The sequence below is a fragment of the Triticum urartu genome, chromosome 2A (assembly GCF_056163025.1).
Source record: "Triticum urartu cultivar PI428250 chromosome 2A, HENAU_Tu73, whole genome shotgun sequence".
NCBI classification, from domain to species: domain Eukaryota; kingdom Viridiplantae; phylum Streptophyta; class Magnoliopsida; order Poales; family Poaceae; genus Triticum; species Triticum urartu.
Window position 1 is genome coordinate 713,897,065 of NC_141874.1, and position 72,089 is coordinate 713,969,153.

The window sequence follows — 72,089 nt, forward strand, 5'->3', positions numbered from 1 at the left end:
GATCTCTGCTTCGACAAGACGTGCCAAGGAAACTGCCTCGCTAGCGCTGAGGTGGGACAATAAATTCGAATAAAGGCTTGGTCGTGGTGTGATGTCACGCCACGAAATACGTCAGCAGATTAGATTTGTGTGAATATTATTCTCTCTATGGCAATATGTGGAAACTTATTTTGTAGAGCCGGACACTATCCTTGTGTTCAAGATCTTCTACGAAATACTTGGAGGAGGAACCCACCTTGCAATGCCGAAGACAATCTGCGCGCCGGAATCGTCGTCATTGAAGCCTGGTTCAGGGGCTACCGAGGGAGTCCTGGATTAGGGGGTGTCCGGGTAGCCGGACTATACCTTCAGGCGGACTCCTGTACTAGGAAGATACAAGATTGAAGACTTCATCCCGTGTCCGGAAGGGACCTTCCTTGGCGTGGAAGGCAAGCTTGGCGATACGGATATGTAGATCTCCTACCATTGTAACCGACTCTGTGTAACCCTAGCCCTCTCTGGTGTCTATATAAACCGGAGGGTTTTAGTCCGTAGGACGAACAACAATCATACCATAGGCTAGCTTCTAGGGTTTAGCCTCCTTGATCTCGTGGTAGATCTACTCTTGTACTACCCATATAATCAATATTAATCAAGGAGGAGTAGGGTTTTACCTCCATCGAGAGGGCCTGAACCTGGGTAAAAACATCGTGTCCCTTGTCTCCTGTTACCATCCGCCTAGACGCATAGTTCGGGACCCCCTACCCGAGATCCGCCAGGTTTGACACCAACAGTAGGGTTTTACCTCCATCGAGAGGGCCCGAACTTGGGTAAAAACATCGTGTCCCTTGTCTCCTGTTACCATCCGCCTAGACGCACAGCTCGGGACCTCCTACCCGAGATCCGCCGGTTTTGACACTGACAGTCGTGGTGCCATACCGACGTGTTCAGTTTCCTCGGGGACTTCGGCATCACTGAGAAAGCCCTACCTCATCGAGCGTTCGGAGCACAGGCCATATTTCTTTTATTACTCACTTTGCATAAATTATTTATTATGCAACAATTTTTTTAATTTATTATTATTACTATTATCTCCAGTTTGCACTATTTTTTGTGCACAAGCAAGTGACCCGGGTCGGGCAGTGTTGTCACCTCGGCGTACTGACATACCATGTCACCTCGGTTGGACGGGGGGCTTTGTCAACACTTCATTAACCCACGCCGGGGACATTGGTGTCACTCTTCTGCCCTGCATTGTCCGTGCTATGTCACAACTTCGGAGGGCCGAGCTCTTCGCTCTGCCACCTCGGGACCGGCTTGGGGGATGGAACCTTGTCCCGCATCAAGCTCGAACCATGTCATCAATGCCGAACACATTAACCAGCTAAGTCTCTTTCATGCTCAAAGTTTTAAATTTTTAACTTGTGTTCGGTTCGACCATGCTCACATACGTTGTTTGTTAAAAGAGAATCCCCTTACCCATGTTAACTGGGGGCTCTTAAAATTTACATGAGCCGTTCTATAATAATGTGTTTTCTTCTTGGTTGTTGCAAAGTCTTTTTCTACCGCTCCTTTTTCAACTCGAGTGTATGGTCAATAGCCGGATAGCCTAGATTCTCTCTAAAGCCGCTTGAGTTTAGTTCGCTAAACTGGCCTCGGAGAAGCACTCCGCCTTCGGGATAAGGAGCTTGAAGCCGTAGGCTGATCCGCTTGAAATCTTGCGATCGGATGTGTCATGTTAAAGCACGACAGAAGCACACTTTTTTTAAAATTAAAGACCAATTTCTGGATTGGCACCAAAATCTCGGTTTAGTCCGGACGTCAAGCTTTTACATAAGTTTTTGGCTTTTCGATCCTATAGCACTTTTAAACTATTTGTGTGTTTCCAGCATAAGTCTCGTAGTGCAACGTCGGACACCTTTATAGATTCTGCAAAAACATTCTCGGATATTGCTATATACGCATCGGTTTCGAATTGTGTCTTTGGTCAATAGTTAGGTTGCCTGGCTCCTATGATTGCCTCCTATGTTCCACTTTGTTCAGCTAGGTGTGCAAAGGGAGAACCACTGAGATTGTGCTTCCAGCTCGCATGGTTAAGCACCTCAGTGGAGAAAGCCGAAAACTGACAGTCACAATAAGCGTAAACTAGTCAGCGATCCGATGACCGTGTTAAATGATGGGCTGTTCATAACATTGGCCAAAGTGTTTATTGTTTGACCTCGGCTGTGGACGAACACTAACCAGGGACTAGTAGCTGGCCTCGCAACTTTAAGCTCCTATGACTAAGTGAAAGTTATAAAGCCCGCATATCTGATTGCCTCGTTTTCGCTAACACATCCGCCTTCGGGCGCCGAGACATCAGCTAAGGGTTGTTTTGTTATTACGAAAACACCCCACGTAGCATCTACAAGGGGGTGGAAGCCGATGATGGGCCACTTTCAACCTATAAACGGTCGCAACGGAGTCAAAATAAACATATCATCGGTGTTTGTATTTAATATACGAGGGCCGCCTTCCGCAATCATCGTTATAAAGCCATAAATATGCATCAATTTGACTTATGATTTTGGCCAAGCTGGGTTGCCTGGCTCCTGTGCTTACCCCTACGTCCCCGATTGTTCGGCTAGGCGGTAAAGGGAGCACCTTTGTGATTGTTACTACCGGGTCATCTGAGTTAGTACCTTAGACTGGGTGAAGCCGAAAGCTAGCAATCTTAAAGGATCAAATTGGTCGGCATGATGGAAGTGAAAATTTTGTTTCATTAATACCATAGAGCTCAGGAACTTTCGCCAAACTAATCCTCAATATTTTCCTCCCAGATTGATCGGAGGTGAGGTTTCATGATCATGATAAGCATGACGATCCAAAGAAAGGAACCGATAACGGGACTATTTTCTTTGGAAGATGTTTCTTACGTTAAAATGTAATATACCATATCTCTCCGTGCACCTTTGTTTATAAAACTGTATGGCCGGATTGCCTTGTTTTCCATAAATCTTTGCCCTTATAATGGCTTTATAAAGTAGGAAAACACTCCTCGGCTACTGGCTGAAGAGATTGAAGCTGATGGTCGGTCAACAAAGTTTTGTACAATACGGATCCGAGCATTAATGATGTAAAGTACTTGGGTACATAGAGTCATTACACATAAATTGTGAGCAAAAATCAATTTTTTCGCAGCCAATCTTTCAAAGAGTCAATGACACAGTCTCTTTGAGACAACCAATCAGCTGACATAACGCTCTCATAGTTCCCTATTGGCATTGATTTCCTATCTATTAAGCCCCTTAAGGCTGAACTTGGCGAGCTCAACTTTTGTTAGCTCTAACTCCTTTTTGATATCTTTATTCTCTTTCTGAGAAGTTTGTGTTAAACACAACAAAATTTCTGTCAAACGGATATCGATCCTTAATTCGGCCACCCGTGCCCACATTAAGGCTCGGGGGCTACTGGGCTTTGCGCTTATTATTTACAAATATTACAGGGGCACATCGATCCACTGATCTGGTGTTGCCACTCGACCAGTGTCTCAGGGGCTATTGCATTTCCTATTCAATGTAGAAAATTCAAAGTGCTTAGTGTTCGGCTTGACCGAACTATGGGCAAACGCATCTTTGGACAACAATAGGTACCATCTGGACCTATCCGGCATCAAGCTAATATATTATGGCAACTTCTCAGGACCCTCTCTCAAGGGCCTGTTCGCCGATCACTATTATCTCTAATACATTACACTGCGTTTCTATTCCTATGCATGCTGCCGAGCTAGGAGCCGATCCTCAGGCCGATTTTGCGCATCGACCTGAGTCTCAGGGGCTACTAGGATCACCGGTTTCATGTTTTCATTCAGGTGCACCTTAGGTTTTAGGTCGACACACACCTTGAGGGCTACTGGTTGTACATATTGACAGCAAATAAATTTACATGCATCGGAAATAAAATCCGTAAACAATCAGCCCAAGCCCGAGGTGGTGCATCACCTCGGAAGTAGTCCGGCATAAAGCATGGATGCAAATGGCTAGCTCTATAGAGGGCATTTTCGGCATTAAGCTCGGCTAACCTCCTTTAAAACTTCTTCAAGCCAAGGTGATCTATAACACCTCGGATATAGTCCGGAGTTGGAGCTCGGATACAGTCTGGCGTGGGAGCTCGGATACAGTTCGGCGTTGGAACTCGAATACAGTACGGCGTTGGTGCTCGGCTGCAAAAGATACCTCGAATGCAGTCCGGCGTTGGAGCTCGGATGCAAGAGGACACCGCCGCCCGGGAAAATCTTCGAACCCGAGGTAGGCATAAAAATAACAAGGCATCGATAAAGGCCGATTACTTAAAAGGGCTCCTCGGATACCCGACGTGTGAACTCTTCGGATTTAGTTAGGCGATCCGTAAGATCGGAGATAAGAAGATTTGTTGAACCAGTTTTCAAGACCGACGACCGAAGAGAAGAACAATTCAGAAGAATCGAGGAGTATCCCCAACTTGAAGACCGGTTCAGGGGGCTCACTACAAAAAATATACACTTCCGTGATGATACGTGTTTGTCACAGTAGGTCACGTTTTCTGTCATGCATGTACATCCATGACAAATTTATGACAGAATCAAGATAGTCATACCTGTGTTGTCGTAGAAGTGTTCCATGACATTACCAAAATTGTCATCATGGAAGTGACGATAAATCGCGCGTCACAAAAGAGCTTTCGTCAAGGGTGACCGACACGTGGCATCCACCGTAACGGAACGCCGTTAAGCTATCGGGTCTGGTTTTCGATCCGATAACCCGTTAACAGCCCCGACAATGGGGATTTTCCACATGTAAAATCATCATTGGCTGGAGGATACACGTGTTGGCTCACTGTTGGGACAGATGTCATCCACTCATTGGACCCAAAGCGCATATGATACGTCGACATGTGGCACGGCCCAACAGAGGCCCATTCCTGTGAAAAGGCCGGCCCGTTTGACTTGGTCAAAAGGTGGCGGGCCAGCCCACGGCGAGCTTGTTAACGGCCTGTTCGGATATAGCCCATTTACGGACTATCCGAATTAGGCCCAGTAGCGTCATCTGGGCCGTCCAATATAATTCCAGCCCGTTTTAACTTCTGGCCCATGTATGTCCCATGACGTCTTTCGGCCCATATGAGTCCCTTAGTAACCCTCGGCCCATTAACGGCCCGTGGTAAAACTGGCCCGTAATGAACAGTGTATCACTTTATACCCATTAACGGCCCATTATTCCGTTGGGCCGTTTCCAGCCCATGTTATCTTTCATCCTTATCAGGGCCCATTTATTCTTGGGCTAATTTCTAGCATTCGTTTACTTTCGGCCCGTTACTGTCATTTTCTACTTGTGGGCCAAATTCAGCCCGTGGTTACAATCGGCCTGTTTGTGGCCCGTTAATATGTTGGGTCGTTTTCATAGTGTCATCAAATACGGCCAATTAACGATGGCCTGTTATGGTCAGCCCATGAACGGACGATTTCAACTCTAGCCCATTTACGACCATAACGTGGTATGTTATTGGCCCATGTTTGGCCAACCGATGATACGGCCCGTAGAAGGCCCATTGATGATACGGCCCGTAGAAGGCCCATTGTGTCTATGCCCCGTAGAAGGCCCATTGTTTCTACGGCCCTTAGAAGGCCCATTGTTTCTACGGCCCTTAGAAGGCCCATTGTTTCTACGGCCCGTAGGAGGCCCATGTTAACTACAGTAAATATGTAGCCCATGGTTAATGTGGCCTAGTTTTAAAAAATAGGTTATTGCGGTCACTAGCAAACCGCGGAAAAAGAACTGCACTGACTACAAGAAAACAAATAAACAAGACAATAAGGAAATAAATAAGCAAGCAACTTACGCTAGGCTATCATGGGTATTACACATATTACATCTACTGGGCATCAAAGTTCGCCACCAGTGCAAATATAGGGAACAAAGCAGCATATAAACGCCATAGCAAAACAAGTCCAGAACTGAAACCACTTCAGAAGAGCTTAAGAAACAATATCCTGGGTACCCACAATGTTGGAAAGATGCTTAGCAAGCTTATTAACTTTCTCTTGTTTGGCGCTTAAATCCTCTAGCACTTGCTGTTGCACCAGAAAGTATGCATCTGAATTCTGCAGGGACTTCCTCAGTCCTTCGGCTTCCTGTCGCATAACATCTGATCAATGTCTTTCAACTTGAAGTTGAGACTCAAGAGGCCGAACTGATTCAGGCAGCGAGTTCGAAGAACTGGTGCCAGCAGTAGTAGCCAGTAACTTGAACACTACATCAAGACGGGACTTTGGGGTTCTCTCAGTGTCTTCAATATAGTTTTTATCAGCTTTCTTGGAGAATAACAGGGATTTCTCACTATCTTGAACCTTATCTGCATTACTTCCTTTACCATTGCATAACGGGGTACTCTTCTCCAATATTTTATCTGCGTTCTAAAAGAGAAACAAACAAACACATCACATGTATACAATGTAGTATATGAAACTCATTTTGGTAAACCAGTTCAGTAGTAAGGTGGACAGGATAACAGCATGAAACAAACATATATCTATGTAGCATGGTCACTGTATGGTATATATCATTCTAGTTTATGTTGCCAAATCAAGATAGATACAGTTCGAATCATATCTATTTAAGACAAAGCAGCATAGACATAATATAAGTGTGGGAAACTACACAACAATAACAACACTTGTAATGTGCATGGCATGAGAACATGACTGTTTATTCAATTGAAACTGAAATCAACATAGAGCAAGTTACAACAGCAAACATGTTAAAGAAACAGGTTTAAAACATACCTGTTGCGCCTTTGGAGTTTCAATTGCCTCTTTCAAATTTGAAATTAGTTGGTATGAGTAAATACAGTGATGCAAGAGCAAAGTAGTATGAACCATAGCTACGGAACCTGACCTAAGAACAATTCTTCTTCTTCTTTAAGCGCTGACTTGGGGTTTAGAGTGGTGGTCCTCGTGCTTTGGGCACTGCAGTTGCCTTACTAACTGATCGTGTTTGGGTGCTCTGTGGTGGAGACGGTGCTGTGTCAACGGGAACTGGGTTGCTATCTCCTGGGGTTGGGGTTAGAAGGGGTGTAGCTGGTTCTCTGTCCAACTGGCTAGGGGTACAATCTGCGTGAGTCTGGGTTATGTGTGGTGGGGCTGGTTCTTGGGCAAGTACAACTGTGGTTCTATCTCCATCGACAGGTAGCCCGATCTTTTTTGAAGACCATGTTTTTACTCCCACAGATACTGCCATCACCCCCTCCAATTGAAATGGCTGATAAACAAGAAAAGTAATTGAATGTACAGACATTGTAAGATAGTCAGGTGCAATGGATAGTAGGGAAGAAAACAGGGCATGAAATAATTCACATTTATGTTGTCTAACCAAACAGAATAGCAGACATAATTTCACATATATGATGGCTAATTAAATAGGATAGCATGACACAATTTCACATGTATGATGGCTAACTAAACAGGATAGAATGACATACTTCAAAATATGATGACTATGTAAACAGGATGACATGATATAACTATACGATGTGTCTATTAAAGTGGTTGGCATGCCATAAATCACAAACATGCCGTCGATGGAAACATGATGGCATGATATAATTCACGGATAGAATGACATAATTCAAAATATGATGACTATGTAAACAAGATGAGATGATATAACTATATTATGTCTTTAGAAAATGGGTTGGCATGCCATAATTCAGATACATGCTGTCTATGTAAACATCATGGCATGATATAATTCAAATATATGATTTATATACTAAGGAAGCGAGAAGAGGGAAATCACATATATGATGTGTCAACTAAGGAGATGTCATCCAATATCGTGTATATGATGTAAAAACTAAGTATTGCGATACAACATATGCATGATATGAGTAATATAACCCTGCCAAGTTTGAGCATACACCTCGGGGGGATAATAGGACTGGTCATCTACCTCTGAATTCTCCTCTGAAGAGCTATCTGTAACCAGCAAGATATTTGCTTCAGCAGGTAGCATTGTCTACTCTGAAGACCTTGTTTTCACTCCAGATTTCTCCATCACCAATTCAAATGGCTGATGCACAGGAAGATCAGTTGAATATACAAACATGTCGACAAAAGCAATGAGAAATACAAAAAAAGGACGGCATGATATAATTCACATATATGACGCTTGGCTAAACAGCATGGCATTGCATAATTCACATATATAATGCCTTGCAACAAGATAGCATTGCATAATTCACATATATAATGTCTTGCAACAAGATGGCATTGCATAATTCACATATATGGTAATTAGACACTAAACAGGTGGCATTCACACAAATCATGTCTAAACTAAGCAAATGACATAGCAATGCAAGATACCATACGCACGATATGAGCAACATAACCCTGCCAAGTTATAGCATGCACCTCGGGGGGGGGGGGATAGGACTGGTCATCTATCTCTAAATCCTCCTCTGAGGAGCTATCTGTAACCAGCAAGACATGCGCTTCGTCAGATAGCATTGTCCGCTCTGAAGACCTTGTTTCCACTCCAGATTTTCCCATGACCGTGCTGAATGGCTGATGCACAGGAAGAGTAATTGAATGTACTAAAATTGTTGACAAATTTAACACGTAATAAAAAAATGATGTCATGATATAATTCACATATAAGATGACTGGCTAACCAGGGTGGCATTGCAAAATTCACATATATGATGCCTGGCTAAACAAGCTGGCATTCCATGATTCACATATACGATAAAGAAACTAAACAGATGGCATTGACACAAAGCATGTCTAAACTAAGCAGATGACATCTTTGGTGTATACAGTAAGCAATGCAAGGCACCACATGCATGATATTACCAACATCAGCATGCCAAGTTAGAGCGAAGACCTCATGGGGTAAATAGGAGTGGTCTTCTACTTCTGAATCCCCCTCAGAACAGTTATCTTCCTCTTGATTACGATCCGAAATGGGTGGAGGGGGGCTGCCTTTGCGCCCACCATGGAGCGATGTCTGCATGAAATTTTATTGCCACGCAAGGCTCGTCTCTTTTGCTCTACATGTTCAGTTCCATAGTGTATAATAACTGACATGCATAGTAATAAAACATAGTGAGATTATGTAAGGAGTGCATGCACAAATCCAGAGTGAAGGTAGCAAACTATGGATAGACCCAAAACCAATGATAGCAGATAGATAATAGCTTTAGTTAAAAAATACAGATAATGGCTCCTTTAATGTTTGTTTGCACCCAACATGAAACTCATAGTAGACACCCGAGATTAACCAGATAGTAGACAGATAGTATTGATTGCTGCCCCAATATGTACCCCACAACCATTTAAAATCTCAAGTTTTAGCATAAGTTTGGACCTGACTCGGAGTCTAATAGGTGAACACGACGATAAAGTAGCATGTCATCATATTAAGAGATGCATAACGTAAGCAGACGTGGAAGAGTGCGACCTCTCTTGCGGACCCGTGTAGTCCTCAAGGTCATCTGCTCAGTTGATGATGGTAATGCAGTTGTCGTGGCTGCCGGCGGTGGGGAAGAAGATCTGAGGCAGCGAAAGACAGTCTGGAGAGCGGATCCCTACTGTGGTGAACCCTTCCGTTGTTGGAGCAGCTGAGCTGGGGTGGAACACAGCACCGTAGGAGCAGGACAAAACACACAAGGTTTTCTTTGACACATATCTGTAACAGAAGTAATTGTGTAAGGGCTTGTTTGAATTTGAGGATTCTAACAATGCAGGGATAGGAAATAGACAGGAATAGGATAGGAATGCACGTGCAAAACAGAGAATTTAAAAACACATGATTTCTGCCAATCTGGGTGTTTGGTTCACAAGAATTGGAAGAACACAGGATGCGAAGAAGCATGGTGAGATTAAGTCAAACCACAAGAAAATGTACGGTTATAATGCTATTATGCTACTATCTCTTAGTCTTGTGCTTCATGAATAGGAATTTGAAAAGGAGGACAAGTGGAAATTAAAATTCCTACGGGTTTTCTTTCAAGGAGACCCTAAAGGAACAAATCCTACAGTTTTCCTTTGCTCCATTCCTTTGCACCAAATTCATGAAAAGTAGTACCATAGGAAACTTTCCAATTCCTATGTTTTTCATTCACTTTTCCTTTCAAGCACTGGCGATTCTAGTAGGCATGCTTGAGCAAGGAAAAGCCTACACTAAAAAAATGTTTTTGTGCTACTTCTATTACTTTGGACCCAGGCCACTGCCCTACTAGCCCTTAGATAGATAGTGGGGTACCTCTCCGAGCCCCCCTCCCCGCTGCGGCTGGTTCTTCCTTAACTCCGGCGAGCCCCCCCCCCACCCCCTGAAAATTGACTGACCCAAAAGTCGATTCAGTCAGCTGAAGTGTAGCTAAATCGGAGCAGCATAGCAAGTGATAGCAAGAGCGAGAGCAGCAGCGCGAGCAAGAGCAAGAGCAAGAGCAGACAAGGAAGGGGACCGAGAGCAAGAGAAGAGCAGTAGCGCGAGCGAGAGCTAAAGCAGCAGCAGCTCCTTCTGATGTGGACGTCGCCGCCGAGGGAGCGACGCCGTGGAGGAAGTGTTCGGCGACGCCGCCGTGGATGGAGCCGCGCCGTGTCGGCTCGGGACCGAGCGCTGGCAGCACCGTGAGATTGAATCAAGAAGAAAATGCGGCAATTAGTGTACAACCTCTTTGGTGGTGCCGATTAGGCCGCAGCTTCATCTAAGGAAACTGTGATGATGATGCTCTTCTGGTGGTGCAGGTGAAGACGGCGGTGTGGGAATGGAGGTGGCGCGAAAGACGAGGGGAACATCGGGGTAGCTCCTTGGAGGTGGAGGACAGGGTGGCTGAACTGGCGGGACGACCAGATCGATGACGGATCCTCATCCGCTACGGTGGATGAGGGACGTCGAGGTGTTGCTGTGGAAGACGTCGTCGGGGAAGAGGTTCCGGCTGGGTGGCGGACGGAGGAGGGTGTGGGCTTCACGGGTTTTCCCATCCTCGGTGTACGAATGGGTGGACGGATGGGATGTGAGTGGGGAACCATGGCTTAGGGACGCACTTGTCCGAAATGTGGGGTAAGTTCCGAAAGTACCCCCACCGATTTGAGGCGGTTCTTTCGGTTCAGGGGTGAGGGAGTCCTGGATTAGGGGGTGTCCGGATAGCTGGACTATATCCTTTGGTCGGACTATATCCTTTGGCCGGACTGTTGGACTATGAAGATACAAGATTGAAGACCTCGTCTCATGTCCGGATGGGACTCTCCTTGGCGTGGAAGGCAAGCTTGGCGATACGGATATGAAGATCTCCTCCTTTGTAACCGACTCTGTGTAACCCTAGCCCCCTCCGGTGTCTATATAAACCGGAGGGTTTAGTCCGGAGGGTTTAGTTGGATCATATAACTATCCCTCAACATGCAACAAAGAGTCACTCCAAAGTCACTAATAGCGGAGAACAAACGAAGAGATTATGGTAGGGTACGAAACCACCTCAAAGTTATTCTTTCCAATCAATCCATTGGGCTATTCCTATAAGTGTCACAAACAGCCCTAGAGTTCGTACTAGAATAACACCGTAAGACACAAATCAACCAAAACCCTAATGTCACCTAGATACTCCAATGTCACCTCAAGTATCCGTGGGTATGATTATAGGATATGCATCACACAATCTCAATTCATCTATTCAAACCAACACATAGAACCTCAAAGAGTGCCCAAAGTTTCTACCGGATAATCACGACGAAAACGTGTGACAACCCCTATGCATAGGTTCATGGGCGGAACCCGCAAGTTGATCACCAAAACATACATCAAGTGGCACATGGTATCCCATTGTCACCACAGATACGCACGGCATAGACATACATAAAGTGTTCTCAAATCCTTAAAGACTCAATCCGATAAGATTACTTCTAGGGGAAAACTCAATCCATTACAAGAGAGAAGAGGGGGAGAAGAAACATAGGATCCAACTATAATAGCAAAGCTCGCGATACATCAAGATCGTGCCAAATCAAGAACACGAGAGAAAGATCAAACACATAGCTACTGGTACATACCCTCAGCCCTGAGGGTGAACTACTCCCTCCTCGTCATGGAGAGCGCCGGGATGATGAAGATGGCCACCGGTGAGGGTTCCCCCCCTCCGGCAGGGTGCCGGAACAGGTTCCCGATTGACTTTTGGTGGCTATAGAGGCTTGCGGCGGCGGAACTCCCGATCTATGTTCTATTCTGGAAGTTTTAGGGTACGACGGTATATATGGGTGAAAGAGGTACGTCGGGGGAGCCACGGGGGCCCCACGAGGCAGGGGGCGCGCCCCCACCCTCGTGGGCAGCTCCCGTATCTTCTGACGTGCACTCCAAGTTCCCTGGGTCTTATTCGGTGAGAAAATCACGTTCCAAAAAGGATTTTTTTTTCTGTTTGGACTCCGTTTGATATTCCTTTTCCTCGAAACACTGAAATACGCATAAAACAGCAAATCTGGGCTGGGCCTCCGGTTAATAGGTTAGTCCCAAAAATAATATAAAAGTGGATAATAAAGCCCAATATTGCCTAAAACAGTAGATAATATAGCATGGAGCAATCAAAAATTATAGATACGTTGGAGACGTATCAAGCATCCCCAAGCTTAATTCCTGCTCATCCTCGAGTAGGTAAATGATAAAAAAGATAATTTTTGATGTGGAATGCTAGTTGGCATAATTTCAATATAATTCTTCTTACTTGTGATATGAATATTCAGATCCATAAGATTCAAGACAAAAGTTCATATTGACTTAAAAATAATAATACTTCAAGCATACTAACAAAGCAATCATGTCTTCTCAAAATAACATGGCCAAAGAAAGTTATCCCTACAAAATCATATAGTCTGGCTATGCTCTATCTTCACCACACAAAGTATTTAAATCATGCACAACCCCGATGACAAGCCAAGCAATTGTTTCATACTTTAACATTTTCAAAACTTTTTCGATCCTCACGCAATATATGAGCGTGAGCCATGGATATAGCACTATGGGTGGAATAGAATGGTGTTTGTGGAGAAGACAAAAAGAGGGGAAGATAGTCTCACATCAACTAGGCGTATCAACGGGCTATGGAGATGCCCATCAATAGATATCAATGTGAGTGGGTAGGGATTGCCATGCAACGGATGCACTAGATCTATAAGTATATGGAAGCTCATCAAAAGAAACTAAGTGGGTGTGCATCCAACTCGCTTGCTCACGAAGACCTAGGGCATCTTGAGGAAGCCCGTCATTGGAATATACAAGCCAAGTTCTATAATGAAAATTCCCACTAGTATATGAAAGTGACAACATAGGAGACTCTCTATCATGAATATCATGGTGCTACTTTGAAGCACAAGTGTGGTAAAAGGATAGTAGCATTGCCCCTTCTCTCTTTTTCTCAAATTTTTTTATTTTTATTTTTTTATTTGGGCCTTTTCTCTTTTTTTGGCCTCTTTTTTTCTTCTTTTTTTTATTTTTCGTCCGGAGTCTCATCCCGACTTGTGGGGGAATCATAGTCTCCATCATCCTTTCCTCACTGGGACAATGCTCTAATAATGATGATCATCACACTTTTATTTTCTTACAACTCAACAATTACAACTCGATACTTAGAACAAGATATGACTCTATATGAATGCCTCCGGCAGTGTACCGGGATATGTAATGAATCAAGAGTGACATGTATGAAAGAATTATGAACGGTGGCTTTGCCACAAATACTATGTCAACTACATGATCATGCTAAGCAATATGACAATGATGGAGCGTGTCATAATAAACGGAACGGTGGAAAGTTGCATGGCAATATATCTCGGAATGGCTATGGAAATGCCATGATAGCTAGGTATGGTGGCTGTTTTGAGGAAGGTATATGGTGGGTGTATGATACCGGCGAAAAGTGTGCGGTATTAGAGAGTCTAGCAATGGTGGAAGGATGGGAAAAAGTGCGTATAATCCATGGACTCAACATTAGTCATAAAGAACTCATATACTTATTGCAAAAATCTAGAAGTTATCAAAGCAAAGTATTATGCGCATGCTCCTAGGGGGATAGATTGGTAGGAAAAGACCATCGCTCGTCCCCGACCACCACTCATAAGGAAGACAATCAATAAATAAATCATGCTCCGACTTCATCACATAACGGTTCACCATATGTGCATGCTACGGGAATCACAAACTTTAACACACGTATCTCTCAAATTCACAACTACTCCACTAGCATGACTCTAATATCACCATCTTCATATCTCAAAACAATTATCAAGCATCAAACTTTTCTTAGTATTCAACACACTCATAAGAAAGTTTTTACTATTCTTGAATACCTAGCACATTAAGATTTAAGCACATTACCATGCTATTTAAGACTCTCAAAACAATATAAGTGAAGCATGAGAGTTCATCTATTTCTTCAAAATAAAACTACCACCATGCTCTAAAAGATATAAGTGAAGCACTAGAGCAAACAACAGACTACTCCGAAAGATATAAGTGAAGATCAATGAGTAGTCGGATAATCATGCAACTATGTGAAGACTCTCTAACATTTAAGAATTTCAGATCTTGATACTTTATTCAAACAGCAAGCAAAGCTAAAGAAAATAAAATGATGCTCCAAGCAAAACACATATCATGTGGTGAATAGAAATATAGCCCCAAGTAAAGTTACCGATGAACGAAGACGAAAGAGGGGATGCCATCCGGGGCATCCCCAAGGTTAGAAGCTTGGTTATCCTTGAATATTACCTTGGGGTGCCTTGGGCATCCGCAAGCTTAGGCTCTTGCCACTCCTTATTCCATAGTCCATCGAATCCTTACCCAAAACTTGAAAACTTCACAACACAAAACTTCACAGAAAACTCGTAAGCTCCGTTAGCGAAAGAAAACAAAACACCACTTCAAGTTACTGTAATGAACTCATTCTTTATTTATATTGGTGTTAAAACTACTGTATTCCAACTTCTCTATGGATTATAAACTATTTTACTAGCCATAGAGTCATCAAAATAAGTGAACAACACACGAAAAACAGAATCAGTCAAAAACAGAACAGTCTGTAGTAATCTGTAACTAACGCAAACTTATGGAACTCAAAAAATTATAAAATAACTTGGTGGACCTGAGGAATTTGTCTAGTAATCATATGCAAAAAGAATCAACTAAATAGAACTCTCCAGTAAAAAGTTCTAGCTAATCTCATGAGCACTAAAGTTTCTGTATTTTACAGCATGATCATAAAGACTTCACCCAAGCCTTCCCAAAGGTTCTACTTGGCACAAACACTAATTAAAACATAAAACCACATCTAAACAGAATCTAGATGGATTATTTATTCCTAAACAGAACGAAAAAGCAAGAAACTAAAATAAAATTGGGTTGCCTCCCAACAAGCGTTATCGTTTAACGCCCCTAGCTAGGCATGACGATTTCAATGATCCAGTCAAAAAAAATGATGATTTCAATGATGCTCACATAAAAGATAGGAATTGAAACATAAAGAGAGCATCAATGAAGAATATGACTAGAACATTTAAGTCTAACCCACTTCCTATGCATAGGGATTTTGTGAGCAAACAACTTATGGGAACAATAATCAACTTGCATAGGAAGGTAAAACAAGCATAACTTCAAAACTTTAAGCACATAGAGAGGAAACTTGATATTATTGCAATTCCTACAAGAATATGTTCCTCCCTCATAATAATTTTCAGTAGCATCATGAATGAATTCAACAATATAACCAGTACCTAAAGCATTCTTTTCATGATCTACTAGCATAAAATTTTATTACTCTCCACATAAGCAAAATTCTTCTCATTCGGAATAGTGGGAGTATCATAAGAGACTTGAATACTATAAATTGTTTCCACATTCAAAGAGTAATGTTCAGAGAAAGGGTACTCATGATCATGACAAGTTTTATAAATATAATCATCACTACTCTTTATAGCATAAGTTTTATCACAATAATCATCATAAGTAGCAACTTTGTTCTCATCATAATCGATTGAAACCTCTTCCGAAATAGTGGAATCATTACTAAATAAAGTCATGACCTCTCCAAATCCACTTTCATAAATATTATAAGATTCAAAATACTCCAAAATAGTGGGATCATTACTTCCTAAAGTTGACACTCTTCCAAACCCACTTTCATCAATATATTCATCATAGGTAGAAGGCATGCTATCATCATAACAACTTTGCACATCAAAACTTGAGAGGCTAAAAATATCATTATTATTAAACATAGCATCCCCAAGCTTGGGACAAACATTAATTGCAGCAAATATATTCTCAAATATGTCATCCTCATCAAACATAGCTTCCCCAAGCTTGGGCCTTTTCATATCATAAGCATAATCACTCTCATCATTAATAGTATTGATAGCACCAATAGTACAGCAATTATCATATTATTTCAAGCAAGTGCCAAAAAGATTTTCAGGATCATAAGAAGTATCATAATCTTCCCAATCATAATCATCACAACAAGCAATAGGCATAACGAGGTCATCATCAAGTGTATCATCTTCATTTTCATGAGGCAAAGCAATAATAGGAGCAACTTTATTTGGGAGAGATACCTTTTTACATCTCTTCCTTTTTATTTTCTTCTTTATCACCACATCATGTGTGGGTTCAATCCTCTTTTTGGAGCTCCTTATTAATGAGATTGGTTGAATAGAAGGCTCCTCCTCGTTACCTGATTCATTATAAGAAATAATAGGAGGATATTGGGAAGTCTCTTCCCTTTTGTTAGCATTTTCTTCATCTTCTATTTGTTTTCTTTTCTTTATGTAATTGGCAATATAAGGATTTTCTATGCAATTCACCGCACAATACATATAAATCATCTCTAGATCAAAATCAAGAAATTTATCAAGATTAAATTTTGGAATACCCTCGGTTATACGTTTCATTTCTTCATACCCCAAAAGAAGGCTAAGCTCTTTATGATGCTCAAGGGTAATCAAATTATCACAATATTTGGACACGACTTGATCATGAAACAAATAGCATTGGATCTTTAAATGACCAATGTCATTGCAAAGTTCACAAGGGGTACTATAAATATTGAATCTTTTAGCGCATTCATCTAGCTCTTCTTGCAACCATTTGGTTTCTAAGTACTTATGCCTCTTGCAATATATATCTTCCCTATTTGGTGTGTACTTGCAAACATGCACTCCACAAAAATTGACATGTTTATAGGAGGCATTTTCATCATAACTAGCGCAATCATCATTAGCATCATGGATATTCAAAGAATTAGTACTAACAACATTGCAATCATGCTCATCATTCAAAGATTTAGTGCCAAACATTTTATAGATTTCTTCTTCTAACACTTCGGCACAATTTTCCTTTCCATCATACTCATGAAAGATATTAAAAAGGTGAAGCGTGTCAGACAAACTCAATTCCATTTTTTTGGTAGTTTTCTTTTATAAACTAGACTAGTGCTAAAACAAGAAACAAAAAGATTCGATTGCAAGATCTAAAGATATACCTTCACTTACCTAGCCTCCCCGGCAACGGCGCCAGAAAAGAGCTTGATGTCTACTACACAACCTTCTTCTTGTAGACGTTGTTGGGCCTCCAAGTGCAGAGGTTTGTAGGACAGTAGCAAATTTCCCTCAAGTGGATGACCTAAGGTTTATCAATCCGTAGGAGGCGTAGGATGAAGATGGTCTCTCTCAAGCAACCCTGCAACCAAATAACAAAGAGTCTCTTTTGTCCCCAACACACCCAATACAATGGTAAATTGTATAGGTGCACTAGTTCGGCGAAGAGATGGTGATACAAGTGCAATATGGATGGTAGATATAGGTTTTTATAGACTGAAAATATAAAAACAGCAAGGTAGAAAGCGGTAAAAGTGAGCGTAAACGGTATCGCAATGATAGGAAACAAGGCCTAGGGTTCATACTTTCACTAGTGAAAGTTCTCTCAACAATAATAACATAGTTGGATCATATAACTATCCCTCAACATGCAACAAAGTGTCACTCCAAAGTCACTAATAGCGGAGAACAAACAAAGAGATTATGGTAGGGTACGAAACCACCTCAAAGTTATTCTTTCCAATCAATCCATTGGGCTATTCCTATAAGTGTCACAAACAACCCTAGAGTTCGTACTAGAATAACACCTTAAGACACAAATCAACCAAAACCCTAATGTCACCTAGATACTCCAATGTCACCTTAAGTATCCGTGGGTATGATTATACGATATGCATCACACAATCTCAATTCATCTATTCAAACCAACACATAGAACCTCAAAGAGTGCCCAAAGTTTCTACCGGAGAATCACGACGAAAACGTGTGCCAACCCCTATGCATAGGTTCATGGGCGGAACCCGCAAGTTGATCACCAAAACATACATCAAGTGGCACATGGTATCCCATTGTCACCATAGATACGCACGCCATAGACATACATAAAGTGTTCTCAAATCTTTAAAGACTCAATCCGATAAGTTTACTTCAAGGGGAAAACTCATTCCATTACAAGAGAGAAGAGGGGGAGAAGAAACATAGGATCCAACTATAATAGCAAAGCTCGCGATACATCAAGATCGTGCCAAATCAAGAACACGAGAGAGAGAGATCAAACACATAGCTACTGGTACATACCCTCAGCCCCGAGGGTGAACTACTCCCTCCTCGTCATGGAGAGCACCGGGATGATGAAGATGGCCACCAGTGAGGGTTCCCCCCCTCCAGCAGGGTGCCGGAACAGGGTCCCGATTGACTTTTGGTGGCTACAGAGGCTTGCGGTGGCGGAACTCCCGATCTATGTTCTGTTCTGGAAGTTTTAGGGTACGACGGTATATATGGGTGAAAGAGGTACGTCGGGGGAGCCACGGGGGCCCCACGAGGCAGGGGGCACCCCCAGGGGGGTGGGCGCACCCCCCACCCTCGTGGGAAGCTCCCGTATCTTCTGACGTGCACTCCAAGTTCCCTGGGTCTTATCCGGTGAGAAAATCACGTTCCAAAAAGGATTTTTCTGTTTGGACTCCGTTTGATATTCCTTTTCCTCGAAACACTGAAATAGGCATAAAACATCAAATCTGGGCTGGGCCTCCGGTTAATAGGTTAGTCCCAAAAATAATATAAAAGTGGATAATAAAGCCCAATATTGCCTAAAACTGTAGATAATATAGCATGGAGCAATAAAAAATCATAGATACGTTGGAGACGTATCAAGGTCTTCCTCCCCGGACAGATCTTTGTATTCGGCGGCTTCACACTGCGGGCCAACTCGCTTGGCCATCTGGAGCAGATCGAGAGCTACGCCCCTGGCCACCGGGTCAGGTTTGGAAACTTGAATTACACTGCCGATATCCGCGGAGACTTGATCTTCGACGGACTTGAGCCCATGCCAGGTGTGTCGCATGACCACGACGAGCATGATGTAGCTCTGCCGTCGGACAGTGTTCGGGAAATCACGCCAGCAACCACTCCGGCCTTCAAACCGGAACAGATTATGTAACGCCCCGGATACAACTTTCCATATTCATAACTCCAACTCTTGCCTTTTCCGGAGATGTGATATGATTTTTCCTTCGTGGTTGGGTTTTGTCTTTTGTTTTGCATTTTGTTCATGTCATGCATCTCATCTCATCGCATCATTCGCATGGCATCGGCACTCCGTTGCCGTCATGTTTTAAAACTTGCATTCGTTCGTCGTTGCCGTTTCTCCCTTTGCCTTCATCACCTTCCTTCGGATCGCCTTGCCTGCGTTGACCGTTCCAAACCAATCAGGTTATCGCTTCCCTCTTGACTGTGACCGTCTAACCCCTCTTTGCGCAGAGCAACGACCCCTCGCCCGTGTCCGAAACTCCCCCGAACCCGACCCGCTCTGTCGTTACCAATGGATTCAAATCATCCCCAAACATCTATAAAACATCTCCGTTTTCTTGTTTGGACTCCCTACCTATTTATTTCTTGATCGTCCGATTACGATCGGAGGGACGAGAGAACCCCTACCCAAAATTAACCTACTATATAAACAGCCTAACCCTAGTCCAATCCATCCATCCGTCTCCGCCGCCAGCCGACCAACTCCCTCCTTCCTCGGGATCCTCCCAGATCCCCTTCGCTCCAACCAGCGCAGCCAAGTCTCTACCTTCTCCAAATTCCCACGCCATCGCCACTCTCTTCCTCTGTTGATTTCAGCGCCCCGAGTGCCTCGTTCCCTCCTCTCGTGCCTCGATCCAGGATGGATCGAAAGCAGCACCGGCCTGCGCCAGCCTCCGGAGCGCCATCCGCCTCGGCAAACCTCGACGTCGAGCTCCAGTAGGAACTGCTCGTCGCCCCTCTCCTTCCTCCCGTTCTTCTTCTCTCTCTGCTCTAATCTCCCTCTCTTCCCCGTGTTCCCCTGCAGGAGCACCAGGTCATGACCACTGTCCCGTGTCGCCGGACCTCGATGAGAACCTCGCCTTGCCGCGCCTGCGCCGTCGTGCCTCGTCGTTGCTGCCTCTCCGTTCACGCCGCGGCGCCCAAGCTCCATCGTGCTAATCCGCTAGGCCAGCCACACCGCCGCCTCGGATCCGCTGGCTTCGTCCCGTTCTGGGTCTTCCCCGCCTCAAGCTGTGTAGCCCTTGCCGGAGAACATGCCAAGTCTGCCGCCGTCGTCCTTCTTCACGAGGACGAGCCCCTGCCTCCTCGCCCGCTTCGTCCAGCCACCGCTGACCTTCTCGCCTCCTCTGCTTCGCCCTTGCACGGCGAGGACGACCCAGCGCCAAGTTCCTCTTCGACCCCCCTGCGAACCTCGACGCCACCTCATCCTGCCGTCGCCGGAGACCAGTAGGTCATGTCGCCGTGCCCTGCCTCCTCTTCTTCGCGTTCTTCTTCTTCCCGCCGTCTTCTCTCTGCTTCTCTCGCTCAACTCTCTCTGTCGTTCTCTGTTGTTTTTCTTCAGGTAACAGCAACAGCCACCGCCCTCCTTGGAGCTCCCATGGCCGACGCCTCAAGCTTGTCCCCGTCGGATCCGCGCCCGCGCCCTGTTCCTGGTCGCCTCCACCTGGATCCGCCCCATCCTCGCTTGCCGGAGCCTTCGCCAGTCCCAGCGCCGCCGGCCTCTGCTCGTTCTGCATCAAGCAGAGAGGCTCCGCTTGTCCCGCTCGCCCGTGCCGTTGACCCGTCGCCCTGCTGCGTGGGCCAGCGCCTCCCCAAGGCCCAGCGTCCCGGCCTGCCTCCTCCTCTCCACAGTTCCGGGCCAATGCCCATGGTGAGCGCCCAGCCGCCCCCTGTTTCAGCCCAGTTCCTGTTTTTTTTTTCAGATCTGCGGCTTTAGTATTTTTCCAGAGAGTGCAGTTTTGTAGAAAAAACCCTAGAGTTCATGCATTAATAACTCACAAGTGGTGCATCATATGTAAATAATTTATATATGTAAAATTCTTAGAATTTCATCTAGTTTCATCCATTTTTGAAATGTTTAAAATGTTGTTTGATTAAATTTGCTCATATGCCATGCTAAAATGATTTAATTCATAACTAAATAACCGTTGGTTTATGTTTATGTTGGGATATCACAATATCTCTTATATTATTAATGCATCTATATACTTGGTAAAGGGTGGAAGGCTCGGCCTTATGCCTGGTGTTTTGTTCCACTCTTGCCGCCCTAGTTTCCGTCATATCGGTATTATGTTCCCGGATTTTGCATCCCTAACGCGGTTGGGTGATTTATGGGACCCCCTTGACAGTTCGCTTTGAATAAAACTCCTCCAGCAAGGCCCAACATTGGTTTTATCATTTGCCCCACCTATGCCCTTTCTTTTCCCTTGGGTTTCCGGAGCCCGAGGGTCATCTTTATTTTAGCCCCCCCGAGCCAGTTCTCCTCTGAGTGCTGGTCCAAACCGAGCGATGTCCGGCGCCCCCTGGGCAATCAGGGTCTAGGCCAACCCGACGTCTTGCTCATCTGGTGTGCCCTGAGAACGAGATATGTGCAGCTCCTATCGGGATTTGTCGGCACATCTGGACGGCTTTGCTGGTCTTGTTTTACCATTGTCGAAATATCTTGTAAACGGGATTCCGAGACTGATCGGGTCTTCCCGGGAGAAGGAATATCCTTCGTTGATCGCGAGAGCTTATCATGGGCTAAGTTGGGACACCCCTGCAGGGTTTGAACTTTCGAAAGCCGTGCTCGCGGTTATGTGGAAGATGGGAATTTGTTAATGTCCGGTTGTAGTAAACTTAAAGTAAACTCTTCTAAAATACACCAACCGTGTGCGTAACCGTGAGTGTATCTTTTCGGGGTTAATCGAGAGGAGAAAGCGGTTTTTGGGTTATGTTTGACGTAAGTAGGAGTTTAGGATCACTTCTTGACCATTACTAGTTGACGACCGCTTGCTAAGCTTCTCTTCTCGCTCTTGTTTCGTAAGTTAGCCACCATACTTGCTTAGTCGCTGCTGCAACCTCACCACTTTACCCCTTCCTTACCCATTAAGCTTTGCTAGTCTTGATACCCATGGTAATGGGATTGCTGAGTCCTCGTGGCTCACAGATTACTACAACACCAGTTGCAGGTACAGGTTATGCGATGATCTTGACGTGAGAGCGATGTATATTTGTGTTGGAGTTCTTCTTCTGCTTCTTCTTCGATTGAGGGATAGGTTCCCGGTCGGCAGCCTGGGCTAGCAGCGTGGATATTGTTTGAGTTTCTATTTATGTTTCATCCGTAGTCGGATGTTGATCTTGTATATGATGTATTGTTGTATTCATGTGACATTGTATGTCTTGGATGTATCCCCACTATTATGTAATGTTGATGTGATGATATCCACCTTGCAAAAGCGTCTTCAAGATGCTCTTCTATCCTTGGTGGGACCTTCGAGTTCCTTTAGGATAGGGTCGCATCTTGGGCGTGACAAGTTGGTATCAGAGCCTCGACCGACCATAGGAGCCCCCTTGATTGACCGTGTAGTTTGGCCGTTGTCGAGTCTAGAGAAAACTTTTTCGGAGTCTAGTTATACCGGAGAGTAGGATTTCTTTTTACGCCTCAGCCCCTTCGTTGCTCTGGTGAGAAATCTTGACGTAGGTGTTTTGAACTACTCCTCTTCCCCTTCAAATTTTTCTTTAGGATCACGCGGTTAGTTTTTGTTCGTTGTCCTTCCTCTTTTGTCCGGTGCTTTTCTTGTCAAGCCGACTCGAACCTCTTTGCCTTTTGGGAGATCAATCCTCAGCTCTTTTCAATCGACGTTGTCTTCCCCATCCGAAGTTGTCCTTGTTTTTCCCACCCGCCCACCCTTTTCTTCTCGGAACCAGAATCCGTAATCGAGTATCCATTCTACTCGTGCGAAGTTTTTGCATTCTTTCCTCAATGATTTCAACCGGTGCTTTCTCTTCAAGTTATTCGTCGGTTCCCCGTTCCAAGTTGCCTTTGTTTTTCCTGCCCTCCCATCCCTTTTATTCCGGAGTCTGAGCCTCTATCCAAGTAATCAATTTCATTCATGCGGAGTATCTTCAGTCTTTCCTCAATTGTCTCAACCGGTGAAGTCTCGTCTAGTTCATCATTGTTCGTCGCATTTTCTTTCCGGTGGATCCAAGTTCAAGTTTTCGTTGTTGATCATATTCTTTTCCTCGACTCAAGTGTTCCCCTTGCTTGGTCGCCTCTCGCCATTTAATCCTTCCGAAGTGTTGAAGACATCTCAGAAGATTCGTGTTTGCATCCATTTAATTCGACGTTGTCACCTCATTCAAGTGTTTGAGTTGTTCCGGTGCATCATCTCTCTCTCCAACAATCCTTTCCAACGGTGTTTCTTTTTAGTGGGCCCTAACCCACAGGTTTTTTCCCAGGATCTTATCTGACTCTTCTAATTTTTCGGAGCTATTCTTAAATTCTTTTCGACGTATGACGTAAGTATGAATTTCATCAGTCAGAGGCTTTTCCAAGATCAATTTCAAATTATTTTTCATTGTTGACTCAACCTCTTCGCTTTTCATTCTCCCGGAGTATTTCAACAATTCTTGATGGTGTTCCTCATCGTCATTCTCAACATTTGAAGACCGCAGAAGAATTTCTCTTAAATCTTGTCCGTTCTCCCAGAGATTCGTGGTGCAAGCTTGATGCTATCCTCTCAAATTATTTCCAATTGTGTAATTCTTTTCATCCATCTGGAGTATTACAGGAGTTGTTTTCCGTCTCGATCATCCGGAGGCCATATTTTCGGAATATTTCTTCGTTCTAAGTTTTCAGATTCTTCTCCAATTATTCTATATCCATGCCCCTTCGTTCGTCTCAATATTCTTCCGGTGCTTCGTTCAAGTATTCTTCAATCGGTTCACGATCTCTTCGTTCTTTTGTCTCTATATTACCTCAAGCATATTTGTGCTTTTCTAATTCTTCCCGGTGATTCATTTTCCTTCGTCATTCAATTTTGAATTCTTACGGTGGTTCTTTCAAGATTTCTTTTCTGTTGTTATCGTATCAATTCATTCGTTTCTTTTCAATCCTATCGGTGGCTCATGAAAATTTTCCCAAATTTCATGCTATATCCCCCCTTAATCTTTTCCAATAAGAATAAGTAGTATGCAAATCCGTTGCTTGTCATCAATTTAAATTGATGAAGGATAAGCATAACATAATTCTTATTCTCATTTCATCGTGGTCAAGTTGATTAATTCTTTCTTCGGAGATTGTTCATGTTGAATAATTTCTCGGTTCTAAGTTGTGCGTCTTTTTTTTTCGGAGTTCCGAGTTTTCTCGGTGATCTCGTTTCGAAGCTCCATCCGAACCATCGCAAGGCTTTAATATTATTTCTTTTCATCCTTCAATTCTATCTCATCATTCTTTTGTTACCGGAGTTCTTCACGGTGGTTCGTGAGGATTTAATTCATGCTTCAAGTGTTCATCAAGATTCTTGTTGGAGGAGCGCAAGTATATTTTCCTCTTGCGTCGTGAAGTGCAATTAATTCTCTGTATTCTTTTGAAGTGGAGTTTTGCATTTCTTCGTTCTTCTCAGCTATTCAATCATTTCCGTTTGTGGCCGGTTATCACCTCATAGTTTTGAGAATTTTTTCCATAAGCCCACTACAAGCTTATTCATTTCGTTGTTGGTTTTCCAACTACTCCGTTTTAACCTTCTTGGAAGGGTGCTTTCCAAGATCATTTGTGGCAGAAGTTGGCATTTTCTTCTCCATTCTTTATTCCAATAATCTATTTTTCTATTCTTTCGTTCCGGAGGCACTGTGATGTTGCTCTCTTCACCCATCATCTCGTTTTTGCCAAGATCATATTCTTTTCATGCTTACCCTTTTAACCAGAGTGTTGTGGCTATCATTCCTCTTTCAACCGGAGTCTCATCCAAGTGCTTTCATTTTGCCAAGTTCATATTCTATTCCTTCCATTTCCAACCGGAGTGGTGCGTCCTCTTTTCAAGTTCTTCCCATTTTATCAAGTTTTCCTTCTCCTTTCAGCCGGAGTGCTGCCCAAATTATATCAATCTTATTCCTTCTCTATCTAGTTTTAACTGGAGTGGTTTCAATATCTATCTTATCACTAAACCTCTTGGTTCTCATCGTATCCCATGTGCCTCTTTTCTAACGAAGTGTTTTCAACTGTGTTCATCTTCGTTGTTTTCTTTCTTTCAATTTTCTCAACCTCTTAAGATTCGTTGGTTTCACTCTTTTGTCAAAGAAGCAACTTAGTTTTACCTCTTCTCTTCCTCTTTCGTTTCTCTCCGGTGCCATCCTAGATCTCGGGACGAGATCCTCTCGTAGTGGTGGAGTGTTGTAACGCCCCGGATACAACTTTCCATATTCGTAACTCCAACTCTTGCCTTTTCCGGAGATGCGATATGATTTTTCCTTCGTGGTTGGGTTTTGTCTTTTGTTTTGCATTTTGTTCATGTCATGCATCTCATCTCATCGCATCATTCGCATTGCATCGGCACTCCGTTGTCGTCATGTTTTAAAACTTGCATTCGTTCGTCGTTGCCGTTTCTCCCTTTGCCTTCATCACCTTCCCTCAGATCGCCTTGCCTGCGTTGACCGTTCCAGACCAATCGGGTTATCACTTCCCTCTTGACCGTGACCGTCTAACCCCTCTTTGCGCAGAGCATCGACCCCTCGCCCGAGTCCGAAACTCCCCCGAACCCGACCCGCTCTGTCATTACCAATGGATTCAAATCATCCCCAAACATCTATAAAACATCTCCATTTTCTTGTTTGGACTCCCTACCTATTTATTTCTTGATCGTCCGATTACGATCGGAGGGATGAGAGAACCCCTACCCAAAATCAACCTACTATATAAACAGCCTAACCATAGTCCAATCCATCCATCCGTCTCCGCCGCCAGCCGACCAACTCCCTCCTTCCTTGGGATCCTCCCAGATCCCCTTCGCTCCAACCAGCGCAGCCAAGACTCTACCTTCTCCAAATTCCCACGCCATCGCCACTCTCTTCCTCCTTGATTTCAGTGCCCCGAGTGCCTCGTTCCCTCCTCTCGTGCCTCGATCCAGGATGGATCGGAAGCAGCACCGGCCTGCGCCAGCCTCCGGAGCGACATCCGCCTCAGCAAACCTCGACGTCGAGCTCCAGTAGGAACTGCTCGTCGCCCCTCTCCTTCCTCCCGTTCTTCTTCTCTCTCTGCTCTAATCTCCCTCTCTTCCCCGTGTTCCCCTGCAGGAGCACCAGATCATGACCACTGTCCTGTGCCGTCGGACCTCGATGAGAACCTCGCCTTGCCGCGCCTGCGCCGTCGTGCCTCGTCGTTGCCGCCTCTCCGTTCACGCCGCCGCACCCAAGCTCCACCGCGCTAATCCGCCAGGCCAGCCACACCTCCGCCTCGGATCCGCTGCCTTCGTCCCGTTCTGGGTCTTCCCCGCCTCAAGCTGTGTCGCCCTCGCCGGAGAACACGCCAAGTCCGCCGCCGTCGTCCTTCTTCACGAGGACAAGCCCCTGCCTCCTCGCCCGCTTCGTCCAGCCACCGCTGACCTGCTCGCCTCCTCTGCTTCGCCCTTGCACGACGAGGACGACCCAACACCAAGTTCCTATTCGACCCCCCTGCGAACCCCGACGCCACCTCATCCTGCCGCCGCCGGAGACCAGCAGGTCATGTCGCCTTGCCCTGCCTCCTCTTCTTCGCGTTCTGCTTCTTCCCGCCGTCTTCTCTCTACTTCTCTCGCTCAACTCTCTCTGTCGTTCTCTGTTGTTTTTCTTCAGGTAACAGCAACAGCCACCGCCCTCCTTGGAGCTCCCATGGCCGACGCCTCAAGCTTGTCCCCGTCGGATCCGCGCCCGCGCCCTGTTCCTGGTCGCCTCCACCTGGATCTGCCCCATCCTCGCTTGCCGGAGCCTTCGCCAGTCCCAGCGCCGTCGGCCTCTGCTAGCTCTGCATCGAGCAGAGAGGCTCCGCTCGTCCCGCTCGCCCGCGCCGTTAACCCGTCGCCCTGCTGCATGGGCCAGCGCCTCCCCAAGGCCCAGCGTCCCGGCCTGCCTCCTCCTCTCCACAGTTCTGAGCCAAGGCCCATGGTGAGCGCCCAGCCGCCCCCTGTTTCGGCCCAGTTCCTGTTTTCTTCAGATATGCGATTTTAGTATTTTTCCAGAGAGTGCAGTTTTGTAGAAAAACCCCTAGAGTTCATGCATTAATAACTCACAAGTGGTGCATCATATGTAAATAATTTATATATGTAAAATGCTTAGAATTTCATCTAGTTTCACATTATGCCACTTTCATCCATGTTTGAAATGTTTAAAATGTTGTTTGATTAAATTTGCTCATATGCCATGCTAGAATGATTTAATTCATAACTAAATAACCGTAGCGCCATTTTAAATAAACTTTATATGTAAATGGGGTAGGAAATGCATAGGTTAACATGGTGCACTTTATTTTGCTGTTTAACAACATTAAAATTGTGTTTAGGGCAGAACAGTACCAAATTCGAAATATGCTTATGAGGATTTTCCAGGATTGTTGTTTGTTGTTCCGGCCTCATTTAAACTTGCCTAGATAGATAGTTTAATTATGCTTCACCTCTTTCCATGATAACCAACATTTAATGTTGATGAGTAGCATAAACGGGAGAGAACTAAACATTTGAATGTGGTGTTTCTTCAATATGCAACTTTGCCATGTCATGCCTCATTGAACCGGACGTGCATCATACTTGATTGTGCATCATGCCATATTTATGTGATGGGTGTTTACCATGTTGTTTGCTTCTTTCCGGTGTTGCTTCTTCTCGTTAGTTCCTGTTTCGTTGCGATCGTGAGGATTCGTTCGTCTACGCTTGGTTCGTCTTCGTGGCTTCATCTTCTTCATGGACTCGTTCTTCTTCCTTGAGGGATTTCAGGCAAGATGACCGTCACCTTGGATCTCACTACTATCATTGCTATGCTAGTTGCTTCGTTCTTTCGCTATGCCGCGTTACCTACCCCCGGGCCAGTTCTCCTCTGAGTGCTGGTCCAAACCGAGCGATGTCCGGCACCCCCTGGGCAATCAGGGTCTATGCCAACCCGACGTCTTGCTCATCCGGTGTGCCATGAGAACGAGATGTGTGCAGCTCCTATCGGGATTTGTCAGCACATCCAGGCGGCTTCGCTGGTCTTATTTTACCATTGTCGAAATGTCTTGTATACGGGATTCTGAGACTGATCGGGTCTTCCCGGGAGAAGGAATATCCTTCGTTGATCGCGAGAGCTTATCATGGGCTAATTTGGGACACCCCTGCAGGGTTTGAACTTTCGAAAGTTGTGCCCGCGGTTATGTGGCAGATGGGAATTTGTTAATGTCCGGTTGTAGTAAACTTAAAGTAAACTCTTCTAAAATACACCAACCATGTGCGTAACCGTGAGTGTCTCTTTTCGGGGTTAATCGAGAGTAGAACGCGGTTTCTGGGTTATGTTTGACGTAAGTAGGAGTTTAGGATCACTTCTTGATCATTACTAGTGGACGACCGCTTGCTAAGCTTCTCTTCTCGCTCTTGTTTCATAAGTTAGCCACCATACTTGCTTAGTCACTGCTGCAACCTCACCACTTTACCCCTTCCTTACCCATTAAGCTTTGCTAGTCTTGATACCCATGGTAATGGGATAGCTGAGTCCTCGTGGCTCACAGATTACTACAACACCAGTTGTAGGTACAGGTTATGCGATGATCTTGACGTGAGAGCAATGTATATTTGTGTTGGAGTTCTTCTTCTGCTTCTTCTTCGATTGAGGGATAGGTTCCTGGTCGGCAGCCTGGGCTAGCAGGGTGGATATTGTTTGAGTTTCTATTTATGTTTCATCCGTAGTCGGATGTTGATCTTGTATATGATGTATTGTTGTATTCATGTGACATTGTATGTCTTGGATGTATCCCCACTATTATGTAATGTTGATGTGATGATATCCACCTTGCAAAAGCGTCTTCAAGATGCGCTTCTATCCTTGGTGGGACCTTCGATTTCCTTTAGCATAGGGTCGCATCTTGGGCGTGACAGATTGCGCCATCCGAGGATGGGCGGATAGACCCTGCCTTGGAGGCCGCACCCTCAGTGGCGATAGAGCCGAATACTGACCTTACCCCTCATGAGGGCTGTGACGTCGAACCACTGGACTCGTCTCCGGCCATGGACTCCAAACCGCTTGCGCCCATACCTATCGAATCCGATTGGGCGCCGATCATGGAGTTCACCTCCGCGGATATCTTTCAGCACTCGCCCTTTGGCGATGTGCTAAACTCGTTAAGGGATCTCTCCTTGTTAGGAGAACCTTGGCCGAACTATGTCCGGCTAGAATGGGATGTAGATGACGAAGAAATTCATTCCCCACCCACCACCCACTTAGTAGCAACTGTCGACGATTTAACCGACATGCTCGACTTCGACTCCGAAGACGTCGATGGTATGGGCAACGATGAAGGAGACAAACAGGAACCACTGCCCACGGGGCACTGGACCGCCACCTCATCATATGATATATATATATATATATGTTGGATACACCCAAAGAAGGCAATGGCAATAAGACAATGGAGGAAGACCCCTCCAAGAAGCAACCCAAGAGCCGGCGTCAGCGGCTCCGCTCTAAGTCTCGCCACAGCAAAAGCGGTGATACCGGCAGTGGAGATAACAGTACTCCGGATAGTGCCGAGGATGATGACAATCCCCTCTAGCATGATCTAGAGCCGGAGGATGAACAAGCCAGCCCTCCTAAGCGAGTGGCAGAGGGAGAAGCGGAGGATGACAATTACATGTCTCTCTCTGAAGATGAAGTGAGCCTTGGCGACAAAGAATTTGTCATGCCTGAGGATCCCGTCGAACAGGAGCGCTTTATGCGCCGACTTATAGCCACAACAAATAGCCTGAAGAAAAAGCAACGATAGCTTCGAGCTGATCAGGATTTGTTAGCAGACAGATGGACTGAAGTCCTTGCGGCCGAGGAATATGAACTCGAACGCCCTTCTAAGGGTTACCCAAAGCGCATGATGCTACCCTGACTTGAGGAGGAAGCATCGATACTTACATCACCTGCGTATGATGCGGCTGATCGGCCACCTCATGGCCAAGATAGAGAGGCATTCCAGCCTGAAGCTCCGCCCGCACCCCGCCGCCACTCAAACAAAAATACCAAGGCACGGGGCAACACGTGAGACCCGCGAGATGTATTGGAAGACAGGGCAAAACACGCAAGATCGATCTATGAATCACGAGGGCGTGCGCCTACACGCGACGATGATCGTCATGTCAGATACACTAAATATAAATCCGGCTGAGCCGAACACGGCAGACAAGATTCATATGAACTGCGTCGTGATATAGCCCGGCACAGAGACGCCGCACACCCCCTATGCTTCACTAACGAAGTTATGGATCCTGAATTCCCAAAGGATTTTAAACCCGTAAATATCGAACCGTATGATGGCACAACAGACCCCTCGGTATGGATTGAGGATTTCCTCCTCCACATCCACATGGCCCGTGGTGATGACCTACACACCATCAAGTACCTCCCACTAAAACTCAAAGGACCAGCTCGACATTGGCTGAATAGCTTGCCAGCAGACTCCGTCGGCAGTTGGGAGGATTTGGAAGATGCATTCCTTGACAACTTCCAGGGCACTTATGTGCAACCACCGGATGCTGACGATTTAAGTCATATAACCCAGCAGCCAGGAGAATCGGCCAGGAAATTCTGGACCCGGTTCCTAACCAAGAAGAACCAAATAGTAGACTATCCAGATGCAGAGGCCTTAGCGGCATTTAAACATAATATCCATGACGAATGGCTCACCCGGCACCTCAGTCAAGACAAGCCAAAATCCATGGCAGCCCACACGACACTTATGACCTGCTTTTGCGCGGGCGAAGATAGCCGGTTGGCTTGTAGTACCAAAACAGCAAGCAAACCTGGCACATCAGAAGTCAGGGATAGCAATGGCTAACCACGACGCAAAAAACATAAGCGCCGCAAATATGGTGAAAATGCCGAATACACGGCAGTTAATGCCGGGTTCAGGGGCTCAAAGTCCGGTCAGCGGAATGGACCACCTAAAAATGAAAATCTGGGTCCTTCCAGTCTGGATCGCATACTCGATCGCCAATGCCAAATTCATGGCACCCCAGATAAACGCCAGCCACCCATACCAACAGAGAATGTTGGGTCTTCAAACAATCCGGCAGGGCAGGCTCTAGAGACAAAGGGGGGGTGTCGGTGTCAAAACCGGCGGATCTCGGGTAGGGGGTCCCGAACTGTGCGTCTAGGACGGATGGTAACAGGAGACAGGGGACACTTTGTTTTACCCAGGTTCGGGCCCTCTCGAGGGAGGGATTACCCTACTCCTGCTTGATTAATATTGATGATATGGGTAGTACAAGAGTAGATCTACCACGAGATCAAGGAGCCTAAACCCTAGAAGCTAGCCTATGGTATGATTGTGTATGGAGACGATTATGTCCTACGGACTACAACCCTCCAGTTTATATAGACACCGGATAGGGTTAGGGTTACACAGAGTCGGTTACAATGGGAGGAGATCTTGAATATCGCATCGCCAAGCTTGCCTTCCACGCCAAGGAAAGTCCCATCCGGACACGGGACGAAGTCTTCAATCTTGTATCTTCATAGTCCAGGAGTCCGGCTGAAGGTATAGTCCAGCTATCCAAACACCCCCTAATCCAGGACTCCCTCAGTAGCCCCTAAACCAGGCTTCAATGACGACGAGTCCGGCGCGCAAATTGTCTTCGGCATTGCAAGGCGGGTTCCTCCTCCAAGTCCTTCATAGAAGATTGTAATCACCAAGAGTAGTGTCCGGCTTCTGTAAAATAAGCTTGCACATGTTGCCATAGAGAGAATAATATTAACACAAATCAAATCTGCTGACGTATTCTGCAGTGCGCCATCACACTACAGCCAAGTCCTTTGCTCGAATCGTTTTTATTTTCCCGCCTCAGTATGTCGAGGCGGTTTGGCACGTCTTGTCAAAGCAGAGATCGTGTGCCCCCCCTTTACGAGATCCTCATCAATACGGACGTGGGTAACCCAATCGTGCCCGTTAGCATGTTTTCTTGATTAAAGGCGAGTCCCAAACAGTTATGGGGAGGGCTCCTGGTATTCAACCTCTTATATAAAGAGACCAGGGCCTTACTCCTTTTTCCAATCTTAAGCGAGTTCGCCCGTCACCTCGAGTTCCAACACCCTAGGCTCCAGATTCCAGGCGCTTTGGACCTTCGACAATGTCCGGTTCTGACCTTCGAGGCCGATGGATGCCTTCCTCCATCACGGAGGAGGACGTGCTAAAGTTGAGAGAGGCTAAGTTCTTGACCGCCAAAATTCCGCATAGGTTGCCTGCTCAAGGGCAGGCTATTCCCAATCCCCAGCCCGGTGAGAGCGTAGTGTTCATGTCTCACTTCCTTCGGGGGTTAGGCTTCCTGATGGATCCCCTCGTGAGGGGGCTGCTGTTTTATTACGGGCTGGAATTTCATGACTTAGCCCCAGAGTCCATCCTCCACATTTCCTCATTCATCGTCGTGTGCGAAGCATTCCTCCGTGTTACTCCTCACTTTGGATTATGGCTCAATACTTTTGGAGTGGAGCCGAAGGTGATCGAGGGACGGCACGCAGAGTGCGGAGGTGCCGCCATAAGTAAGAATGCCGATGCTCCATGGCCCGAGGGCTCTTTTCAAGAGGAGCTCAGCTTGTGGCAACGAGAGTGGTTCTATATCACCGCTCCCAGGAGCGCCAAGTGGGTGGCGCCTCCTGCCTTCCGCTCGGGTCCCCCACCACGGCTAGCGTCATGGGTCAACAAAGGACTAGATTGGGGGTTATCCAAAGACGTGCCCCTGTTGCAGGGCCGCATTAGGGATCTCTTAAAAGGAGACCTCAACCAGGTCAAGGTGACGCAGGTCAAGCTGATTCGCCGAATATTGCCCGGCAAACGTCGCCCCCTTCGCCTGTGGGAGTTTAATCTAGAGGGACCGCGAGCTCTCCAGAACTTTATGGGCGCAACGCCCATGGAGATGTATAGACTGTTCTTCGGATCACAAGAGACGTGTCCGGATTTAACCGAGGACGCCGGCCTAAGCTGCAATCGCCCGGATACTGAAGTAAGCAACCTTGTGCCCGGACCTTCTATCCGTATAATCGTCATAAACTTGCCCCTAAAGGAGCCGGTTTTTTTAAACAGGAGTGGACAGCGAAGGCGAAGTTGATCAGGTGTCCGGCTCCCCTTCCTGAAACTAGGCCGGATCCTGTGCTAGTCAGGATGCTAGAGATAATGCCTTTGGAGGGGGAGGACAAGGAAGCTACGGCCTCCTCGAAGGAGGCTGCTCTGAAGGGAGGAACCGACAATTCCTCTCCTAAAGGGAAGAAGAGAGCCGCCTCTGACGACCCAGAAACCATGGCCTCAAAACGGGGGAGAAAATCCTCGTCAGAGGGTCCGACACCAGGGAGTTCCTTGGCCGGACTACGCCCTCAAAGGGATCGGCCCTCAAGCGAGCCGTAAGTGGATAAAAGATTTTCCTTTTGAGGGATGAGAGAAATCCTTGATTTTGCATCTGAGAAGATTTAACCGAAATTTTACCTTGTAGCTCGGACCTCAGCCCTTCGCAGCAGAGCTCGTCTTCGGGGGATCTTCTTCCGGAGATGATGGAGAGCGGAACGCCTCCCCCTGCCGTGCCGCCTAGCGAGGCGGGCAACCCTCAGGTGTCGTCGCGGAGGGTTTCTCCGAATCCGGCAGGGATGATAGGTGGCAGTGCGGCCCCCCGAAGTCCTCCGCGTTCGGCCTTCGAAAGAGTCCATAGGACAAGTCCGGCACCGTCTGGTGTTCGGCCGGAAGAACTAAAGGTTCTGCTGGGGCGAGCTTCTATCTCAGAAGAGCACCGTGCGTTGATGGGCACGGTGGTTGAAATGATTTCATCCGCAGAAAGCGGATTGCATGAGGCTGTCAAAAGTTTACTGATGGGTTTTGAGGTACGTTAGATAATGTACACTTTTGTCAATTGCGCATAAATAAGATGCGCCCTGTGGAGATAGTAGCCCCTGAGACTCTGCATGTTGTTAAGAAATGATGGCACGTAGAGGATCATAATCCCAGGTCTAAGATGTCGCCTTTGAATGTAGGTGGCGAGGTTTCCGGAATCAAGCCGGACTAATGATTTGGCCGAACTAAAGCGGCAACTGGACGTGGCAGATGCCGACATCGCGCTTGTCAACAAGCGGCTTGATGAGTCTCAAGGTATGTAATTCTTCGGGCGACATCATGTAAGAGGAGCTTCATGCCAGTGTCTTACAATGTGTGTGCTTGACGCAGATGGTACGACCGCCGTGGAGAATCTTAGGGCAGAACTTGCCCGAGCTAAGGAGCAAGCCAGAAAAAGCGATGCGGCTGCCAAGAAGGCCCTTGAAGAGCTGAGAGCCGAACAGGCTGCTCACTGCCAAAGCAAAGAGGAGATGGCCGAGATGGCCGAGAAGTTAAAGAGCGCTGCAGACCGTTGCGAACTTCTTGAGAAAGAAGACGGGGCGAGACAAACGGATTTAGAGAAGGCCGTTGCCGATGCCAAGGACGCTTGCTCTGCGATGAGAGCTGCGAAAGAAGAGCTGCCTCAGGCTGAACAGATTGCGGCTGGAAAGCCCTTTATGCTGCGGAGGAAGTTTTGTGATCCGAAGTTTGCTCCGTTGGACCAGATGTGGAGTGTGAAGGATACCTATCTGGACTTGGCAACAAGTGCCGCTGATGCGACCGAACACTTTCGAGATCAGAAAGATCGCGAAGTGGAAAAGCTTTTCTGGTCGCAGTTCCATAATCCAGAGCGTCCACTGGCAGTGGATGATCGTTTGGCTCAGTGGGCCGAACTGAATAGGTTGTCCGGACTCGCCATGAAGTACGTCATGGATCATCTGTGGCCGGGGAGATCGGAGCGGAAGAGTTATTTCAGCTTGGTGCAGCAATTCCTTGATGCGGTGCCGCGTATAAATGCAATTAAGAGGTCAGCATGCATAGAGGGCGCTAGGATGGCTCTAGCCCGTGTCAAGACATACTGGGCAGAGATGGAGACCACCGTTGTTGCGTCCCGAGATTCGGACCAAAGCCGAGTACCCTCCGAGCACTATTTTCAGGAAGTTCTTGAAGGCGCTCGTGTAATAGAGACGCAGTGCCCGAAAGATGCTATGTTATGATAGCATATGTAATTATGAAGTAATATTTTGATAAACTGTAATGGCCTATTTTATACTTGTGCCTCCAAGTATTGTAAACACCTTCTATGCGGCCGTTTTAAGATATATATATATATATATGTATAGGATCTGAAAGATGGCAGTCGTTGGCTTCAGCCCCCACGCACATAGTGCGGGGGTGCTCGCAGAAGACGCATTTTCACACTTAACCCAACATCTTGGTCCTACAAAGGAGGTGATAGCGCAGCGGGCCAGGCAACCGGACTATAATGCTTTAACACTTTCACTTAGCCATAGGAGTTTGAAAATGAGACTCTTTAGGTAGCTCCTTGGTGGCAACTTCGTTCGTCCGAATTCGCGGCGCGTATGTGCCTGACCGGGAAGCGGTCCTTCGTCAAAGCGGAGGAATCCGATAGATTTCAATCGGTCATCGAGTGGCTGACCAGTCTCACCCTACATCATGACAGTCAGTTTTCGGCTTTCTCTACTGAGGTGCTCGTCCTGGCCAAACCGGGGGCACAATCGCAGTAGTTCTTCTGGTGCTACCTTAGCCGATAGAGCGGAACGTAAGGTAGCCTAACTCAGGAGCAGGGCAACCCAACATTTGACCAAAGACATGATTCGGAGCTGATGCTTATAATGCCAAAACTCGCGACGCCGAACACTCCCTAAGGTGTTCGGTCTTTATGAGTGCGGGCCAAACAACACTCTTTATTGAAAAAGCCCCTAGTGTCCAGGTACGTGCAAAAATTCTGACGTGGCCACATGCCAAGACGCCAGCCTCCTTCTTGGTTATACTAGAAAGAAAAACCAGGGGATGTGTAGCAACAAGAGACAGTAAAAAAGGTTTACGCAGGGTCTTAATCTGAAAAGAATCCTTTAGGATGGGTCCCTACTGCACGTCTGCGCCTGTGTCTCCGTTGTGCCGTATTCTGGACGGGCGCCGCACGACGTTCATCTGTAAAAGAGAGTAACTGAGTTCAAAATGAGTCGTGCCAAAAAAAGTTTTAAAATAAGCAAAGTATAAAGTAAGATATGTAAGCTTGAGCTTTGTTGTCTCTTATTGTATATGTGTGAAGCCCCTAGTGCGGGGGTATATGGCTTCTAGGCCTGCATAAGTGATGATTTTGCACCGAGCTCGTCTATCCGCGTTCGTGGTCTTAAATGACCTATTTTGAAGTTTATTGGCCGGTGAGGCCATTTTGCTGTGGGGCTGTCAAAGCAGCCGCACAGTCCTCCGCTTGGGGAAGTGTACTTTAGTGCCTCCCCTTCAAAGAGATGATGCCTCGTGGACCAGGCATTTTAAGCGTAAGAGATGCATAATGCGGTATTGCGTTAAATCGAGCGAAAGCTTCGCGCCCCAGTAGTGCTTGATAGCGACTTGAGAACGGGACGATGTGGCCGCGACAGAGAGGCCTCTCGGCCCCCCACTCAAGCCGCACCCCGGCGCCGCTCAAAAAATACCATGGCACGGGAAAATGCGCCAGACCTGCGAGATATATTGGAGGACAAGGCAAGGCAAACAAGATCGATCTACGGATCGCGTGGGCGCCCCACGGCTCGAGACGGTAATCGTCACGCCGGATACAGTAAATCCGGCCTGGCCGAACATAGTAGACAAAGCTCGTTTGAGCTGCGTCGTGATATAGCCCAATACTAAGGCGCCGCACACCCACTATGCTTCACATATGAAGTAATGGATCATCAAATCCCCGAGGGTTTCAAACCCGTGAACATCGAAGCATACGATGGCACAACAAATCCTGCGGTATGGATCGAGGACTATCTCCTTCACATCCACATGGCCCGTGGTGATGACCTACACGCCATCAAATACCTCCCACTCAAGCTTAAAGGCCCAGCTCGGCATTGGCTTAGCAGCTTGCCAGCAGAATCAATCAGTTAGTGGGAGGACCTGGAAGCCGCATTCCTCGACAATTTCCAGGGCACTTATGTGCGACCACCAGACGTCGATGACCTAAGCCACATAATTCAGCAGCCATAAGAATCGTCCAGACAATTCTAGACACGGTTCCTAACCAAGAAAAATCAAATCGTCGACTATCTGGATGCAGAGGCCCTAGCAGCCTTCAAGCATAACATCCGCGATGAGTGGCTTGCACGGCACCTAGGACAGGAAAAGCCGAAATCTATGGTAGCCCTCACGACACTCATGACCCGCTTTTGTGTGGGAGAAGACAGCTGGCTGGCTTGAAGCAATAACATGACCAAGAACCCTGGTAATTCGGATACCAAGGACAACAGTGGCAGGTCACGTCGCAACAAGCAAAAGCGCCGCATTAACGGCGACAATGCTGAGGATACCACAGTTAATGCTGGATTCAGAGACTATAAATCCGGCCACTGGAAAAATCCATTCAAAAGAAATACTCCGGGCCCGTCCAGCTTGGACAGAATACTCGACCGCTTGTGCCAGATACATGGCACCCCCGAAAAGCCAGCCAATCACACTGACGGTGTCCTGGACTAGGGGGTACTCAACACGTCATCTCCCGATCTGATAGATTGGGCCGAGGAGCCCCGTGGCCGTATACTCATGGGCCAGTTCGGACAGCTGTCGCATACAAGGAAGATTCCACAAGACTTGGCGATCAAGACAAGGACTTCTCCCCACCGGCGTATTCGGCTAGGACTCTTGTTAACCTAGGCCTCTGGTGCATTATATAAACTAGGGCCAGGCTAGTCGATAGATATATACATACAATCATACCATAGGCTATCTTCTAGGGTTTAGCCTATCTGATCTCGTGGTAGATTTACTCTCGTACTACCCATATCATCAATATTAATCAAGCAGGACGTAGGGTTTTACCTCCATCAAGAGGGCCCGAACCTGGGTAAAACTTCGTGTCCCTTGCCTCCTGTTACCATTGATTCTAGACGCACAGTTCGGGACCCCCTACCCGAGATCCGCCGGTTTTGACACCGACATTGGTGCTTTCATTGAGAGTTCCGCTGTGTGATCGACAAAAGGATCGATGGCTCGCCTGCAGATCAACTGCGACTTTGGCATCTTCGTCACCAGCTCGACTGGTCACCTTGGTTCGACCAAGAACCGCGCCCCGTGTTCGGATCACCATGTTCGGACGAGGACCTTCATCAAACATCAACTCCGATCTCTATCAAGATCATGGAGGAATCATCCATGGAGCTCGGGGGCTCAACGTCAACATTGCCCTCAAGCGACCGTGCTGTTTTTCTGGACAGCGAACTCGTATTTGCCGCCACCATCTCCTCGAGTATCGCTTTGAGGATCCCTTTGGTGGAATTGTGCGGAATTGAGTATACAACAACCCTGGAAAATTTCGTCGAGTTCCGATGGAGGAATCTCTGGCAATCCACGATATACTGGAGCCCTGTCAAATCTAGATGGGAATTTGGATAAGTTTAGGGCGTGGTGTCCAGCTTCTAGCTCGGACATCCTTTGGAAGATCCAACCGTTGATCGGCTGCGTAATTCCTATATCTACCACCTCTTAAAATTTCAGCTCGATCCGACCGTCCAAACTCCGGGAACCTTCCGATTAGTGCATCACTTTTCGGATCTGTTTTCTGCGCGAAAACGAATCCGACCCGAGTTCATCTTTTTTATGAATGGGATTTCGGACATCCCTTTTGAAGGAAATTTTGTATGGGGTATTGTGTTTTGTTTCCGAACACATCCCACTAACTTTAAAGATCTTTTTAACATGATCTTCAACATCATGCTGGTGTCAAACCAGTCCAGCAATATTACTCCACGGCTACCGACCTGCGCTAGACACAGCGTCACTTTGTTGAGCCGAGCTCAACTTCTTCGGATAATCATCTCGGCAAGCCGAACAAGAGTCCGGCATCACGAAGGATAAATCATCACCAACATCGTTGCTCCACGGATTACACGGAGCGGGCATATCGGCATCGCCGCACGGTCGCTTCATCAAGCCGGCATCGACGATGTCACGACCTGCATCGACAGGGCCGCACTATTGCTTCTTCAAGCGGGTGTCCATCACGTCGACCTACTTCGACTCATCGGCTGACATCGAGGCTTCGACATCTCGGCTAGACTGGGGGCTTCGCCATCTCTTCATCAATCTACTCCGGACACTTCGGCGTCACTAGCCGACCAGCTCCGTCACGTTAGCTGGGCCGAGGGCTTTACCTCGGCGAGTCAACCTTTACCAGCATTGCCATTCCGTCGTTTTATCGCCCATCAGGCAATGGGTGTGCGGAGCGAGTCCCAATTTTGGGAATCACCTTCCTTCGGATTGCTACAACAAATAAACCAGGTGCTATTAATCCCAGTATTTTTTGCTTGGTTGGGTTCATTTTTCCCAAGGAATTATTACTCTGGTTTGTCCATGATATGTACACAGGTCAATCAAATGGTGACCGCATTAACGACGATCGCGTGGTGGTTCGATCAGTTTCTGTACATAGTCCGGCAAACGCCGCATCCGGAGCTCGGACCGACCTGTGAATTCAGGCTTTGCCACGCCTTTACTACATGACGCCGACGCCCTGCATCGACATTGACTTCGGCGCGAGGCCATATTTCTTATATTTATCGCTTTGCATAAATTATTTATTATGCAACATTTTTTTTAATTATCATTATTACTATTATCTCTGGTTCGCACTATTTTTTGTGCACAGGAAAATGATCCGGGGACTTCGGCGTCACTCTGCCGGTCTGCATTGACCGTGCTATGTCACCACTTCGGCGTGTCGAGCTCTCCGCTCCGTCACCTTGGGACCAGCTTGGGGGGTGGAACCTTGCCCCGCATCAAGCTCGGACCGCGTCATCAATACCAAACACATTAACCAGCTAAGTCGCTTTCATGCTCAAAGTTTTAATTTCTAACTTGTGTTCGGTTTGACCAAGCATTATACTTTTTTGGAAAAAAGTTGCTTGTAAAAAATTTCCTTGTCCAAACTTTGTTTGTGACGCATAAATTCAAATACCCAATTCATTTGGGGGCTTCCTTCGTGAAGCTTTTCCACTTGCATATGATTATACTTGTACGGCTTCGTTCCTTGTTCATGTATTACGCCACAATATGCACCATATTGACTTAAGCGATTTGCAAGCTGGGTTGCCTCGCTCCTGTGTTTACCCCTACGTTCCCGATTGTTCGGCTAGGGAGTAAAGGGAGCACCTCTGCGATTGTCACGATCGGGTCGCCCGAGCCGGACCTCAGACTGGGTGAAGCCGAAAGCTAGCGCTCTTATAGTTTTCAATGATGGTCGGCACACAACGGAACTCATGAGTATAAAAAATCTATTGCACAAGTCTCATAATAACAATGAGCACCGAAGAAAGGTATCGGTGGGGGTACTATTTTCTTCGAAGATGCTTCTTACACTTCACGGTAATATAGCATAAGTTCCCTGAGCGCGTTTTGTCTGTTACAACCTTATGGCTTGATTGCCTGGTTATTGGAAACACCGTCGATATTCTCGACCGATGGAGTACATAACACTTTTCAGTCCTTGACCGAAGAGGGAGCAGCTGACGGTCGGTTAAGACGCGTTTAAAGTTCAGTTGAACATAGATATGATATAAGTACTTCGGTACATGCAATCATTCTTCTACCCAAGTCACTTGGGGGCACTTAAGTTTATTTGAGCCATTTTATAATAAGTGTTCTTCTTCTTAGTCGTTGCAAAGTTTTATTATTATTATTTATCACTCCTTTTTTCGACACGAGTGTGCGGTCACTAGCCGAGGAGCCTAATTTCTCTCTCAAAGCCGCTAGAGTTTAATTTGCTAAACTGGCCTGATGAGAAGTACTCCGCCCTTGGGATAGGAGGTTGAAGCCGTAGCCTGACCCGCTCGAAGTCTTGAGATAGGATGTATCATGTTAAAACACGACAGAAGCACTTCTTTTTTTTTTCTAAGACCAACTTTCGGATTGGCACCGAACACTTGATATTGTTCGGACGTCATGTTTTTACTAACGTTTCTTGGTTTTCCAAGCTTTTTGGCACTTTTAAACTATTTGTGCTTTTCCAGCATTAGTCTCGCAGTGCAACGCCGGACACCTTTAGGGATTCGGCAAAAACATTCTCAGATATTGCTATATATGCATCGGTTTCGAATTGTGTCTTCGGTCAATAGTTGGGTTGCCCGGCTCCTGCACTTGCTTCCTACGTTCCGTTTTGTTCGGCTAGGCGTGCAAAGGGAGAACCACTGCGATTGTGCTTCCAGCTCACATGGTTATGCACCTCAGTGGAGAAAGGCGAAAACTGACTTTCACAATAAGCATAAACTGGTCAGCGATCCGATGACTATGTTAAATGATGGGCCGTTCATAACATTGGCCGAAGTGTTGACGGCTTGACCCCGACTGTCGTCGAACACTAACGGGGGCTATTAACTGGCCTCCCAAACTAAATCCTCAATATTTTGCTCTTACATTAGAGCTGAGGTTTAATGATCATGCTTAGCATGACAACCCAAAGAAAGGAACCGATAGCGGGACTATTTTCTTTGGAAGACATTTCTTCTGTTAAACAGTAATGTAACTCTCTGCATACCTTTGTTTATAAAACCGTATGGCCAGATTGCCTTGTTTGTTGTAAATCTTGGCCCTCATAAAGGCTTTATAAAGTAGGACAAACACTCCTCGGCTACTGGCCGAGGAGGTGGAAGCCGATGGTCGGTCAACAAAGTTTTGTACAATGCGGATTAGAGCATTAATGACGTAAAATACTTGGATACATAGAGTCATTACACATAATTTGTGATTTTACTATGGATATTGATCCTTAATTCGGCCACCCGTGCCCGCATTAAGGCTCGGGGGCTACTGGGCTTCGGGCTTATTATTTACAAATATTAAAGGGGCACATTGATCGCCTGATCTGGTGTTACCACCCGACCAGTGTCTCGGGGGCTACTGCATTGCTTGTCCAATGCAGAAAATTTTATGTGCAATATAGTTTCCGAGGAGATTTTGATCCTCAGGTTGGTCGGCCACACCCAACCTGAGTCTCGAGGACTGAGCACGCCTCTTTTAGTGTCCCAAAGTATTTTGCCGAGCTTGGACTTGATCCTCAGGCCGATTTTGCAAATCAAGCTGAGTCTCAGCGGCTACTGGGATCAGCGGTCTTACGTCATCCTTCAGGTGCATCTCGGGTTTTAGACCGATACAGACCTTGAGGGCTACTGGCTATATACCTCGGCAGAGAATAAATTGCACCAATAAAAAATATTGACAAAAAATCGGCCCACAGTCGGGGTGGTTCACCACCTCGGAAGCAGTCTGGCATAAAGCTCGGGCGCTAGTGGCTGGCACCATAGAGGGCATTTCCAGCATTAAGCTCGGCTAAACTCCTTCAACTTTTTTGGACCAAGATGATCTATGACATCTTGGATATAGTCCGGCGTTGGAGCTTGGACACAGTACGGCGTTGGAGCTTGGATACATTTTGGCGTTAGAGCTCGGAAGCAGTCCGGCGTTGGTGCTCGGTTGCAAAAGATACCTCGAATACAGTCCGGCGTTGGAGCTCGGACGCAAGAGGACGCTGCCGCCCGGGAACAACTTCAAACCCAAGGTGTGGCATAAAAATAACAAGGCATTGGTAAAGGCCAGAAACTTAAAGGGGCTCCTCAGATACCCGACGTGTAAACTCGTCGAATGCATTTCGGCGATCCTCAAGATCGAATATAAAGAAGATTTGTTGAACCAGTTTTCAAGACCGACGACCGAAGATGAAGAATAGTTCGGAAGAATCGAGGAGCGTCCCTAACTTGAAGACCGGTTCAGGGGGCTACTGACAGTGTCCTGGACTAGGGGGTACTCAACACGTCATCTCCCGATTTGATAGATTGGGCCGAGGACCCCCGTGGCCGTATACTCATGGGCCAGTTCGGACAGCTGCCGCATACAAGGAAGATTCCACAAGACTTGGCAATCAAGACAAGGACTTCTCCCCACCGGCGTATTCGGCTAGGACTCTTGTTAACCTAGGCCTCTGGTGCATTATATAAACCAGGGCCAGGCTAGTCGATAGATATATACATACAATCATACCATAGGCTAGCTTCTAGGGTTTAGCCTCTCTGATCTCGTGGTAGATCTACTTTGGTACTACCCATATCATCAATATTAATCAAGCAGGACGTAGGGTTTTACCTCCATCAAGAGGGCCCGAACCTGGGTAAAACTTCGTGTCCCTTGCCTCCTATTACCATTGATCCTAGACGCACAGTTCGGGACCCCCTACCCGAGATCCGTCGGTTTTGACACCGACACACACCAACAGGGATTGTTGGGTGTTCAAGCAGGCAGGCAAGTTAAATGCCGAAAATAGAGACAAGGGGCTGCATAGCGACGACGAGGAAGAGCCCCGGCCGCCGAACAATAGTGGACAGAAGGGTTTCCCCCCACAAGTGCAGACGGTGAACATGATATACGCAACCCACATCCCTAAGAGGGAGCGGAAGCGTGCGTTAAGGGACGTATACGCGATGGAGCCAGTTGCCCCAAAGTTCAACCCATGGTCCTCCTGCCCGATCACTTTTGATCGAAGGGACCACCCCACTAGCATCCATCACGGTGGATTCGCCGCATTGGTTCTAGACCCAATTATTGACGGATTTCACCTCACTAGAGTCCTTAGGGATGGCGGCAGCAGCCTGAACCTGCTTTACCAGGATACAGTGCGAAAAATGGGCATCAATCCCTTGAGGATTAAGCCCACTAAAACGACCTTTAAAGGCATCATACCAGGTATAGAGGCCAACTGTATAGGCTCAGTCACACTTGAAGTGGTCTTCGGATCTCCGGATAATTTCCGAAGCGAGGAGTTAATCTTCGACATAGTCCCGTTCCGCAGTGGCTATCACGCACTGCTCGGGCGAACCACATTTGCCAAGTTCAATGCGGTACCGCACTACGCATACCTTAAGCTCAAGATGCCAGGCCCTCGAGGAGTCATTACGGTCAATGGAAACACCGAACGCTCTCTCCGAACGGAGGAGCATACGGCAGCTCTCGCAGCGGAAATACAAGGCAGCCTCTCAAGGAAATTCTCCAGTCCGGCCATTAAACGTCCGGACACCGTCAAGCGTGCCCAGAGTAACCTACAACAAGACCGCCTGACACGTTCCGAGCAGGCGTAGCAATGCGGCCCCAACCCCAGCCCTCGCGAAATTGCAAAACCAGTGCTGCGCGTACATAACTACGCTCTAGAAATACCATGGGTACAGGGGGAGGGGCACCATCACGGCACGCCCGAAACACGGCTTAAACCGCACTAGGGGCTGCCGATTTCTTCATTTTCTCTTACTTTTAGGACTCCATTCTTCAGAAGGCCTAACCGGCAGTACAATTGCCGAACAAACGATGCAAGAACAATGGAAGCAGAAAGCTACGCCGCATTATGGAACCCCTAGGTGGTCTCTATAACGAGCAGTATACCTGTTTCACATACTATTCCGTAGCCTGCCCCTGGAAAGGACATGTTAAATAGTCCCACCTTTTGCTTATCACACTATTTGTATCATTCTGCTTTGATCGCAGCTTTTTTAATAAACAATGCATAGCTTTTGTCTATTTTTTCATTAATCTTTTTTGTGAACATATGTTCATTAATGACATATTGCACCCGTACACTTTGGTACGGCCAATACGCCAGGGGCTTAAGTACCCCACAATATGGTGTGAGAAGTCCGAACACTTTCACCAGTGCGGCACCCCAAACTTATAGCATTATATGCATCGGCTCCGAATCATGTCTTGGGTCAATAGTTGGGTTTGCTCGGCTCCTATGTTTTGGTGCCTTACGTTCTGATATATCGGCTAAGGTAGCACTAGGAGAACTACTGCGATTGTGCCCCAGTTGAGTTGGGCTAAGCACCTCAGTAGAGTAAGCTAAAACTGACTGTCATGATGAGGCGAGAGCTGGTCGCTGTTCGAGAGGTTTTTGAGTCCCTAAAGACTTATGCCGCTTAGAGCGAGGAGTCGGCTTTGTCCGGCCTAGGCGTGGATAGCGCCCCGAATTCGGTCTTCCGAACACTAGGGGCTTCGCCGAAATTTAAAATTATAGAATTCTATGGCTAAGTGAGAGTGTTCAAGCATTATAGTCCGATTGCCTTGTTCGTTGTGTTGAGCGCCTCCCTCGAAGGACCCAAGAATGGGAAAAAGAGCGCTCAAGTTTATCCCGAACACCCCAGCACTCGTGGCATGGGGGCAGAAGCCGATGACTCGCCATCTCTCAAATTTGATAAACGGCGGCACAGAAGGTAATATTTTAAATTCAAAAGCATTGCTTAGCGCATATGAACAAGTTTTCAGCGTACAGGATCACAAATGCGAGTTTACTCAAAAATTAAATCTTTGGAGCATTCATCCGCTATAAGGCGGGCACCCTTCAGGACGCCCTCATAATACGCTTCCGGGACGCGATGCTCCTTGCCCGGCGGTGGCCCGTCCTTCACCAGCTTCTCCGCATCCATCTTGCCCCAGTGCACTTTAGCACGGGCAAGCGCCCTACGGGCACCTTCGATGCAGACGGAGCGCTTGACGACTTCAAGCCTCGGACAGGCATCCACCAGCCGCCTCACCAGCCCGAAGTAGCTCCCAAGCAGGGCCTCTCCAGGCCATAGCCGAACTATAAAGCCCTTTAGGGCCTGTTCGGCCACCTTGTGGAGCTCGACCAATTGCTTCAACTGGTCGCTCAAAGGCACCGGATGTCCGGCCTCAGCATATTGAGACCAGAACACCTTCTCGGTCGAGCTGCCCTCCTCGGCTCGGTAGAATGCGGCGGCATCGGACACGCTGCGAGGCAAATCTGCGAATGCTCCTAGAGAGCTCCGGATTTGGGTAAGTAACAAGTAATTCACTTTCACATGCTTGCTTTGCATAAAGAAAGCCTTACCCGCCGCTATCTTCTTCATCGCCTCAACCTCCCGGAGGGCTTTCTGGGCCTCGGCCTTGGCAGACTTTGTGCTTTCGAGGGCTGCCGCAAGCTCAGACGCTTGCGTCCTTGAGTCAAGCTCCAAACTCTCGTGTTTTTTCATGAGAGCCCGGAGCTCTTTGTGCACCTCCTCCACCTGCGCCTCCTGCTTTCCTCGCTCTGTGCGCTCCACGGCCGCTTTGTTTCGGCCTCGTACAGCGCTTTCTTAAGGGTTGCCACCTCGGTCATGGCCCCTATAATAGCACATTGATCCTGTCAATTTTTGCAACCACATCTTATCTATACACTTGCGTAAGGTATTACTTACCTTCCTTCTCCTCGAGTTGCCTCTTGGCATGGCCGAGCTCGTTCTCGGACCGCGTGAGGTCTTGCTTCAGCGTATCCACCTCCGCAGTCAGTGCGGCGGAGGCCAGCAGCGAAGCCTGCATACGCATATTGACTTGATTATGTTAGACTCCTGCGAATGTTATTAGATCCTCTATTCGGCTTTTCTTTCCGAACGCTGAACAGAGTATCAGGGGCTACTATCTATGCGGTAATATTTTTACATATTCTTTACTTACCTCAAAGCCGGTTAGAAGGCTGGCACAGGCTTCAGTCAGTCCGTTCTTGGCGGACTGAACCTTCCGGATCACCGCACTCATAATAGTGCGGTGCTCCTCGTCGATGGAGGCGCCGCTAAGCACCTCCAGCAAATTGTCCGATGCCTCCTCTTGGACGGAGGTCACTGGCTCGGTAGGCGTGCTCCTCTTGGAAGGAGGCTGCCTACCGGAGTCCGGAACCGTTGAAGGTTCCGGCACGGTGTCCGGCTCAGGGCCGGACTCGGAGCTCTTGGGGGATCTATCCCCTTTACACCTGGAGTCTGGGAGGTCGCCTTGTGGCGCCTCCAGGACCACCTCCTCCTGGCTTGGCGCCTATTGGGACAGCACCTCGGCGTTGTCCATAGGGTGGGGGGGAGGTAGCGGGCGGAAGTGAATTCACGTCTGACGAATCCAGGGAGCCGCTCGACGACTCGTTAAGCCCGGCCTTGAGCGGACTGCATAGTCATATTCGGCGTAAGGAGGAGCTGTGCAAGAAAGGAACACTATGAATTGCTCTGGTGTCCGAATACTTACGATCTCGCCAGGGGCTTGGCCCTGTGCGGCCACTCCTCTTCGCCATCATCGGCGTTGGTGGAGTAGTCCGGAGGAAGGGTCTTCCCCCTCTTGGACCCTTCGGCCTCCCCAGTTGGGGCGGCCTTCCTTTTCTTTCCTCCCCCAGCTGGAGGGGGAGAGGTTTCTTCTTCCTCCTCCTCGTCTTCACGGGAGGAGTGTGTCTCGGAGTCGTCGGATGATGAATCCGACACCTCCAGGCGCCGGGCACTCTTTCGAGTCCCCGTGGCCTTCTTCTTGGCCTTCTTCTTCGGCACAACGCAGGGCGCCGGAACCAGCAGCTTCGCCAAGCGGGCGTCCGCTGGGTCTTCAGGCAAGGGAACTGGACAGTTGATATGTCCGGACGTCGCCTGCCAATCCTGTCAAAGGTAAGGGTGCTTAGATCCCGCATAGAGTCAAACTATGAAAAACTAATACCCTGTAAAAGGTAAAAATAGCTTACCGCACTAGCGTGACGCTGCGTGCTGAATCCTCGATCCTTGGTAGCGGATGCGGGAGCCTCGGCGCCCTTGAAAAGCGCCTTCCAGGCATCTTCATACGTCGTGTCGAAGAGCCTGCTCAGAGTTCGGTGCTGCGCCGGGTCGAACTCCCACAGGTTGAAAGCCTGTTGTTGACATGGGAGGATCCGGCGGATGAGCATAACCTAGACTACGTTGACAAGTTTGAGCTTCTTGTCCACCAGGGTTTGGATGTATGTTTGGAGTCCGGTCAGCTCTCCTTTGTTACCCCATGACAGGCCCGTCTCTTTCCAGGAGGTGAGCCGTGTAGGGGGTCCGGATCGGAACTCGGGGGCCGCGACCCATTCAGGGTCGCGCGGCTCGGTGATGTAAAACCACCCTGATTGCCACCCCTTTAGGGTCTCCACGAAGGAGCCCTCGAGCCATAGGAAGTTGGGAATCTTGCCCGCCAGGGTGCCTCCGCACTCCGCCTGGTTGCCGCGCACCACCTTTGGCTTGACGTTGAAAGTCTTGAGCCATAGGCCAAAATGGGGGCGGATGCAGAGGAAAGCCTCGCACACGACGATAAACGCAGAGATGTTGAGGGTGAAGTTCGGGGCCAGATCGTGGAAATCCAGGCCATAGAAGAACATGAGCCCCCGGACGAATGGGTGGAGAGGGAAGCTCAGTCCACGGAGGAAGTGGGGGAGGAACACTACCCTCTCATGAGGCCTTGGGGTGGGGATGAGCTGCCCCTCTTCGGGAAGCCGGTGCGCGATGTCGTTAGACAAGTATCCGTCCTTCCTCGGTTTTTTGATGTGTCCCTCCATGACGGAGGAAACCATCCACTTGCCTCCCGCTCCGGACATGGCTGGAGAAGGTTGAGGTGGGGCGTGCGGACTTGGGCGCTGGAGCTCGAGTGCGCGGAAATGGATGAGCAAAGGAGGAAGAAGGCGTGGATGAAAAAGGTGGATTCTTATCCCCTTATATGGGCGGACGCAACTATGCGTCCCCACCAGTCTGGTAAAACTCGCTTATCTCCCAAGTGCCGTAATCAATGGCGCGATTGGGTTACCCACGCCCGTATTGATGAGAAGCCCGGAATAAGGGGGCACGGTCTCTGCTTCAACAAGACGTGCCAAGAAAACCGCCTCGCGAAACACGCTGAGGTGGGGCAGTAAAAACGATTCGAATAAAGGCTTGGCCATGGTGTGATGTCACGCTATGGAATACGTCAGCAGATTAGATTTGTGCAAATATTATTCTCTCTATGGCAATATGTGGAAACTTATTTTGCAGAGCCGGACAGTATCCTTGTGTTCAAAATCTTCTACGAAGTACTTGGAGGAGGAACCCACCTTGCAATGCCAAAGACAATCTGCACGCCGGACTCGTCATCATTGAAGCCTGGTTCAGGGGCTACTGAGGGAGTCCTGGATTAGGGGGTGTCCGGAGAGCCGGACTATACCTTCGGCCGGACTCCTGGACTATGAAGATACAAGATTGAAGACTTCGTCCCGTGTCCGGCAGGGACTTTCCTTGCCATGGAAGGCAAGCTTGGCGATACGGATATGTAGATCTCCTACCATTGTAACCGACTCTGTGTAACCCTAGCCCTCTCCGGTGTCTATATAAACCGGAGGGTTTTAGTCTGTAGGACGAACAACAATCATACCATAGGCTAGCTTCTAGGGTTTAGCCTCCTTGATCTCGTGGTAGATCTACTCTTGTACTACCCATATCATCAATATTAATCAAGCAGGAGTAGGGTTTTACCTCCATCGAGAGGGCCCGAACCTGGGTAAAAACATCGTGTCCCTTGTCTCATGTTACCATCCGCCTAGACGCACAGTTCGGGACCCCCTACCCGAGATCTGCCGGTTTTGACACCGACACCCGCTGCCTTCTGTAGTTCGATCAGCTATTTCAGTTGATCGGCAAAAGTCATCGGATAATTTGGTGCCAAATACTGCGACCAGAAGAGCTTATCCGCAGTATTCCTTTCTTCGGCTCGGTAGAATTGAGCGACATCTGATATGCTGCGAGGTAGCTCGGCAAATACCTCTGAGAAATCTGGATTCAAAATTAGAAACATAAGCATCCCCCTCCCAAATACTTACTCTACGGGGAAAACACCTTACCAGCCGCAATATTTCTCGCCTCTTGGATCTCCTGCAGGGTGCTTTGGGTTTCCCCCTGGACATCGCTCGTGGCCTGATGAGCCTTGGTGAGTTCGGACTCTTTCACCGTTAAACTCTGCTCCAAGGTCTCGCATTTCTCTACAGCCTCTTGCAGCTCCTGTTCAGCTTTAATAACCATGGCCTCATGTTTTTCAAGAAGAGCCTGCTCAGTGGCCGCCTTTTTCTCGGCTTTGGCCACAGCCTTCTTGAGGGCTTCGACTTCGGTCACAATTCCTAGCGCAATGTCATAAAGCTCAGTTCATACTGCAAATTCATTCGCAATAAACTCGAACAAGACTTGTGCATACCTTGTTTATCCCTAAATTGCATTTTCAACTGGTCAAGTTCTTCCTTGGCCCGCTCCAGACTTTGATTCTGTCCAGAGATTTCCGCAATACGGGAGGCAGCAGCCGCTACAGACGCCTGGTTATAACAGAAGAGAAATAACAGTCATTTAATCCTCTGTCCGGGTTCTTCACCGAACAGTGTATCAGGGGCTACTATCCATACCATGACACTCTTTGACAACACATAAAACATACCTCAAAGCCTCTTATAAGGCTGATAGAGGCTTCGTTTAGTCCACTCTCAGTTGACTGAATTTTCTCAATCACCGCACCCATAAGGGCACGGTGTTCGTCAACGAGGGAGGCGTCTTTCAACGCCACTAACAAAGCATCCGACACTTCCGAATAGACAGAGGCCGCTAATGGAACAGGCACTCCCCCTCCAGCCAAAGGAGGCCGCCTACTTGATCCTGGAGCCGTACAGGTCTCTAGAATCGCATCCGGCTGGGAGCCGAACTTAGTATCGCTCCCGCCATCAGCCCCCATGGGAATCTTTTCCCCCGCGTGTCCGCCCCCTGAGGTTTGACCTCCAAGCGCCGCTTTCACGGTTCTTTCCTTTCCTCCTCGGCCGGGGTCCTTCCGGGACGAAGCCTCGGTGTTATACACCTGTTTGGAGGAAGGGGCCTTTGGGGGCATCTCCCTCTCCATAGCACTTGAGCTCAGCAAGTCCTCTGATGAGGATTGTTTGGCACGAGACCCCGTTGGACTACAAAAAATATGGCTTGGGTTAAAATACTAAGCCACGATGAGTCCGGACGCCTAAAATGTACTCGGATTTTATATGCTTACGAGTTCACCAGGTGCTGGGCCCTGGGATCCCATGCCGGGCCATTGTCGGCGGCGGTAGTGGACTCCTCCAGAAGAGGAGCCTTTCCCCTTTTGGGCAGCTCGGCCTCCAAGTGCATGGAGGCCGCCCTCTTCTTTCTTCCCCCCGCAGGGGATTCATCTTCCTCCTCATCTTCTTCGGAGGCGGAATGGGTTAGAGCCTTTGGATATTGTGTCTGAAGTGCCGTCGCGACAAGGGCAGCCCCGAGTCATTTTGGTCTCCTTCTCGGCCGTCTTCTTCGGCACCTTGTAAGGTGCCGGGACCAATGCCTTCGTCAGAAGCGGGGTGGCCGGTTCTTCGGGCAGCGGGGCCGGACAATGGATCCGCTCCGCCTTCCTCGTCCAGCCCTGGGACAGTTGTATAAAACACGTTAAGCATTTGGTTTAGGTTATGCGGATAAGAAAGTCTGATAACTCACCGAACTTGCCGGGCAGGACAGTTGGTACCCATGGTCTTCGGTAGAGTCCGGCCATGATTTGCTGGACTTGAAGAGCACCTTCCAGATGTCCTTGTGCGAGGAGCCATAAAGCTCCCGCAAGGTTTGGTGCTGTGCCAGATCAAATTCCCACAAATTGCAAGTCCGATGCTGACAAGGCAGGATCCGGTGAATCAACATCACCTGGACCACATTGACAAGCCCAATGTTCTTGTCTCCCATATCTCCAATGCGCGTCTGGAGCGCCGACAGTTCATCGGACGAGGTCCAGTCCAAGCCTTTCTTGACCCAGGATGTAAGCCGCACAGGGGCGCCGAATCGGAACTCGGGAGAGGCGGCCCACTCTGCGCCGCGCGGCTCAGTGATATAAAACCACTGATGTTGCCACTCCTTGACAGAATCATTAAAGGTTCCCGTTGGCCATATGACGTTGGGCATCTTGCTCACCATGGCGCCCCCACACTCGACGTGCTCACCGCCCACCACCTTGGGCTTCACATTAAAGACCTTCAACCATAAGCCGAAGTGCGGTGAAATGCGGAGAAAAGCCTCACACACGACAATGAATGCCAAAATGTGGAGGAAGGAATTGGGGGACAGATCGTGAAGATCGATCCCATAATAATACATGATGCCGCGAACAAACGGGTGGAGGGGAAACCCCAGCCCGCGGACGAAATGAGGGAGGAATACAACCCTCTCGTGGGGTTCCGGAGTAGGGACGATTTGTCCCGCCGTCGGAAGACGGTGGCCGATTTTCTTGGCCAGATACCCGGCCTTCCGAAGCTTTTTAATATCCTTCTCTTGGACGGTAGAGGCCATCCATTTGCCTCCCGCTCCGGATCCGAACATCTTCGGAGAACCTTTTGTGGACAGAGAAGAGGAACACTTGAGCGTTGGAGCTTGAGCAGAAGGGAATGAGCTGGGAGGAAGGCGTGGGTTGGAAGAATAGATCCTTGTCCCCTTATAAGGACAGAAGAGGCGATGCGCCTCCCCACTTGCCTGGTAAAACCTCTTGCTCCCCAAACACCATAATTGATGGCGCGGTTGGGTTACCCACGTCCGTATTGATGAGAATCCCATGATAAGGGGACACGATCTCTGCTTCGACAAGACATGCCAAGGTAACCGCCTCGTAATATGCGCCAAGGCTGGTTGAGAAGAACGGTTCAGATAATGACCGGGCCATAGTACGATGTCATGATATCAAGTGTGTCAGCAGATTAGATTGGTGGAAATATTATTCTCTCTACGGTGGTATGTGGAACTTGTTTTGCAGAGCCGGATACTATCCTTGTGTTCAAGATCTTCTATGGAGTATTCGGAGGAGGAACCCGCCTTGCAATGCCGAAGACAATCTGCGCGTCGGACTCATCGTCATTGAAGCCTGGTTTAGGGGCTACTGAGGGAGTCCTGGATTAGGGGGTGTCCGGACAGCCAGACTATATCCTTTGGCCAGACTGTTGGACTATGAAGATACAAGATTGAAGACTTCGTCTCGTGTCCGGATGGGACTCTCCTTGGCATGGAAGGCAAGCTTGGCGATACGGATATGAAGATCTCCTCCTTTGTAACCAACTCTGTGTAACCCTAGCCCCCTCCGGTGTCTATATAAACCGGAGGGTTTAGTCTGTAGGACCAACAACAATCATACCATAGGCTAGCTTCTAGGGTTTAGCCTCTACGATCTCGTGGTAGATCAACTCTTGTACTACTCATATCATCAAGATCAATCAAGCAGGAAGTAGGGTATTACCTCCATCGAGAGGGCCCGAACCTGGGTAAACATCGTGTCCCCTGCCTCCTGTTACCATCCGCCTTAGATGCACAGTTCAGGACCCCCTACCCGAGATCCGCCGGTTTTGACACCGACAAGGGGTATCACATGCATTTCGCGTGTCGGGATTTCACAGGAGGTGGGAGTTTTCGCGCGCGTTGTAATTTTGGAATAGCAAGGCGCGGGTTGAGATGGAGGGTGTTGTCGGAGCACAAGGAGACAAAGATATATCCTAAATATTTCAGGCTAACAAGGCGCGGGTTGAAATTTCCGGACAAGCCTAATGTGTACTGTACCAAATCAATTCACACTACAAATGTCATTCAAAACTTTGAATTCATGTTATGTTCAATTAAAATATTTCTCTACATGTATAATGCATGCAACCTAGTACTCAAATGAACGTTTTAGTGCATTCCAAACTTATATACTACCGCTTCAATATGAACTAAATTTGAATTCGTTTCTCTATTTGAAGAAGATCAACAATAACGAATGTTGTGAAGTCAAAGCATTTGAATTCGCTTCTCTGTTTTAATAAGATCTATAATCGTCATTATTGTCAAGGTAAACCATCATTCGTGTATTATCTTCACAGCACACCACATGATTAGTCTCGAGTTACATATGAACTATGTGGACTATATGAACTCGAACTCGATTTTTTGAATCCACTTTATGTTGATTTCAAATCATAGTACATTTCAAGCTCTAGCTAGATCTTCATAATCTAAACCATGTCTCATATGTATAATGTGTTTATCACATTATGTATGGTGCCCCACCCCCTACGCCTACAAGTATTTAGATGTGAGTTGCAAACACCACACATTACCACAAATTCAAATAAAATGTGAGAATGTTCGATATATAGTATTGTTTAGATTGTTCGATATTTAGTTGTAAGCTGCAAACGCCACACATTATCACAAATTCAAATAAAATGTGAGATTGTTCGATGTATAGTATGGTTTAGATTGTTCGACATTTAGCTGTGAGTTGCAAACGCCATGCATTATCACATTATGGTATAACATGTGCAAAACCACAACACACATATCACCGCTATATTCATGCATGCATATGTTTAAAACACTATGACCTCCTATTCAAATATATGAATCCACTTTCATATCAAATTATGATCTTTGTTAGTCTCTTACACCCACACAATCCTCTAACCTTTGTAGCTACCACTAACTTTCTCTCGTGCATGTACACGCCCTCCTCGCCCTCCCCCTACCTCAGCATTCTATCCATCACACACATTCATTTTTTTTCTTTAGGTCGTTCTCCCATAGTCTCCACAACTTCTTTTCGACACACACCGATCGATAAACCTCTCCAGCGATGTCTGCCTACAACATACACACGCACCTTCAATCTCCTCCTTTATGTGTCCTTGCCTCGTGTCTCTCATACGGTCCCACACACGTGTAAAGTCTCACCCCTCTCTTCATTGATACCACAACCGCACACTCCTCCCCCTATCTAGCTAGTAGCTAGGCCTCTCGCACCACCTCCTAGTTCCATTCTCTCTGTCTAACCGGACACGGAACGAAGTCTTCAATCTTGTATCTTCATAGTCCAGGAGTCCGGCTGAAGGTATAGTCCGGCTACCCGAACACCCCCTAATCCAGGACTCCCTCAGTAGCCCCTGAACCAGGCTTCAATGACGACGAGTCCGGCGCGCAAATTGTCTTCGGCATTGCAAGGCGGGTTCGTCCTCCAAGTCCTTCATAGAAGATTGTAAACACCAAGAGTAGTGTCCGGCTCTGCAAAATAAGCTTCCACATATTGCCATAGAGAGAATAATATTAACACAAATCAAATCTGCTGACGTATTCCACAGTGCGTCATCACACTACAGCCAAGTCCTTCACTCGAATCGTTTTCACTTTTCCACCTCAGCGTGTTTTGCGAGGCGGTTTCCTTGGCACGTCTTGTCAAAGCAGAGATCGTGTACCCCCCTTTTACGGGATTCTCATCAATACGGACGTGGGTAACCCAACCGCGCCACTTATCGCGGCGCTTGGGAGGCAAGCGAGTTTTACTAGGCAGGTGGGGACGCACGACCGCATCCGCCCATATAAGGGGACAAGGATCCACCTTTTTACCTACGCCTTCTTCCTCCTTTGCCTATGCATCTCCTGCGCACCCGAGCTCCAGTGCCCAAGCCCGCACTTCCCACCTCAACCTTCTCCAGCAATGTCCGGAGCGGGAGGCAAGTGGATGGTCTCCTCCGCCACGGAGGGCAAAGTCAAGAAGCTAAGGAAGGCCGGATACTTGTCCAAGGACATCGTGCACCGGCTTCCCGAAAAGGGGCAGCTTCTCCCCACCCCAAGGCCCCATGAGAGGGTAGTATTTCTCCCCCACTTCCTCCGCGCACTGGGTTTTCCACTCCACCCATTTGTCCGGGGGCTCATGTTCTACTACGGCCTGGATTTCCACGATCTGGCTCCGAACTTCATCCTCAACATCTCAGCGTTTATCGTCGTGTGCGATGCTTTTCTCCGCGTCCGCCCTCATTTCGGCCTCTGGCTCAAGACCTTCAACGTCAAGCCCAAGGTGATGCATGGCAGCCAGGCGGAGTGCGGAGGCGCCATGGCGGGCAAGATGGCCAACGTCCTATGGTTCGAGGGCTCTTTCGTGGAGACCCTAAAGGGATGGCAATCCGGGTGGTTTTATATAACCGAGCCGCGCGATCCGAGATGGACCGCAGCCCCCGAGTTCCGATCCGGACCCCCCACGCGGCTTATGTCCTCGAAAGAGACGAGCCTGTCGTGGGGTGACGAAAAAGAGGTGACCGGATTGCAAACATGCATCCAGTCCCTGGTGAACAAGCCAGTCCGGCTTCTTAATGTAATCCAAGTTATGCTCGTCCGCCGGATCCTCTCGTGCCAACAACGGGGTTTTAATCTGTGGGAGTTCGACCCGGCGCAGCATCAAACCCTCAGTAGGCTCTTCGAGGCGACGTACGAAGACGCCTGGAAGATGCTATTCAAGGGCGCCGAGGCTCCCGCATCCGCTTTCGAGGACCGCGGATACAGCTCACAGCGTCACGCTAGCGAGGTATGCCGTCTACACCTTTTACAGGATGTTAAGCTTTTTTCATAGTTTGACTCTATGAGGGATCTAAACTCCCTTACCTTTGACAGGCTTGGCGGGCGATATCTGGACCGATTAACTGTCCGGCTCCGCTGCCCGAAGACCCAGCCCCAGCTCTACTAGCGAAGCTGCTGGTTCCGGCGCCTTATGTGGTGCCGGAGAAGAAGGCCAAGAAGAAGAAGACCATGAGGACTCGAAAGAGTGCCCGCAACGTGGTGGTGTCAGACTCATCATCTGACGAGTCCGAGACGCCCTCCTCCCGCGAAAACGAGGAGGAGGAAGAAGAAAACTCTCCCCCCCTAGCGGAGGGAGGAGAGAAGAGGAAGGCCGCCCCAACGGGGGAGGCCGAGGGGTCTAGGAAAAGGAAGACCCCTCCGCCGGACTACGCCCCCAACACCGAAGAGGGCAAAGAGGAGTGGCCAAACAGGGCCAAGCGTCCGGCGAAATCATAAGTTCGGATATCAGAGTAACTCATGATGTTCCTTTGTTGCATAGCTTTCCCTAATGTCGAATGTAATTATGCAGTTCGCCCCGGGCCGAATTCGACGAATCGTCGGACGGCTCCCTGGACTCATCGGACGTGAACTCAGTTTCGCCCACTGTCTCCCCCCGCACTGCAGATGACGCCGAAGTGGCGTCGCGACAAGCTCCGGGGCAGGAGGAGGTGGTCCCGGAGGAGCCGCAAGGCAACCTCCCGGACTCCAGGAGTGAAGGGTATAAGGCTCCCCAGGGCTCTCAGTCCGGCTTTGTGCCGGACACCGCGCTGGAATCTTCCAAAGTTCCGGACTGCGGTAGGCGAACTCCTTCCAAGAGGAGCAAGCCTTCTGAGCCGGCGGCCTCCGTCCAACCGGAGGTGCCGGACAATCTGCTGGAGGTGCTTGACGATGCCTCCATCGACGAGGGGCACCGTACTATTATGAGTACGGTGATCCAGAAGGTTCAGTCCGCCAAGAGCGGACTGACTGAAGCTTGCGCTAGCCTTCTAACAGGCTTCGAGGTAAGTAAAAAATATGTAAAAATATTACCTCATAGACAGTAGCCCCTGATGCTCTGTTTGGCGTTCGGAAAGAAAAGCCGAATAGAGGATCTATTAAATTTCACAGGAGTCTAAAAAAAGAGTCAATATGCGTATGCAGGCTTCGCTGCTATCCACCGTCGCACTGACTACGGAGGTGGGTGTCCTGAAGCAGGACCTCGAGCGGACCGAGCAAGAGCTCGGTCTTGCCAAGCGGCGGCTCGAGGAGGAAGAAGGTAAGAAATACCTTACAGAAAAAGTGCCTATAAAAAGGCTTGATTGCAAAAAGAGTAACAGGATTGTACTGCTTATTGTAGGGGCCACGACTGAGGTGGCGACCCTTAAGCAGGCGATGTCTGAGGCCGAAAAGAAAACGGCCGCGGAGCGCACCGAGCGAGACAGACTTGGGGCTCAGGTCGGCGAGGTGCAGCAAGAGAGCTTCAGGCTCTCATGAAAAAACATGAGAGTTTGGAGCTGGAGTCGAAGGCGCAAGCATCCGAGTTTGCAACGGCCCTAGAGGCTGCCAAGTCTGCCAAGGCCGAAGCCCAAAAGGCCCTCCAAGAGTTGGAGGAGATGAGGAAGATAGCAGCGGGTAAGGCATTCTTTATGCAAAGCAGAAATATAAAAGTGAACTACCTGTTACTTACCCGAATCCGGAGCTCTCCAGGGGCATTCGCAGATCTTCCCCGCAGAGTACCCGACGCCGCCGCATTCTACCGAGCTGAAGAGGGTAGCTCGACGGAGAAGGTGTTCTGGTCTCAGTATTCTGAGGCAGGACACCCTGTGCCCTTGAGCGACCAGCTGAAACAGCTGGTCGAGCTCCACAAGGCGGCCGAGCAGGCCATGAAGGGCTTCATAGTTCGGCTGTGGCCTGGAGAGGCCCTGCCTGGGAGCTATTTCGGGCTGGTGCGGCGGCTAGTGGAGGCCTGTCCGAGGCTTGAGGTCATCAAGCGCTCCGTCTGCATCGAAGGTGCCCGTCGGGCCCTTGCCCGTGCAAAGGTGCACTGGGGTAAGCTGGATGGTGAGAAGCTTGTGAAGGACGGACCGCCGCCGGGGAAGGAGCATCGCAAGCCCGAGAACTACTACTAGGATGTTCTTGCAGGTGCCCGCCTTGTGGCGGATGAATGTACCAAGGATGTGATGTTTGAATGAACTCGCTCCTGTTTATCCTGTGCGCTGAAAACTTGTTCATATGCGCTAAGCAATGCTTATTGAATTTAAAATATTACTTTCTGTGCGGCCGTTTATCAAAAATTGAGAGATGGCCGGTCGTCGGCTTCTGCCCCCATGCCACTAGTGCTGGGGTGTTCGGGATAAACCTGAGCGCTCTTTTTCCCATAGTTGGGTCCTTCGAGGGAGGTGCTCAGCACAACGAACTAGGCAATCGGACTATGATGCTTGAACACTCTCACTTAGCCATAGAACTCTATAATTTTAAATTTCGGCGAAGCCCCTAGTTCGGAAGACCGAGTTCGGGGCGCTATCCATGCCTTGGCCGGACAAAGCCAGCTCCTCGCTCGAAGCGGCATGAGCCTTTAGGGACTCGAAAAACCTCTCGAACAGCGACCGGTCTCTCGCCACATCATGACAGTCAGTTTTAGCTTTCTCCACTGAGGTGCTTAACCCAGCTGAACTGGGGCACAATCCTAGTGGTTCTCCTAGTGCTACCTTAGCTGATAAAGCGGAACGTAAGACACCAAAACATAGGAGCCGGGCAAACCCAACTATTGACCCAAATCATGATTCGGAGCCGATGCATATAGTGCTATAAGTTCAGGGTGCCGCACTTGTGAAAGTGTATGGACTTCTCACACCATTATGAGGGGTACTGAAGCCCCTGGCGTGTTTGCCGTACCATGGTGTACGGGTGCAATCATGTCATTTAATAAACATAAATGTGAAAAGAAGATAATTCAAAAAATAGACAAGAAGCTAAGCATTGTTTATACAGAGGCTATTTATCAAAGCCGAACGATACAAATAGTGCGGTAAGCAAAAGATATTGGACTATTCAGTATGTCCTGACCAGGGGCAGGCCGCGGAATTGTATTTAAAACAGGTATACCGCTCATAATAGAGACCACCTGGGAGTTCCATAATGCGGCATGGCTTGTCTGCCTCCCTGGATCTTGCATCGTTTGTGCGGCAGTCGAATTGCCGAACAGGTCGTCCGAAGTATGGAGTCCTAAAAGTAAGAAAAAATTAAAAAAAGAATCCGGCAGCCCCTAGTACGTTTTAAGCCATATTTTGGGCGTGCCGTTATTGTGCCCCTTCCCCTGTGCCCATGGTATTTCAAGGGCGTAGTAATGTACGCGAGGTACTGGTTTCGCTATGTCGCGAAAGCTGGGGTTGGGGCCGCATTGCTACGCTTGCTCAGAGTGTTCCAGGTGGTCCTGCTGTGGGTTACTCCGGGCGCGCTTGGCAGTGTCTGGCTTTTTAATGGCCGGACTGGAGAATTGCCTGAGAAGGCTACTTTGTACCTCCGCTGCGAGAGCCGCCGTATGCTCCTCCGTACGGAGGGAGCGTTCGGTGTTTCCGTTGACCGCAATTACTCCTCGAGGGCCTGGCATCTTGAGCTTGAGATATGCGTAGTGTGGCACCGCATTGAACTTTGCGAATGCGGTTCGTCCGAGCAGGGCGTGATAGCCACTGCGAAACGGGACTATATCGAAGATTAACTCTTCGCTTCGGAAATTCTCCAGGGATCCGAAGACCACATCAAGTGTTACTGAGCCTGTACAGTTGGCTTCTACACCTGGTATAACGCCTTTAAAGGTCGTTCTTGTGGGCTTAATCCTTGAGGGACCTATGCCCATTTTCCGCACTGTATCCTGATAAAGCAGGTTTAGGCTACTGTCGCCGTCCATGAGGACTCTTGTGAGATGAAATCCGTCGATGATTGGGTCGAGCACCAATGTGGCGAAGCCGCCATGACGGATGCTAGTGGGATGGTCCCTTCGATCAAAAGTGATCGGGCAGGAGGACCATGGGTTGAACTTTGGGGCGACTGGCTCCATCGCGTATACTTCCCGTAGCGCACGCTTCCGCTCCCGCTTGGGAATGTGGGTTGCGTATATCATGTTCACCGTCCGCACTTGTGGGGGAAAGCCCTTCTGTCCATTGTTGTTCGGCGGCTTGGGCTCCTCGTCGTCGCTGTGCAGCCCCTTGTCTCTGTTTTCAGCCCTTAACTTACCTGCCTGCTTGAACACCCAACAATCCCTGTTAGTGTGATTGGCTGGCCTTTCAGGGGTGCCATGTATCTGGCACAAGCGATCGAGTATTCGGTACAAACTACATGGGCCCTGAGTATTCTTTTTGAATGGCTTTTTCCGCTGACCGGATTTATAGCCTTTGAATCCGGCATTGACTACCGTGTCTTCATTGCTGTCGCTGCTAACGCGGCGTTTTTGCTTACTCCGACGTGTCCTGCCACTTTTGTCCTTGGTATCCGAATTACCAGGGTTCTTTGATAAGTTGTTACTGCGAGCTAGCCAGCTGTCTTCTCCCGCGCAAAAGCGGGTCATGAGTGTCGTGAGGGATGCCATGGATTTCGGCTTTTCCTATCCCAGGTGCCGGGCAAGCCACTCATCGCGGATGTTATGCTTGAAGGCTGCTAGGGCCTCTGCGTCCGGACAGCCGACTATCTGGTTTTTCTTTGTTAGGAACCGTGTCCAGAATTGTCTGGCCGATTCCTCTGGCTGCTGAATTATGTGGCTTAAGTCGTCGGCATCCGGCGGTCGCACGTAAGTGCCCTGGAAGTTGTCGAGGAATGCGGCTTCCAGGTCCTCCCAAGAACCGATTGAGTCTATTGGCAAGCTGTTAAGCCAATGCCGGGCCAGTCCTTTAAGTTTGAGCGGGAGGTATTTGATGGCGTGTAGATCATCGCTGCGTGCCATGTGGATGTGAAGGAGATAATCCTCGATCCATACCGCCGGATCTGTTGTGCCATCGTATGATTCGATGTTTACGGGTTTGAAACCCTCTGGGATTTTATGATCCATTACTTCATTCGTGAAGCATAGCGGGTGTGCGGCGCCTCTGTACTGGGCTATATCACCACGCAGCTCGGAAGAGCTATGTCTGTTGTGTTCGGCCCAGCCAGATTTGTTGAATCCAGTGTGAAGATCATCGTCACATGCCGTAGGGCGCCTGCGCGATCCGTAGATCGATCTTGTTTGTCTTGCCTTATCCTCCAGTATGTCTCGCAGGTCCGGCGCATTTTCCCGTGCCTTAGTTGAGCGGCGTCGGGGCATGGCTTGGGTGGAGGGCCGAGAGGCCTCTCTGTCGCGGCCGCGAGGTGGCCGGTCTGCCATGTCATGCGCTGGTGATGTAGGTGCTTCCTCCTCTGATCGGGGTAGCGGGCTGCGCTTCGGGTAACTCTTGGAGGGGCGTTCGAGTTCATACTCTTCGGCCGCAAGGACTTCAGTCCATCTGTCAGCTAGCAAATCTTGGGCAGCTCTAAGTTGTTGCTGCTTTTTCTTGAGGCTGCTTGCCGTGGCTAAAAGCCTGCGTTTAAAACGCTCTTGTTCGGCGGGGTCTGATGGTATGACGAATTCGTCGTCATCGAGGCTCGCCTCGTCTTCGGAGGGAGGCGTATAGTTATCATCCTCGACCTCTCGGTCTGCCGCTCTCTCATGAGGGCTGACTTCTCCATCTTCCTGTGCTGAATCTTGCTGAGGTGCCGGAATCACCGTTTTTGCTTTGGCGGGATTTAGAGCGGCGCCGCTGACGCCGGCGCTTTGGCTATTTCTTGGGGGCGTCATCCCCCACTGTTCCATCGCCATCTCCATCTTTTGGAGTATCCACCATATATATGTCATATGACGAGGTGGCCTTCCAGCGCCCTACAGGTGCTGGTTCCTGTTCGTCTCCTACATCGTCGTCCATGCCGTTGATATCTTCGGAGCCGAAGTCAAGCATGTCGGTTAGATCGTCGACAGCGGCTACAAAGTGGGTGGTGGGTGGGCTTTGAATTTCCTCATCATCCGTATCCCACCCTCGCTGACCGTAGTCCGGCTAGGGCTCTCCTGATAAAGAGAGAGACTTAAGAGAATTCAGGATGTCGCCAAAAGGCGAATGCTGAAAGATGTCTGCGGCGGTGAACTCCATTATCGGCGCCCAATCGGATTCGATTGGCAGGGGCGCGGGGGGTTCGGAGTCCGGGGAGGAGTCCGGATCCTCGGAGTCACGGGTCGTGCAGAGTGCGGGGCTAGCGTTCGGCTCGATCGCTTTCGGGATCGCAGCCCCCGAGGTGACGTCCAACTGCTCATCCTCGATTGGCGCAATAGGCTCCGAGTTAGGGGTCGGAACCCATGCGTGTGCGGCCTCCAGGACACTGTCCGGGGGCAGAGCTAGATCAAGCCCCTCGAGATAGTGCGGCGCGCTCGGCCGTGGCTCGAGCCCGTCGAAGATCAAGTCTCCGCGGATGTCAGCCATGTAGTTTAAGCTTCCAAACCTGACTTGATGGCCAGGGGCGTAGCTTTCGATCTGCTCCAGGTGGCCGAGCGAATTGGCCCGCAGAGCGAAGCCGCCGAAGACGAAGATCTGTCCGGGGAGAAAAGTCTCACCCTGGACCGCATCGTTGTTGATGACCAAAGGAGCTATCGGGCCTAAAGGCGATGACACAGAGGAACTCTCAATGAAAGCACCAATGTCGGTGTCAAAACCGGCGAATCTCGGGTAGTGGGTCCCGAACTGTGCGTCTAGGCCGGATGGTAACAGGAGGCAGGGAACACGATGTTTTACCCAGGTTCGGGCCCTCTTGATGGAGGTAAAACCCTACGTCCTTCTTGATTAATATTGATGATATGGGTAGTACAAGAGTAGATCTACCACGAGATCAAGGAGGCTAAACCCTAGAAGCTAGCCTATGGTATGATTATTGTATATGGAGTTGATTGCCTACGGACTACAACCCTCCGGTTTATATAAACACTGGATAGGGTTAGGGTTACATAGAGTCGGTTACAATGGTAGGAGATCTTGAATATCCGCATCGCCAAGCTTGCCTTCCACGCCAAGGAAAGTCCCATCCGGACACGGAACGAAGTCTTCAATCTTGTATCTTCATAGTCCAGGAGTCCGGCTGAAGGTATAGTCCGGCTACCCGAACACCCCCTAATCCAGGACTCCCTCAACCTCGTTGCCATTGCGACCTTTTGTTGCACTGGACAAAACACATATTTTTAAGAGTGTTTTGTGCAGTTCAACCAAATGTCACACTGACAACGTTGCTTGATTGCTTGATCTTAGTGGAACTGCACAAGAGGAGATCTTACTTCCTATCCGTGTTGGCAAATTTGGTTCAGATCTTCTTCTTGTGAGTTGTTTGAATTCCGCATCATGAGAGGTCAGTGCTAGCCTTCTTTCACATGATTTTGCAGTGTGCTTCCATATGTTGTGCTACTTGTACGGTAATGTTGCTTGATTTTAGTGAACTGCACAAATGGAAACAAGACTTCCAATCTGTATGTGCACCGCAATATCCCATTGAGGTAAGGTAAGGATATTTCACAACTGTTGGCCTGTATTTTGCCACTTTCATTAGAAAATTAATGTCATTGTTTAGTGCTATACTTGTGCAACCTAATTGACATGCCAAATCTTACATTGAAGGCGAAGCATGTCTGTTATTGAACCAAGTGATGAAGGGGAAGAACAAGCGGAAGAAAAACAAAAATCAACTCCTGGTGCTGTAATGAAGCACTGGAACTGTGATGACACAAGTAATGATATAGTTTTGCATCTTAATTTATTGCTATGGCTGGAACAAGCAATTGTTTTGCTACTGATTTGATGCCACTCTTAATGTAATACGTAATTATCTCTACTTGTGCAAACAGGGATCTTCTTTGAAGATACCATATATTTTAGTGGAACTGCACAAGAAGATGTTGGAAACGTTAAACTAATCGAGGAGTATATAGTAAGCATGGCCACCACATTAGATAGAAACAGATGGTTCCGGAGAAGTTCTTCATCTATATGCTCTACACAATAAGCCTCCTGACAAAGATTGGTACTCGCCAACTGATTTCATCCATATGATTGAGCTTTGTCATCTCTATTGGTGTTGTGCTACTGTTTAGATACTGTCATCAGAAGGTGGTATTGTCCTTGAGAAGTGCTTCATCTGTGCTGTTTTAAATATTTCATTTCCTTTTTCCGAGCAAATAGGGATGCTAGCATTTAGTTGTCCCTCTTGTCTTTGCACAACAGGATCATCCTCCTCTGAAGAAGAATATGGAGTACGTGAATTGACTAGTTCCGATTATGCCAGGATGAAGAAGCCCTGTCTATCTTCTCATCAGAAGGAGCAGTTGAAGGATGGTTACATTACCCCCCACAAGACCAAACTAACTTCAGCTCAGAAGGACTGACAAATGGATATTTTCTTGCTGTGATGCATGAGTACAATGTTGTTCTAGGATTATTTCCGGTGAGTTCCATTTTTCTAAAAGTGTGCTCTACATGGACCATGTAGGTGCATGTTTAAACTGTCAATTCATAGTACAGTTTGCTTTATACTAATCACTTTTTTTGTATTTGTGCAAACAGGGGTGCTCAGCTTGATTTCAATGGGAACTGCACAAAATGTTCATTAATACATCGAATCATTCATTTCCACCACAAGAAAGGAGATGCCGATAAGTTCAAGGCATTGCAACATATAAGGGCGAAATCATACAAGCTACGCGTGAATTTGGTTGATTTTGGTGGAACTGCACAAAAAGAATAGCTGGTTTATTTAGCATGAGGTGCCATGTCAATGTCCGAACTGATGGCAAACCCAGCCCATTCAACAATTGTAGGCATTTAATATTTTGGAATGGGAAAACCTTGTCAAATTTTGCTCATTTATTTGAGCAAGAAGACATGCGTTTGATATTTTCGAGTGGGACGCCCTTTGCTGTCAGCAGCGTCAATCCATTGTTTTCTTTATTCTTTAGTTGTGAAGTAAATATTGGCTCTAACTTGTGAATCAGTGATATGCATAATCATCGATTGTTTTGAATGTTCTCTTTGAATTGTCAGGCCTGTGTGTTTGATTGCAATGTACAGGAACGCTAAAAAGCTGCTCAAACTCTTTGTACTCCTTCTGTTCCTTTTTACTTTGCACATTGTGAAAGTGCATACTTTTTTCTATAAGATTGGTCAAAGTAGAGATACTTTGACTGCAGACAAAACTTGTATGCAGACTAGAAAGGACTGGAGGGAGTACATGTGAAACTGCTGCAAACGAGGTGATCACCCTGGAAATAATGCTAGTATGTATTGTTTTGCATGTTCATCCAAAGCCAGTGATACAAGAATTCAAATTAATCGAAATAAATTAATTCATACACGGTCGGATTTCATATAAACATGCCGGATTTCATTACATTTCATACATTCTTCAACTAAAAAGGGGTGCGCTCGAGGTATAATTAATTAACCGAAGCTACCCACCTGTGTCCGGCTGAGCCAAACAGAAGCTTCAGTGACTTAACTGCGGGTGCAGTTGCATAACTAACATGTGGCCCAGATGCCTATTGGGCCCACGTGTCAATCAGCCAACTGCACCAGTAGTTAAGTAGAAGCAACGTCCTTCTCCAACATAGCTCTCTGACTCCATGTCGCCGCCAAGAAGCTAACCGTCCGTCAGTGGTCAACCCGCCTAGCTTGTCATAGCGATTAGGGCAACTAGGAGCCCAATGATCAGGATCCCCACATGAAAAACACCTTTCTTCTTGTCATTCTTCTTCTTGAAGTTCGTGTGTTGCACAGCCTTGTTCTTCCCATCAAACTTTGCTTTACCATCAAACTTGCCCTTGTTCTTGAACTTGTGGGGCCGGAAGTTCTTCTTCTGTACCAGATTGGCACTAGATCCTCCCTCAATTCCTCGAGCACGTGTGTCCTTTTCTTCCACATCAAGAGTGCCAATGAGATCCACGAAGGAGGAAGCTTAGTGATGATACCTCCAGCAACAAACTTGTCCGGTAGCATACAACTGACGTGCTCAAGTTCTCTAGCAAATGACTGTATCTCATGAGCTTGCTCAACCACGGAGCGCTCTTCAATCATCCTGTAATCATAGAATTGCTCCATGATGTACAACTCAGTGCCAGCAACCAGAGGGTAGCCATGGTGGCCTTACTTGGACCCGAGCGGAGGTGACCTACCGTGTTCTACTCTTCCTCGTTTTCTGTGTGGCACGGCCTCGTTGGCAGTGAGGCGGGGCCTCGGCGGAGCCAGCGATGTCCTCTGTCTCAGTGCCAGTGGGCGGTGCCTCGACGGAGCAGGGGAAATCCTCCCCCTCATTGCCGACAGGGTGGGGCCTCGGCGGAGCCGGCGGTGTCCTCTGCCTCGTTCTTGGCACCGCGGGGCCTCGGCGGAGCAGGGCCTCATCGAGGCCAGCTGAGCGGGGACTCGTCGGAGCCGGCATTGTCCTCTGCCTCATCCTCGGTCTCGCCAAACAGCGCCGCGCCTGCTTCATCACCCTTTTTGTAGGCGGCCGCAGCCTCTGCCACCCGCATGCGGTACCGCCAGCGCTCAAGGCGGACCTCGCGGGCGGAGCGGTACGAGTCGATCAGTGCCTCCTGCTCCGCCACTCCGCGGCGATCTGCTCCTCCGCCTGCAGGTGCTCCTGGAAGAGATGGTGGTTGTAGGCGGCGTCGTCCTGCGCCTCCCGGAACTGCTCCCCACGCTTCTGCCTCGCCGTGTCCATATATTGGGCACGGGCCTCGCCGATGGTCATGGTACAATGCACCGGCGAGGATGGCGCAGAGGAGGGGGTTGGCACCGAATCATCGACTACCATGTTCTCCATTGGGACGTCGTCGTCCTCCGGCTGCCTGCCGACCAACCAGTCGGCAGCAATGGCTGTCATCTCCTTGTGGTCCATCGTCCGCCCGTCCCGAAGAGCGCTGGAGCACGAGGAAGCCATGGTGGGCAGTAGTGGTGTGGACAGGAGAATAGGAACGGATGCGAATGACTGTGGCTATGGCCGGCGCAATAGTTTATATAGCAATGGTGGGTGGTGGAGGGACGGACGTGTGGCGCCGGAGTAGCCGCCTCGGTAATCGCGTATCATTAATGTGGGTGGCAGAAGGACGGACGGACGACACTAGTGTCGTTTGAAGGCGGAGCAATCGCATGCACCGGGAAGCAGGGCGGGCGGCACTGACCGTTTCGGGCGGAAAGCGCGCACGGGTGAGGGAGGCGGTCTGGGTGTGCCCGGGCAGTCAGACTCGTGCTTGGCAGCGGGTCGGACCAGCAGCCGGTCATGCTGGCTCGCCAGCTAGCTCACCGAGCTGAGCGACGACAATCAGACGATGGACATAGCTTCCGATCAGGAGCCGGCGCCACTGTCCAAGCCGGTTCATGTCGTGTTCACCATAGAGCAGGTGCGGCCACACTTCTACGCCCTAATGGCGCAAGAGCTACCAGCACAGGAGGACCTGTGCTGCAACCTCCGTCTCCTCAACGAGCACCGGTGAACAAGCGAACGACAATGCCGTCGCGGACATGTGGCCCTATGATCCTGGCTTCCCGAATGAGCAGTGGGCGCTGTATCAGACCGTCCGTAGGGCCGGCGATGCCCTCTCTGTCGTCCTTCGAGTTGTTGCGCTCGCCGTGGCGCCGCCGTCTCGCATTGTCAACATGGTCAACGGACACGAGGATGAGGAGATGACTTTACTTGGAGAGGATGACAGTGGGGACCCACCAGGGCCATAGCCGCACGTACGAAAGTGCCTCCTTATTAGTATATAAAACTATAATTTTTTTGCTTCCTCCTGGTTTCCTGACATCACGGTCCCACACCATTGTCAACCTATGTAGTCAATAAACGAGAGAATTGCACAAGAAGCACCCGACAGCTGGGACCAAGCAGCTCGAGCAATATTTGTGTTTTTGAGGTGTGAGCACTGCAGAGTTTTTCTTGAGCAATGTTTAGCTCAGATATTAATTTTTCTCCTCTGAACAACAACAAAAACATCGCTGCAGCTATTAACTGGGCGGGCTGTGGCCCGTCTAGCCTAGCCATATATCCAGCCCAGATATTAATTTTTTTCAAGCTGAAAATGGCTAGCCCAGCTATACTTTTTTTAGGAATACCCACGTAAGGTCAAGTCGTTATTCTCCGCCCCGCTGGGCTGCAAATCTTTCCTAGGAGGGATGCATTAGGCTTAACAAGAAAATGGGCTTTAAGAAATAATAAATGGGATGTAATTATAAAAATTGGGCAGTAACTATAAAAAATGCACCAAACATGTAAATACTTTATAAAATATTATTTTTGGATATTGAAAATTTTAATTTCATTAATTGTTGCGAGCACAATGTTTTGTTCGATTTTTACGTAATATAAATTTATATTGAAATTGTATTTAATCTGACTAGAAATTTCGGGATAAAAATATTTCGGATCCCATCAAAATGTGGGAAATTTTATTGAATTCTCTTTTGACCGGTTGGTTGAAATGGGCTGTATTTTTAATAAACTGTAAATGGGTTGTAGTAAATTCCATTAGAATTCAAAAATTGGCTGCACATTCTTATGAATCTCAAATGGGCTATAAGTTCTCTGCCACAGACTTGTGGCCTTACTAAGTTGACACGTCCCCTCAAAACAAAAGAGAGTTGACGCGTATGCAAGGTTTGTCAACTTATAGTCAACACACGGTTCTAGCAGCAGTGGCCGTTGAATGTCCATCCGACGGATGCCGTGCTTCTTCTTCAATCTCGGATATTCTAGCTTCACCCGCCCAAAAAATGATTCCTCTCCCTGACATCTGGGGCGCACCGTTTCAGAAGCTGACATGTGGGCCTACTAAGTTGACGCGTACCAAGGGCTTTGTCAACTTAGTCCATATAAACGATTCTAGCTGTAGTGACCGTACAATGTCCATCCAAAGGCCGTCGTGCTTCTTCAACCTCTGGTCTTCTTGCTCCAGCCGCCCAAAGCAGCGCCGATCGTGCCACCTGCTCCTGCCTCCCGTGGCCGGCTCTGCTTCTCACAGAGGCCTTACCGCCCCCTACTACTCCCACCGTTGGCCAGGCCATCCCTCCACTCACCCACACCCCCTGTTATTCTGCGGCAATGGCATCCTCACACCGTAGCTGAACTAGTGAACCCTTGTACTCCTCTCCGCGTGGGTATCCACTGCCACGTCTTCCCCGGCTCCGCATCGTCCCCTTCCTAGGCCTCGCCGCCATCCACCGCCATGGTGCTCTCGGCGCGGCGTAGTCAATGTGGTCAACGACCGACTTCCATCGGAAGAGTACTGTACGTGGAGAGGCTGACAGCTGGGTCCACGGCCGCAGCAAGGAAGTGCCTCCTTATTACGCCCAAAATAACTATTCCTCCACCTGACAGCGGGGACCCACCGGACGGGCCACCATATTTCGTGAAAAAAATGTTTCCCCCTAACTGCTGGGACCCACCAGCTACATCTTCGCACGCAAGGAAGTGCGTCCGGGCAAAAAAAAAATGAAACGCCCCCTGACTGCTGGGACCCACCAGCTACATTTCGCACGCAAGGAAGTGCCTGACAGTCGGGACCCACCTGGTCGAAGCGTACGTAGCGTTGTCATTCTGGTCACGAACGTGTACGTACATACTGGTCGATGTAGAGGTGCGCACGTGTCGTAGTAGAGGCACTCACGTAGCATGTACACGACGTACAGCGGCCAGTGTGCAAGAAATAAAATACGACCACGTACGTACATACGGGCAGGGTCTCGAACGCCTACTCACGCATACGTACGGCCATGGCTCGTGTACATGGCTGGGTCGGAACGGAGAAACATCATCGCCGTCGTGTTCATGGGGAGCCAACCGGCTAGGTTGGAACGGAATGCGTCGTCGTGTTCATCGGGAGGGCTTGGACGGAACAGCCGATGGAAAGAGGCCTGGCGTACCGCAGAACGGAGTAAACGGCCTTGGGTTCGACCGGCCATGTTTGAAACAGGATCCTGTTCATCGGGAGGGGTCTGGTGTACCGCAAAACAGAGGAAACGGACCTTCTATGGTCGAAACGGGGGTCCTGTTGATCGGGAGGGGTGTGGCATACCGCAAAACAGAGGAAACGGACTTGTGTTGGAGCGCTACCGTCAAAACGGGGGTCCTGTTCATCAGGAGGGGTGTGGCGTACCACAAAACGGGATTCCACGGGATACTGTTCATCTCCACCATCAACCCCCTCCAGCCTCCAAGGGCTACTGTTCATCCACCGTCGACCTCCTCCAGTCTCCACCTGCGACTGTTCATCCACGGGCTCCTGTTCATCCAGCCTCCACCGCGCGCTACTCCACCGGCTACTGTTCAACCAACCCTCTCCACGGGCTCCTGTTCAGCCACCCCTCCACGGGCTACTGTTCATCCAACCCTCCACCGTCTACTGTTCATCCTGCCTCCACGGGGTGGTCCTGTTCATCCAGCCCTCCACGGGTTCCTGTTTGTCGGGGGTTGGGTGCGACATATGCCAAAGGATGGCTTATCATGGTGGGAGCGAGTAGAATGTCGTCGGTGCCTGGAAGCGGGATGAGGCGTAGACACGAACGCCGGTGTACTTTACCCAGGTTCGGGGCTCTCCTAGGAGATAACACCCCTAGTCCTGCTTTGCGGGGTCTCCGCATGATCACTAAGGCAAAGTGAGTACAAGGTTGCTCCTTGAGTTGTTTTCTAGAGGTAGGAGAAGGCTAGGCTAGCTTTCTCCTCCCTGTATGAACTGGTCTGGTGCTAATGGATTCGAACCCTTTGCATGGGTGCCCTGGGGGGTTTATATAGGCCTACCCCCGGGGGTACAATGGTAATCCAGCTGGGCGCAGGGCCCAGCCGTCAGTCTCTTTGGTCGCCGTCTTCTCCACCGACTGCTCGGGCCCGCCGACTGGTCCGGTACGGAGCCGACAGGCCGCGTCCGCCGCTGGCGGGTCTTGCGGGCTGCTGATTACTGTAGTCATTCTTCTAATGACGCGGGCTTGGTCATGGGGTCGTGGCAACAGCACCACTGCCTGGCGGGCGATCACTGTTTCCTCTCCCTGTCTCGTCTGGTTAATGGCGTGTGGGGCCCGTGGGAGGGGCAGGCCGACTCCCGGGGCCGACTCCCAATGGGTTCGACTGGTGGCGCTCTCGCCGTCTTTTGGACTCCCGCCGACTGGTGGGACCCGTCGTCCCTGGGTCGTACAAACAGGCCATCGTGGGTGCAGGACTCTGCCTACTAGTGCTGATGTCAGGGTCGGCATGGCAACAGTGCCGCGCCGGACGGAGATCTCTA